Source organism: Rattus norvegicus, chromosome 11, assembly GCF_036323735.1.
Source record: "Rattus norvegicus strain BN/NHsdMcwi chromosome 11, GRCr8, whole genome shotgun sequence".
Lineage (NCBI taxonomy): Eukaryota > Metazoa > Chordata > Mammalia > Rodentia > Muridae > Rattus > Rattus norvegicus.
This window is the reverse complement of record NC_086029.1, coordinates 6596105-6668193: the sequence shown is the minus strand read 5'-3', so window position 1 is coordinate 6668193 and position 72089 is coordinate 6596105. Positions and strand designations below refer to the sequence as shown.

Here is a 72089-nt window from a genome sequence, read left to right as displayed (position 1 = left end):
ACTCAGAATGGCTAAGTTAAGAAATTCACAACAGATTCTGGCAAGGAGGTGGAGAAAGAGGAACTCTCCTCCATTGTTGGTCAGGTTGCAAGCTTGTTTAACCATTCTGGAGAACAGTCTGGAGTTTTCTCACAAAGTTGTACATAGTACTACCTGAGGATACCACATTCCCATTTCTTTGATATATACCCAAAAAGATGCTCCAACATATAAGAAGGACACATGATGCTACAGGTTGAGAGCAACCTTTCTTTTTTATAATAGCCAGAAGCTGAAAATAAACCAGATGTCCCTCAACATAGTAATGGATAAATGAAATACTTACACATGTGTGTTCTTCTAACCTATCAAAAACAATGTTTGCATAAAATTCTTAGGATAGACCAAAAATTATCATTCTGTGTGAGGTAACCCAGTTACAAAGGAACACAAATGGTATACCTTTATTGGAAGTGTGTATCAGCCCAAAAGTGTGGAATACATAAGAAAGAATTCACTGGTCATATGAAGCCCACACAGGAAGAAGACCAACATGCAGATGTGGCATTCCTTCTTAGAAGGGATAAAAAATATTCATGGGAGGAAATTCAAGGATAAAGAGTTAAGCAGGGACTGAAGAAAGGGTCAACCAGAGATTGCCCCATGTGTGGATCTGTCCCATATGCAGTCACACAAACCAGTCACTATTGCTGATGCCACCAAGTCCTTGTTGACAGGAGTCAGATACGGATGTCTCCTGAGAGACACTGACAGAACTCTACTGACACTGGTGAGGATGATTGTAGCTAAACATTGGATTGAACAAGGGGGTTCAATGAAGTTGTTAGAGAGTATACTTAATGAGCTGAAGGGGTTTGCAAAACCCCAGGAAGAACAACAATATCAACCAACCAGACCCACCAGAAATTCGAGGGATTAACCCACCCACTAGTGAGTACAGATTGAGGGACCCATGACTCCAGCCACATACGTGGCGGAGGATTGCTTGTTCAAACATCACTGAAAGGAAAACCCCTTAATCCTGTGAAGGCTTGTATCTCCAATGAAGGGTAATGCCAGAGAATTGAGGTTGAAGTTGATTGGTGGGAATTGGAACATCCTCACAGGAGACGGGCAGGGATGTTATGGGAGAAAAAGGAAAGGAAATAACTTTTGAAATGTAAATATAAAATATTCAGGAAAAATTATTAAATAAAAGTGATATCTTGTCTCATTAAATTAATAATACAGTAATTATCATTTGCCATTTCTGATATTGATCCAAATATTAGAGTTTGGTACTATTTTCCTTAGGTCTCTTTTGCTGTCTATATAATATTTCCCTTGTTGTTATGACTTATATAAATAAAAATGTATTTTACAATTTAAAGGAATATAGAATGAAAAATGTATTGACATAATTGGTGACTTCCCTTTTTTAAAAGTTGGACAACTCCTTGAAGAAACTTTCATGGATAATATCAAAATTTGTTTATAGGAGTTTTTTTATTAATTTTTTTTGTTAATAGCAACAGACAGGAAATGATTCTTATATTTATGCATTATGGTATTTGATTTCGGAAAATCTCAATGATCTTACATTTCATAATAATGTACAGAAGTCATTTATTCTTAAAATTTGTTCAGAGAAGGAAGTCATCAATGAATACAAATATACAATGTAGCACACATTTCTAATATAAATAGAGCAATTTAAATATATATTATGGACCAAAGATGAACAATCATGTTTATAAGGAAGACATAACATTGAGTGTACCTACATTTGAAGTTGAGATGATTCATGCTTCCATGTATTTCTTTCTAGACACTAATAAGATAAAATTAGTGTTAGAAAAAGCTAAAACTGCAAATAGAAGGCTTAATTTAATATACATATCTAAACAGTGCTTTGAAAAAATATACATAATATATTTTCATATATATAAAGTATATATATATATATATAGTTTATATATAAAGTATATACAAAAATTCTCAGTGCGCATAAATTATCATTATCACTAAAGCATTTTCCTGGTCATATTAGAGTTGAATTATCAAACACACATACACACACACACACACACACACACACACACACACAGAGTTACCTATAATTTAAACATATTAGCAAATAATATTCTTTCAGATAAAATTAATGAAAATGGATGAATTAAATATACAAAATAATGTTCTCCCAAAAGTAAACTTTCTAGCATATAAAATATTGCCTTATGATAGGTGGTAAATCTATGAAAAGGAATACTACTCAGCTATCAAAAACAATGACTTTATGTATTTCATAGGGAAATGGAGGGAAATGGAAAATATCATCCTGAGTGAGGTAACACAACCACAGAAAAACACAAATGTTATGCTCTCATTGATAAGTGGCTATTAGCCCAAACGCTTGAATTACCCTAGATGCCTAAAACAAATGAAACTCAAGATGGATGATCAAAATGTGAATGCTTCACTCCTTCTTTAAAAGGGGAACAAGAATACCCTTGGCAGGGAATTGGGAGGCAAAGATTAAAACAGAGACTGAAGGAACACCCATTCAGAGCCTGCCCCACATGCGTCTCATACATATACAGTGACCCAATTAGACAAGATGGATGAAGCAGAGAAATTCAGACTGACAGGAAGCGGATGTAGATCTCTCCTAAGAGACACAACCAGAATACAGGAAATACAGAGGCGAATGCCAGCAGCAAACCATTGAACTGAGAACAGGACCCTCATTTAAGGAATCAGAGAAAGAACTGGAAGAGCTTGAAGGGGCTCGAGACCCCTTATGAACAACAATGCCAAGCAACCAGAGCTTCCAGGGACTAAGCCACTACCTAAAGACTATACATGGACTACCCTGGACTCTGACCTCATAGTTAGCAATGAATAGCCTAGTAAGATCACCAGTGGAAGGTGAAGCCCTCGTTCCTATTAAGACTGAACCCCAGTGAACGTGATTGTTGGGGGGAGGGCGGTAATGGGCGGATGATGGGGACGGGAATATGCCCCCCCCCAAAAAAAGAAAAAAAATACATTTACATGAAAATTCTATACTTACAATTAAACAGTAAATCTTCTAGATCTTTATAAAAAAATTAATGAACAATAAATATACTTACGAAAAAAAAGAAAAAAGAAAAAAAGAAATGTGGGGAATTGCATTCTAAACAGGAGTATGCAATTGTATCTAAAACAAATGTACTATTTAGATGCAGGAGAAATAAACATGTTTTCTTATACAAACTGATAGCCTGTATATTATTCGTTTCGGACAGTTAATCCTTAGCGTTAATTTTTTTTTTTTTTTTTTTTTTGGAGCTGGGGACCGAACCCAGGGCCTTGCACTTGCTAGACAAGCGCTTTACCACCGAGCTAAATCCCTATGGTTAGCGTTATTACGGAGGAGTATTCATCGGTGTTTTTTATTTTGTTGTTGCCACATACTTTTTCCCTCTTCCAAAGAATTACTACAGGGTTATTTACCAACTCTGTCCTCTTGAGAATATCCCTTATTTTCAGAATGCGGTTTCCCATTTTTAGATTAAGATCGCTGAAGGGACATGGCTTCCTGGTGATTATGCTATGTAAAGTTTCTCCTCTTCTGTTGATGTGATTGATACATTTCCTCAGTAATAAATTCTAGGGTAGTATCTGTATTCTTTGAAAACGTTTTGAAAGGTGATCCAAGCCCATTTATATTTTAGAATATCCAATGAAGATTCAGGTGTTAGTTCATGTGATCAGCTTTACGTTTGACTTAGTCTTTTTCCTTCACAGTTTTTGTATTTTTATTTCTCTGTTCATTAGGCTTTGATGATGATAATTATGATGATGATGACTTTATTTTTATTATTATTCATTATTATAATTATATTTATTATTATTTTATCATCACTTTTATTATATTAATTCTATTATTATTAATATTTACTGTTTTTATTATTGTTATTATTATTATTATTATGTGTCTACTTGATATTTTCTTTGATTCTAGTACTTTAACAGGTATCTCTTTCTTGTTTGGGAAATATTGTTCCCAGAAAGTCACATACAAATAGTTATTGCAGTTGACTTTATTCTCATGCTTCTCATACTGTCCTAAACTTAGGAATCAGGGACCCTGCCTCAGTTGGTTCTGATTGGAAAATAGAGATATTGATAGCCAGTGTCTAGGCAGGACAGACAGAGCAGGAGTTTCAGGACGCTTGGACAAAGATACAGAGAGGAAGAAGACATGGAGATTCTCCAGGACAGACTTTCAGGACAGAAAAGCAGCTGACATAGAAGACCATGAGAATAAGCTGACCCAGGCGATCTGCCCAATGGTGTCCAGTGCAAGAGAGATGGGATATAGATTTTAGCAAATAATAAGGTGGGAATATCAGTGGGGGATAGTTCAGCCACTTGGAGGTTAGGAAGTGGCCTTGCCATTGAGCTGTTAAAGGCACAGAAAAATATAAAGACTGTTTGTGTATGGCCTCCATCCATAAGCCCTCTATACCTATCCTCATCTGCTGCCCTGTCCTCTTCAAAGGGTTGGTCTCGCCTGTGTTCTCAGTTGTGTTACTTTTCCTGGTCACTGGCTTTCATCACTGGACACAGGTAGATACTGGAATGATCCCCTCCCTTACACTTCCTATGTTCCTGTATACATTGGGCTGTAAGCAGCTTCCTCCAAGCACAGAAATGTGAGCAGAGGTAATGGTTTCCCCTAAATTATCAGAATTGTCCATGATTCTGGGAGTCCAGCTTTCTCCCCCACCGAATTTGGGTACAGAGAGTTATGGTACTATGTCATCTCTGGGGGCATCCAGAAAGAGGAAGCTTGTATCTTCTTGAGAGTATCATCCTAATAAATGGAAATATCAGGATAGACATTTCCTGTATATGAAATATACATATTGAGGGGATTGTCATGGGGAGGTGGATTCAAATAGATACAAAATACACGTGAGTAAGCGTGGTGTATTAAGATACATCCTGACTGGAATCTGTCTAGAAGAATGACAGAGACTGTATTATATAAAATGGATTATGAAATTGAGTGGAAAATTCTTCTAATAAACATAATATAATTTTAAATTGAATTTTCTTCATCATTTATTTACATAACACATCTTCACTAGGCATCTGGAATTTCATTGATTATGATATATTAAGGGTGCTAATAAAATAAAAAAAAAACTCATCTTCCATAAACAGGAATTCTAGATTTTTCTTTGCATCTTAACCAGAACCATGGATAATTCTGAGAACTTAGGGGAAACCATTACCTCTGCTCCCTGAATGTAAAGGGAGAGAAAGAACATAGAGTGTTGTCAAGCATGTGCTCATGGGTACTTACTTATAAAATGGGTCCAGGGTCTTTATTTTCAGTGAGCTGGGTGTTAGTTGTGGGTAATCTGAGTTTGAATTTTGTGATTTATTTTTGTGTTTGATAACTTATTTTACTATATTATATTTCTTTTATAAAGATTTATATTTTATTCACTGAGTTTATTTAATTTACATTTAATTTAAGCATTTCTGCTGAGAAAAGATCTCTCAAAAGTAAATGAACTAAAGAAATCGATTTTGATATTATACTAATATACCAGATTAACGCAGACGACGTGGCTATTTGATTATAGGAGAGCACTAACTATGCGTCCTTTGGTATAGAATATGAAGATGAAACCAAAACACATGTTAAATAATTCAAATATGGTATTAGATATAATGGTTAATTTTGTAATTGGATGGATTCACTATCATTATAATTAGACCTGATATGATGTAGAGAATTACAAAGAGCTAATGTGTGACTATTTCAATACAAAAACCTAATATACAGTGACTAATTTCATTTTCATTGATATTTTGGTTGGGTCACAAGCCTTTAACAGCTGACGTATTTTTGTAGCCTCTTATGTGGAGATCTCATGCACAATAAATATATTTACTCTATAGTATGCATGAGAGTTCAGAAAGTACATGTCTAATGTATTACTTCTAGGTATTACAAGCATAGAAAAACTACTGTACTAAAATAATTTTAATTAATTTGATAATTAAATTTTTATGTAAGTCAGAGTAAATACTAGGATGAGAGAGGCTTCTTTGTATCTTATTATGAAAATAAGTGATAAATAAAAAGAAGAGAAGTAGTCAATTTTTTAAACGCTGTTTGACTTTTATTTCACTAGAGATTAGAATCTGCCTCACGATAATAGTATAGTCAAATCACCAGACAAAAATATACAGTATAAATGTAAGTATGTGAATGTTTGGTAAGTTTTTGTGTCCTCAATGAAATAATAGCAGAGAAATCACTATCATCCAAACAGCCAAAACCAAAGGGTCTCCATGATGTGCATCATAAATATAAATTAAAGAGAAATCAGTATGCCAAAACAGTGAGCATAAAATGATGTAGAGACATAGTCATCAACATAAGGAAGCTACATAATACTATCAACAGAGGTTGTGCTTGTTTGCTAAGCAGGATATTTTACAACACATATACAAGTGTAATGAGTAGTGCATAAAAATAGAAGAATGGGTAGCATTATAGCACTGTGGCTATAATGTACAAAATTAATTCCCACATAATCACTTTCGACTAAAATAGTCCAGGTAATAATTCTGAAGTCATAGAAATGCTCTCAGATAGTATTAGGAAATATTAAATTTGGGGATTGCATAATGGTTCCCTGGCTAAGGGTGGTTGTATGCCAAGCTGAGCTTGAACAGCTGATATAAATCCCTTTGACCCACATGGCAGAAGCTAATAAGTCACTTCTGAAAATTGTCCTCTCATCGAACTAGAATACTGTATCATTTGACCACACAACTAATGAATAAACAAATGTGAGGGAAGAAGAAAAGTAAATGAGTAAATACTATCACTGAGGGGAAAGGAGAAGGGAGATGTGGGGGCAGTCACAGAAAGCATGGTAAATCTCGTTATTTCAGCTGCATCAATACATGAGACCTCTTGCAGAAATTTGTTCACAATATACATTTTTATTATGCTTGTTATTCTCTATAAATTGTTTATTTTAATCATCCCAGAAAAACTAAAAAATGAAAAGGTAAGGATATCATGGTTTTCTAGAAGTTATGATCTCTGCAAATTTCATAAATACCAAAAACTAGAATCTATACTCTTAGACATTGAAAACTAATAACTCTATACAACATCTCATACACGTGAAACCGTGATGAGCAATACCCAGGCTCCATGCAGGTGGAAGACCCATGAGTCTACAGAAGACTAAAAGGAGGAATATTCAAAAGAAGAAGAGAAAAGTTTGCAGGCATAACATTGAAGGAATTGTAGAATGAGAACAATAAAATCCTCAACCAAACAAATTTCAGGCATGATAAATAAAAAGAAATCTGAACCCAGGTGACCAAACTGAACACAGCGATAGTAGAAACATAGTTCGTAGAAGCATCCAGAAAAGAAACAGAAATTTCCCACAAAAGAGGGATAGCAATTGACATAAATGACAGAATAGTCTTCAAAAACATCCTCCAAAAATGAAAGAATGTAGCTATCTAATGAAAACTCCATGAATTATGGAAACTATCTTTCAAGAATGTGTTTAAGGAACATGTATGGCTTCACATTGGAGAAGGATGTTGACACTATTTTAATCCACACTCAGTCTTAGCCACAGCTCAGCAACAGCTCCTTATGTCCCCTGAAAGAGGAATGATAAATTGTGTGAAAGAACCAGTGAAGGTCTGACCCAAAGGTTCTAAGTCTGTATTCCCTGTTATTCCAAGGAGGTAATCTGTAAATCCCAGGAACACTATAATGATATAAAAGAAAGCTATTTAAAATGAAAATATACAACATATAAGGCCAGATATATCAAATGTTCCTATGCTTTTTCTGGTTTAGAAAGTCAGAGATAAAGGTTAGAGTTTATGAGATTTACATTTGAACACAAAAAGAATTCTAAAAACTAATCACAGTTTGCTTATTTGAAAATCATTCAATAGAGAAGTACCTGAAATTTGAATGAAAAAATTCAGTTGTGAAGATCAAAGACATAACCAACTGTGTGCCAGGAAGGCCCTGACCTATATTTCAAGCTCTTAGGATTTTGAGAAAAGTTCTCACGTTTTTCATGTTAAACTTGTACTAACTGCTCTGAAGCTCTCATGTGAAGTTCTGGCCTCCTACTTGTCAGCCCTTTCTCAGATTTTATGGTATAACTAAAGGCATGTGTCATTACTAGTAAATGAAAGCAAAGCAAATAAAACAAAACAAAACCACCTTTGAAATTATATATTTTTTGTAGTGTGTGTGCCTTCATGTATGAATGTGTGCATCTCTATGTTTATTTGCATATATGTCTGAACATGTATATGTTACACTTCACAGGTGGATAACTAGAATCCAACTTTCCAGCATCGAGTCATGGACCCAATGATGTCATGAAACTTGCACAGCAGTTACTCTTATCTTAAATCCATTTGAATTCCCGTCCAACATTTCTTTTAAAAGCAAATTAATTTACCACTAAAGAAATGATGTGAAGTTTAAATGTATCAGTATATTTTCCAGGATGTCTACATAGTTTATATTAAAAAAAAACAACTGAGACACTAATTTCACTTTTTTTCATGTCCGTACATGAAAAATCAAGCAATGGTGTCTATAAATCAGACCTACAGATGAGAAAGGATGATGATGCATCTTAGTTAAGAGGAGATACTCAAGCTTAGTTTGCCTTTCACATTAAGGTAATTTCTTTTCCCAACTTTATATTTATAACAGACTTAATTTCTAATCTACATACAGACACAATAATTTTACCTATACGCAATTTTATTCTTCATGAAAATGTAGAATATTCAGGGTTATGTTTCAGAAAGTAAGTTATTTTATTTCCTTGGAGTTAAAGAATAATACATTCTATTTCTGATTCCACATAATCAGAAATTAAAACATGGCATAACATATTGAGAAATAAATAAAAATAAATATTTGATATAAAAATAGTGGTGATCATTTCAGGACATATCAGAGCTAAGTTGCTTGGTTAGAAATATTTATGTCCCGTTTTTCATTATGTATATTTTTACGTTTATTGTTTTCTTAATTACCAAATGGTAACATCCTCTGCCCTTCTGTTTCTTTATAAAGGTTATATTTTAAAATGCTGAAATGTTTAAGATGAATTCAGTAAATAATTGGCCTACAATAAATATTGATTTGAAGAATAGATCACAAAATTTGATAGTGAGAAACTCAAGGAGAGAGGAAGGGAATCTTTTGTATTTGGAGATGCAACATTGTGATTTGCTACAGAACTGGACTATTGTGAAACCTCTGTCCAGGTGCAATGCAGTAGGGGACACTGAAACAACACAATCACAGTGCGATTCATGTCTGTATCAGTTAGTTGGAACAGACATTCTTTGTACAAATGATCAAAATAATAAAAGGCTCATTGGATTCCTTAACCCAATGCATATTTTACATGTCGATTTGGAAGTTCCTGATATTATAGTTGACATAAAAGACCTTCTCTGACCTAGACAGAAACATACCTTATGAATCTAAAATCTTGTCCCGAGTCTAATGACAGAATAAAGAAAGTCATGAAATGTAGTTACAGTGCTGGCCATTTGTATAAAAATAAATTCCACATTCTGAAGTGCATTGGAAGAGCCGAGGCGACATGCTAGATTATGAATGGTTGACTGTAGCAGAAGGTGATTGCTTGTCAACCCAAGTCACAGTGACTCTCTTTGGAAATATCTCACTGCACATCACACATCAGAGGAGGTGCTATGTCTAAACATCATAGGGCAATTGCCTTCCTGAAATGCAGAAAAATAAGTGAGAGAGGTTTCCATTGAACATACATACTCTGGCAAGAGACAGAAGAACAGTATGTCACAGATCAAAAAAAAATTCTTCCAATTATCAGTTACCCTAGTCTATGACACAGGTGAGAAAATGTCCTCAATTATCATTCTGCCTAGTCTAAGTCACAGGTGAGAAAATGTCCTCAATTATCAGTGTACATACTCTATGTCACAGATCAGAAAATGTCCTTCAATTATCAGTGTACCTAGTGTATGTCACAGATCAGATCAGCCTCCTATGGGGCTCTAGCATTTATATGTTCTCTGAAAAGTCTCCAGCATTCCAAATGTTACACACGTGCAAAATCTATCTGTTGGTCGCAAAATCACGCCCCTGCTAGAGCACGAGGCAAATCATAGTCAGCCACTGTTGAGAATTGGAAGCAATCCCATACCCCACAGCCTGGATTAAAACAAAAACATAGTCTTATAATATTTCTATGTTTTGAATCAGTCTTGCTAGCTTTGTTCTGTGCATGTCACTGCTGTTGAGGTGCATCAGAAGACTCCCTGAGACACACCAAACATCTTCTGAAGAAAGATTTTTTCTGCCTTTCAAAAAGAGGGAGGTATCCAAGACAATTTCATCTCTCTTCCTCTTCCTCCCATCCAGTGTTGGGGTTCTGCTGTGCTGTCAGTTGTGGGGGTATAATTGATCGTTCCCACATGCCTTGTAAACCTTGGGCCATTATCTTTCTGGGCCAGGCTTCAGATAATGGCCATACATCAAGTTTTGCTACTACCTAGCCCTGAGAGAGAGCATGAACACATAACCAGCTGAAATGGGCTGAAAGTGCCATTGTGACTGAACGGAGGATGTGTGAGGCATCTTTATCTAATAACCACCATTTGTGATAATAAAGATTTCGAATCAAAGCCGATGAGTCAAGTTCTTTTCTTTTAATCTGCTTCTTCCAATAGCCCTATACATCTGTAACCCATTTTACTGCCGTCTCTTCTACTGAGAGCGGAGGCAAAGGATTTCTATTCTACCCAATGTCCCCACAGACTCAGTACTGATTCCTTTGGGCTCTCTGTGGAAGGGTACATTTAAGCCTAAACCCGCAGGCACCTTTTGGCGGGGGGGTTGTGTGGGGTTGAATGTCTCATTTTGTGTGTCGAGCTTGCGCTCAGTTCTCACATTACGTTCTTTTATCCGCGTGCTCGCCCACCCCGAATCATTTCAGACAATGTTGTACCCGCTTTCTTTTGCCAGGTGGGGCTTCTGTTCTCTTCTTGTCTCTTGGACTTCACGGAAAGGGTGTCACCCACAAGTCCCCTGAAATAATTGACAAGGTAAAGCACATCATTAGGTGACCAGCAGGGGTTTTCAGAACTAACAGGCACAGCGGAAGAAATATTGGTAAGATTTATTAAGTCATGAAGTAGTCCCAGAACTAACTATATATGAAAATAAAAAAAAGAAACCCAGCTTAAATAACAATGCACATGCGCACACACACAGCGACACACAGTCCTTCTACACAAGCATGCACTCGCACTCAGGAGTTCACAGTTCACAGACAGGTGTCATCTTCTTCTGTGTTCTGACTGTGTTCACAGCTGGCTGAACTTACTGTGGTAAATACCGCCACCTATTTGATTATTAACCCTGCCTTTCCCCCTGGGCATCCAGCTCAGTGATATGGCCTGGCATCCGTGGACTGAGTGCCAATGCAATGGTCAGTGTTTATGACTGGATTACAGGCAGCCTCCTCTCCAGCCCCTCGTGTCCTTTCTCCCCTCCTTTCTTGGCTAGCTCTTTGGGTTCTTAGGCTCAAAGTAGGGCAGAGCTATGGGGAAGGGGAAACCTGGGTCCCAGGAGACAATGTGGAGTCATGTTAAGAAGGTAATTGCATCCAGAGCGGAGGTCTGGGCCCTGGGTTGGCAGCTGATATTTTAGAGGCTCTTGTCTGAGTCTTTTATTGACTTCCTCTTCAGAGATAACTCTACTCGGAGAGGCAATCCTCTCTATACCCCACCAGCTGGAAAGGAGCTTTCTTTATTGAATTTCTACATTTCATTTTTCATTTTTGTAATGTACGCATCAAGTGTACTCACGGTCGTGTGCTCATGTTGGTGGAGGCTGAAAGACTGGTGTCAGTCTCGGGAACACCATCCACATCATCTGAAACAAGGTCTCCCCTTGTCCTGGATCTCACCAGTTAGGCTAGTTAGGCTGGCCCCCCAAGCCCCAGGATCCACCTGTCTCTACGCATCAGCACCGTATTAATAATATGCAGTGTGCACACACACTCCCGGCATTTCCTTCAAAGTAAGAGCTTGGACTTATGGACTACAAAGTTAAAATAATCAACGGACTGGAGAGAAAGCTCAGCGGTTAAGAGAAATGACTGTTCTTCCTAGACGTCCTGAGTTCAAATCCCAGCAACCACATGGTGGCTCACAACCATCTGTAATGGGATCTGATGCCCTCTTCTGTTGTGTCTGAAGATGGCTACAGTGTACTCATAAATAAAGTAAATAAATAAAAAAAATTGAATGCAGTGTTTTTGTGGATTACATAGGGCCTCCTTCTCTTCTCTTTATTCTTCTTTTCCTTTTCTTCCTTGTCTTCTAAGGCTTACATATATATATATATATATATATATATATATATATATATATATATATATATTATGTGTAGGGGTGGTTTTTTTTGCATGCTTCTATATTTACCTTGGGCATGCCTGGAGCTCACGGAAGCCAGCAGAATGTCTTCCCTGAAACCGGAGTTACAGATGTGTGGGGGCTGCCATGTGGGTGGAAGACATCAAACCTGAGACCCTTGCAAGAGCAGCCAGTGGTTTTAGCTGCTGAGCTGTCTCTCAGGCCCACAGTGGTGTCTCATCCTTAATGGCAGAAGGGATCGTGTTCAGTCTTTCTGATCTGGTATGAGGTGGATGCCAGAGTGATCATGAGAACTGCTGAAATAGAAAGGAAGAATGGGGTAGAAGGCTCATTTCCTACATCCTGCAAGGAAAAGGGATCTAGGTTTATAGTTACTGGAGAAATAGGGACAGCCTCATGCATACATCAGTCACCTATTAGAGCAAATGTCGACTGGATTGTCCTCTTCTCTGCTTAACAACACTAAAGTAAATGGTTCATAAAGTAGAAAGAAGTCCCCCCCCCCACCCCTTTAACAGAAAGAACTTAGACGTGCAAATGTTTTGACAAATAAAGGGTAGGTAATGAGAGAAACGTGATGCCTGTTTTGAGTGAAGGTTGACAAGGCCTCTGTAAATATTTGAGTTGGGAACTGCATTGGATGTTTGGTTTAGTTACCTCTGTCCTCTGTCTGGTGGCTTGCACTGCTTGTGTGTCAGCAGTCTTATGAAGATCAGAGTGTGTTGTGGTTAAGGTGGGATAACAGGAGCTTAAAAATGCATTAATGACTAAAAATTGGAGAAGGGGGGAAGGTGGCCACTATCTGTTTAATGAGATATGGAATTTTCCTTGAGTTCTTTTACAGTAAGATGATAATTTTGGGCAGCAGGCTCAATACTTCGCTGTAGGCAATACTGTAGCCCTCTCTGTCAGTTAGAAAACAAAACAAAACAAAAAAACAGAAAAAAAACCCACATGAGCACCAGACAATCTCCAAGACTGGGTCTTTTTATACAGCTCAGAACCCACCTGCCTAGGGATGGTACCCCCCACAATGGGCTTGATCCTCCTAAGTCAGTGAACAATCAAAGCAGTTCCTCATAGACATGTCCACAGAAACGCAAACCTCTGGGCACTGCAGCTGAGCCAGGAGCATTATTGAGATACTTGTGTTTCTTTCATCTTGTAGCTCTCTTCTCTCTTTCTTGACATAGAACCTTCTGTTTGGTTACTAGGTGGGGGAAGGAAGCCCACACAGGAAATGTACTACAGAGTCCAGCTTCACCTCTGCCTCTGGTCCTCTTGTTGGCCCTGTGGGAAGCGTTAAGTTCCTCCTCTCTTTCTGTTCCCACTGCTAAACGTTATAACCACTGGGTCATTAGCACTCTTTCTTGTCTGTGGAATAAGGACAGAAGTGACTGTGTCATCTCCTAGGTAATGCAGACTGTCCTTCCTTCTCTTGAGCCTGCCCAGGTCACTGTGGCTCACAGTGATATAAGAGACAGAAGCTGCAAGCACAGGCTCCTGGGAATCTGTGAGGCCTCAGTCCTCACCGCTGCCCCATGGAGTCTGTTCTAGTTTCCTTTCTGTGGCTCTGATAAAATGCTTGGATGGAAAGTTGTGTAGGGGAGAAAAATGACTTCAACTTTCAGGTCATGGAGGAGAGTCAGAGTAGGAACTACAACAAGGTCTTGAGGCTGATGCCACCAAGGGACTCTGCTTGTTGGCTTGCTCCAGCTCAACTAGCTTTCTTATACATCTCAGAGCGACCTGCCTAGTGAATGGTGCTGCCCACAGTGGGCTTGGCCCTCCTAAGTCAGTCAATAATCAAGACAATTCCTCATAGGCCTGTCCAAAGACCAACACAATAACACAATAAGACATTTGTTAAGCTCCCCCTCATGTGTGTGTCTGTTTGTATGTCTGTCTGTCTTTCTATCTCTTCAAGTGATGCTGAGTTGATCAGAGGCTAGAATTAACCAGTTTCTGCTAGCTGCAGCATGCATCTTGCTTTCTTGATTCTGTAGACTCATAAACGGTGCATAGATGTGCCCCACGGTGAATCATACCCGAGTCTCACCAGGAACTGACTTAGAGGAGATTTTTGATTCAGGAGTGAGTCAGCACTCTAAAGTACTTGGCTATGAAAATGACAAGCGTTTTGGATGCCAGAGGGTAGAATTGGATTGAGTTGTGTTCTCTTTAAAAAGATACGCTGACATCTGTGATGTCAATGGCATGGTGGGTTCCATGGGGAGGAAGAGGAGACAAATTACTCTTTAGAAAGAACTTTATGAGGAAAGGGTCAGCACCACAGACAGCCATCACAGCCATGATCAGGCCCTGAAGCAGCAGTGAAAAACCTGTGGCCCTGATGGGGAACTTCCTTAGGAGAGATTGTCGCCAAAGGGAGCAGTTTTGTCCTCACTCTTTCGCTTCAGTGTCTCAGCATGGGCAGCAACAGCATTTGTTCTGGGAAAAGCAAGGTCTGACAGAGTCCCTGAAGTGGCCCTCCTGGATCTTACACCCTCTAGAAGACCAGTCTTGCAGCTGGTCCTAGTTGGGCTCTGCTCCCTGCTGGGGACAGAGTCTACTCAGTGAGGCCAGAGACGTGGGATCTAATCCCCCATCAATTGTTTTAGACATGTTTACTTTTTCTCATGCATCGCTTTAGAACAGGCCTGTTTATCAAGGACCACAGATGCATGTAATTCATCAGCTAAGGAAAATGCTCAAATGGCTTTCTTTCAGACTAGCAGGATTTCAAAAGGCGGTTATTTAATTACAGGCTACTCGTGAGAGGGACAGATAAGCCTAATAGAGCATTTTATTTAGTGTGGGAATGACACCTGAGGCACAGCAGACATGTGTGTGTTTGTGTGTGTGTTAGTGTGTGTGTCTGTGAGTGTGTGTGTTTATGTGTGTGTCTGTGCGTGTGTGTCTCTGTGTGTGTGTGTGTATGTGTGTGTGTGTGTGTGTGTGTGTGTGTGTGTGTGTGTGTGTGTGTGTGGTGACAGCAGTAACACTGTCAATTTCTCCCTGTCTACTCTTCAGGTTTGATGCTAACTTGGAACTTTTAGTGTGACTTCAACCTCTCCCCTACACCTTTGCCTCCTTCTCTTTCCCGCATCCTTCTCTCCTTTTCTCCATCCTCCAGGGTGGGACACCAGCTTTCAGTTCAGAGGGTAAGAAAGCCCAAGCCTTGAAGATGCAGACAGTCTTCTCTATACCTTAGAGGCTGCAATCAGAACATGTCCACCTCTGAATTAGTTCTCCTGGTAAAAGAGACACTCTGTTCTGGGTGTAAGCACAGAGCCGTGTGGGGGTGAAACCGTTTATGTGAGAGAACATCCCTTAGGACACTGAGAAACACACACAGCAGAAGGCAGGGCATGAAGGTTGTGATAGACTATATCCTGATGGGGACTGGGAAGATAGCTCAGTGGGCAAGAGCCTTTGCTCTGCAAGCCCAAAGAGTTCAAATTCTCTCTGCACCTTTGTAAAACTCCAGGCATGGCTAATCATGTCTGCAACATGGTAGGGTGGAGGCGGTTGGATTTCCAAGTGGTGGGCTGTGGTTCACTGAGAGACGGAGAGTAGTGAGGAAGAGAATGCACATTCTATTCAATTCTGCACGTATGTACACACGTATGTGCCGTCGCACTTGGGAACAGGCACTCAACTCATACACACACATGACTCCCCCAACCACACCCCTGTCGAACCCTGAGTTCAGCCGCTGTCTAACCTATGTGACTGAGTATTCTAGCAACACGAAATTTTACATTCTCCTTGTCTTGTAAACCCCATTTTCTGTTCTGTTCACAAACACAAGAAGCTAAAGTTATGATTTCCCAGGCCCGGGATGGTGTGTCATAGCTTTTCGTCTTTCTGGAACAGCATCTGTCTATCAACAGAGGGACTTCAACAGAGGGGCTTTCCAACTTACCCTCAGTGACATGGAGCCATTTGAGGGTTTTAACTGGTGACTGCTGTGCTCATTTTTCCTTTTGAGAAGTAGATTGGACAGAATGTACAACATCATTCGGTTACGGGATGAAGAACACATCAGAGCCTGGGAACAGTGAACTGATTGTCACTGCGGTTTTGTGTATGTGGAGTATGTTAAGGCAGTGGATCTGAGAGAGAGAGAGAGAGAGAGAGAGAGAGAGAGAGAGAGAGAGAGAGAGAGAGAGAGAAAGCTTGATCTTAAAATATCTGTTCAATGTATAATGTGATCAGAATAGTACACCTCATACTTCAAATGTATACAGTCTCCATTTGTCAAGCATACTCGATAAATCTCAGGAAGAAAGGTAAAGGGGAGTCGGGACAGAAAGTTCTGGAAGGGGCTAGGGAGAGAGTCTAGCAGTTAAGCCCTCGCTCCCCAGAAACTTACATAGACGCCCCGTGGATGTGGAGACCATCCTATAAGTCCACCTTGGAAGGCAGAGGCAGGATGCCCAGAGCACGCTGTCTGGAAAGGTGACCCACACCAAAAGGAGCTTTGCCTGTGAGTGAGAGTTGCTGCCACAGTGAACAAGACAGACAAGACATTAAGGATATTTCCTGAGTGTACCTTGGTCTTCCACATGTGTGTGCATGCACATGTGTTAACTGGGTGACTAATTATTTCTCTCTTTCTCTCTCTCTCTCTCTCTCTCTCTCTCTCTGTCACACACTCACAGGGTCTCTCTTACACACACACACACACACACACACACACACACACACACACACACACACACACACACACTGAACAAAAAAGTTAAGATCTGGATGCCCAAACTGGATGGATAAAATCAGAAATAACAAATTGTGTTGGAACTCGCTGTGAAGGAAGAGGGGGACCAGAGGGAGAGTTGTGAGTGTGGCTGTCTGCTTGTGTCAGAGTGTAAGGCCATATAAACCCAGTGCCACCTCCTCCAGGATCTCAAAGCCACAGCTCTAGCTAAGTTATAGTTAGTCAGTGATGCCCGCTGTGTGTGTGTGTGTGTGTGTGTGTGTGTGTGTGTGTGTGTGTATGGTCACTTTTGGGGTGAATGCGACCACAAGCCCATGCTCATCAGATCTCGATCATGAAAGTGCTTTGGCCCATCTTAATTCATCACAGCTCTCAGTGCCTGAGGATAACTGACTTCCAGAAAGCATCTTAGTGGGGCTGACTAATGTTTCATTACATCACAAGGACATTTTCTACTGTAGATAAAAGAAACACATATACTTTAGAATAGACAGAGACTTGAAAAATTGAAGTGGAAAAAATATCACTACCGACTTTGCATTAAAAAACACATTTATTTAGAAATCTCTAGGATAGTTGAAGTTTTCCATATAACCTACACATGATTTCCATATATTAGCATCTTACATAATCATATGAAAATAATTAGGAGAAAATAGCCTTTGGAAAAAAAAAGTACTTTTTTCCTTCCCAGCTCCCGCTCCCACAATGACAACTATGAAACTGATTATTTATTAACAAATTCCTGAGCCACAAACTTTGGCTCATTCCCGGACTAACTTATTTAACCCATTCAAACTATTCTGTGTCTTCTACATGGTTATTTTCAGCTCTTTCATCCCCTTTCTTAGCATCTTCCTCAACATCTCCTTTAGCATCTGCCGCAGCGTCCCTCCCTGGGTCTCCTTTTATACACTATGTCCCAGAATCCTCTCTTCCTGCCAGTGTCCCCCCTTCTATTTCCTGCCCCAGCTCACAGGTCACAGACTTTTTTTATTGACAGGTGACGCTTAGAAGAGATTCTCTCTACAAACCTTGGTGCATTAACATCAACTAAATGACTTATTTTAAGTTCACGTTTTTACTTTTGTTCGTGGGTCTTTTTTGTGTTATGTCATGTGACTGCAGTACCTGCAAAGGCCAGAAGAGGGAGGCAGATCTCCAGAGCCAGAGTCAGCTGTGAGGATGCTAAGGGTTCTGAGTAGCTGAGCCATCTCTCCAGCCCCTAAATGACACAATTTTGTCACAGCAAGGGGAAAACTGGACACTACTACTCCTATGCCTTTTCAAACTGTAGATTCCAATCCACACTGTATTTAGAAGCTAAGTGTACTGTTAATGTATTAAAGTTTTTTTTTTATTCCCACTTCGGTGGGTACCTATCCCTGCGTTTCCCCTAGTCTTTGAAGGTTGTAAAGGTATGAATGACCCGTTTTCAAGGCTCTTTCTTATGATCCACCTGTCTGGTCTACTGAGCCTCCGTACCGTATCCTGTAGGTCCTCGATCTCTGATGATCCCCTCACCCTTGTGGATTCACACTTTTGAACACTGATTTACAATTTTTCTTGTGCAGCCGTAGGGAGGTTTGGCACCAACTGATTTCGTTCAGCCTCTGCTATTTAACAGATAAAGATCCGCTGAACTTTAAAATATTCATTTGAATAATTTAATTTTATATAGATAGTATTACGATCTGGTGTGGAATTCAAATATTTCGCCACCAAGGAACTGAATTTAGGACGTTTTGTAACCTTTTAAAAACCATTCTCTGGTTTTTAATTTTGGGGTGTGTGTGTGTGTGTGTGTGTGTGTGTGTGTGTGTGAGTGTTTGTGTGTTCATGTGTTTCACAGTGTCCAGCATCCCATCTACAAAATCTGCACAGATACATCCCAGAATAGACGGGTGGAGACTCTGAAGCTCCTCTACCCCAACTGAGGAACTACTGGGAACTGATGACTGCAGGGCAGAGGGCCCGTTTTCTTCATGAATTTGGCACCTGACGGCTGTCCAGGATCCCCTGGATGTTTGTACCGACCCTACACATCTAGTCAGAACTAAATGGACTCAGCAGTTTCTATTAAAATGCAGATGGAATTAGGAGGGAGGAAAGGGGAGGGACTACTTGAGGGGAGGGGATGGGGATGGATTTGCTCAAACACATTATGTGTATGTACCAAGTTCTTGAGGAAAAAAAATAAAAACAAAGTAAATAAATAAATAAATAAATAAAATAATAAATAAATAAATAATAAATAAATAATAAATAATAAATAAATAAATAAAATAATAAATAAAAAATAAAACTAAGTAAATAAATCTGCTCGTGTGTGCACATGTGCACGGGATTATGTGTGTGTTTGTGGGAGGGTTACAGCACCCTGCTACAAGAGGATACCATGGAGTATCTTTCTCTATGTCTCTCTGCCATTTTCTTTTGATGCACTGTGGTGGTTTGAACACGCTTGGCCCATGGGAAGTGCCACTAGTAGGAGGTGTGGCCTTGTTGGAGAAAGTGTGTCACTGTGTAGGCCCGCTCTGAGGGCTCCTAGAGTTCAAGCTCTGCCCAATGAGGAAGATGGATGCTCTTCCTGGCTACTTGTGGCTGCAAGTCTCTCTCTGGGCTGACTTCGGATTTAGATATAGAACACTCTCCAGCACCATGTCTACCTGGACTCTGCCATGCTTCCAACCATGATAATAATGGACTGAACCTCTGAAACTGTAAGCCAGCCCCAATTAATTAAATGTTTCCTTTATTAAGAGTTGCCTTGGTCATGGTGTCTCCTCACAGCAATGGAGCCCTAAATAAGACAGGTGGTGTCTTTGCCTGATCCCAAACTCTCATATTTTCATCAGCGCTGGAAGCCAGCAGACCTTAGTGATTCTGTTCCCCCTTCCTGTGCCCGGGGTTACAGGTTTCCCCTGCCTGTTTCATGGTGACTGGGATCTGATTTCGGGTCTGCTTAGGCAGCAAGCAGTTTCACCCTCCAATCCTCCTAAGACCCATCGTGTGGTTTTTAAGGCTTACCAGGCGATTACGTTCAACATGCGAAAACAAATTAGAGATGGCAAGTGCATCTTGACTTCACCTTGTTTCGGTATATTTGAGTTGTGTCAGTGTCTTGATTTCACCTTGTTTCGGTATATTTGAGTTGTTTCAGTGTCTTGATTTCACCTTGTTTCAGTATATTTGAGTTGTTTCAGTGTCTTGATTTCACCTTGTTTAGGTATATTTGAGTTGTTTCAGTGTATTTGAATGATAGCTGAGGATTGGGGGACTTAGCCCGAGATGGGAAGGAGAAAGTGAGGATGCAAAGATCTATCGGATCCCTGCCACTTGCCCTTGCATTCAACATTTCATATTTACAAACAACAACAACCACCACCAACGACAATAGTCAACAACAAGGCATGCATGCAACAGACTGGCAGAGAAGACACTAAAGAGCATTGCATACTTGTAACCTCACTTTCTCCCCTAAAGCCTCATGTATTGAGCCGATGGATTCTGTTGTCAAACCCTGATGATTAATCCCTAGATGGGAGCCCCCTAACACCGAGATGCATGACACCGTGGTCAATGGGATAGTCAGAGCTTGCGATTTTCTTTCCTTGTAAAACCAACCCAGTAGGGAACTAATAACGACAGCTCACATATGTAAATAAAAGAGCCTTTCACACTGACGATTGGAATTGTCACTATATATCCCATTTCTTTGCATTTTACTTTCATTAGTGTGTTGTTTTCAGCACCATGCTTGCCACATAGAAAACTGTGCATTTTCTACACTATGTATCTTTTGGGGGTGCACTCTGTAAGCTAAAGACTAAATCAATCCATGTCAAAGGGTTCCTCCCTGTCCTGTTTACAGAACTGAAATTAAACGGTTTTCACAAAACATTTCACACTTGCCTGGCTCAGTGTCATTGGGGCTTCAGTGTGAAATTTCCCCAGGGTCCCAGCTGTGGGAACACTTTGTCTCAAGCTGATGGCACTGCCTAGGAATGTGGTGGAATCTTTCAGGCTGTGCCCTAGCAGAAGTATGTCACTGGGGCAGGAAGGAGGGAGCTGGCTGGTTCAGACCGAACTCTTGGCCGCCTGATCCACCCAAATATAAGCAGGACTCATGCAGGCTCTCAGTGACACAGATCAATACACTGTGGCCATGTAGTCATTGCCCCGACAGTCTGAACACAATGACTGTGACTGTGTGCCCTAAACAAACCTCTATTCCTTCATATTGATTTTATCATGAATTTTAATACATTGACATAAAAATAATGTAAGTGTGTACCTGCATGTGTGAGTGTGTATGTGTGTGTGTTTGAGAGAGAGACAGAGAAAGGGAGACAAGAGATAGAAAGAGACCGAAAGAGGGAGAAAGAACATTATATTAAGTACATATAATTTGCTCCTTGAGTCATAAGGCAGTCAATTGATTTGATTTATGTTCAATATTTGAATTCTTTAGAGTCACACAGCCTTGTATTACGTAGCTAAAGCTAATAGTCTAAATTTACTATTAAATAATAAATTGTCTTTATCCTTGAGAATTTCATACACGTATAGAATGAAACATGGCCATAACCACTTCAATTTCACCCTCTGCTCTGCCCAAATTCCCTGCCAATAACCATCCCTCAAAATTCATATCCTCTTTCCCAACCTATAACCACTAAGCCCAATTAGCATTGGTTATGTACTTATGGGTGTGTGACAATCTACAGGCATGTGGGAATTCTACCAGTGACCAAACCCTCAGAGAAGAATGATTCTTTTACCCCAGCAGCCCTCAGCATCCGAAAACCTCCTCATTAAGGGACTCTGTCTAGCTGGTGGTCCTTTATAGACCTATGCAGGTGACCACAGCTGCTGTGAGCTCATGATTGCAGCAGCCACGTCCTGTCCTGAACGCAGCAAACCACAGCTCTTCTTCCCACCCTCTGGGTCTTACACTCTTCCCACCTCCTTGTCCAAGATGCTTCCCGAGTCCCAGGAGTTTAAAGAGACTGAGTGCTCATCCATAAATGGGGCATCTTTATTGCTTCCCACTCTAAACTGCTCTCTTAAGAAACTTTATTTTAGGGCTGCAGAGATGGCTCAGGGGTTAAGAGCACTGACTGCTCTTCCAAAGGGCCTGAGTTCAATTGCCAGCAACCACATGGTGGCTCACAACTATCTGTAATGGGATCTGATGCCCTCTTTTGGTGTGTCTGAAGACAGTGACAGTGCTCTCACATACATGGAATAAATAAATAAAGCTTTAAAAAAAAGTATCTTTATTTTAAATGTTTACTGGAACCAGCAACTTTTTCTTCTCATTAAACTTTATAACATTTAAACACACACACACAAAAAACACAAACACACACAAACACACACACACACACACACACACACACACAGAGAGAGAGAGAGAGAGAGAGAGAGAGAGAGAGAGAGAGAGAGAGAGAGAGAGAGAAATAAAATATACTCCTAAGTCAAAGATAAAGGCCAGACACTTGTCAACAGGATGATGGAGAGTTAAGGGTGGAATGACCGTGGAGCCTCCAGAAGGCAGGAACCAGAGACTGTGGCTCTACCAGGTAAGGCCTCTACTGTTTTTCAGTGACTTCATGACAAAGATTGGTGACTTGCAGACTAGCCATGTGGGTGTCAGCCTGCAAAGTGCACTTTGTATGGAGACTGAAGTGGGCTGCCCAGGCTGCCTTGGTTCCCTCTCACTTCTAGGATTCCTAGGAGAGTAGGAAATGTTTCACCAGGTCCAGCGGTATTATACAAACTGCAGTCATGGGTCACTATCTATGCTGATAACTGTCTGTGGAGTTTGGCTACAGAATTCTTCAATAACCTTGAAAGGGTTTCTGTTTAACTCATTCTAGGCTGATCTGTCTTTGTTTTCCATAAAGGTTCTGTGAGATAGATAGTGATCTGCTCCTAGGAGTGAACCAATGTCTTGAGCTTCTGAATCTTCTGAATGGAGTCCTTGGCTGAGGTTTGTTAGAACGTCAACCTCCTCCCAACATATCTGTGCCTGGAAATGTATCCTTTATGTAGGTCTATTCTTCTGGTGTGTGTGTGTGTGTGTGTGTGTGTGTGTGTGTGTGTGTGTGTGCATGATGGAATTGCAGAGAAGGCCTTCGAATCTGCCATTTATTTTTTTTTTACTGTGTGTGGGCTTTCCTGTTGAAAATTGTTCTTCAGTTTCATAAGAGTTTCCATACAAGCTTCATTTTTAGGGAGAGGATCTTCCAAATGCTTCTTCCTCTGGTCTCAAGAGATGAGAGTGAGTCATTAGCATGGAGGGCTGAATGAGAGCTGCTGGTTTGTTCCCAGAGATGCTGTGGGTCCTAACTTTGTAAGCTTTGCTCTGTGTTCCTGCCAGAACCTCTGTATTCTTTGAGGCCCTCCTTTGGAGGTGAAGTATGCATTGTTTGTACTGTTTGCCTAGCACTTAGCCTCTTTTGAAATGGTTTTCCCTGCCCTAGACACAGTGCATTGTGAAGCCTTCCACATGAAAAATGGCTGGCCATATTGAACAGGGGAGAAGGGAGATCCACAGTAAAATACAAATGAAGAAAGCAGGAGTGACAGCCATGTATGTGATACCCCGACAGCTAAGGGGGTGCGGAAACATGCAGGTGGCTGCAGAACTTGCAAAATTTGGTTGGCACTCATTCCTCCACAAAGCTCACCTAATTTAGCACCAAATATTCGGGTCCGTTGATGGGTATCTTTCTGTAAGTCCTCAATTGGGCTGTGTGTGTCTTCGTGTATATCTCTGCATGTGTGTGTCTGTGTATATGTCTCTATGTCTGTCTCTCTTTCTGTGTCTGTCTCTGTCTCCCTCTCTCCCACTTCCCCTCCCCTTGCCCCTCGCCCTTCCCTACTCCTCCCCTTCTCTCTCTTTCTCTCTCTCTGTCTCTCTCTCTCTGTTTCTCTTTCTCTCTCTCTCTCTCTCTCTTTCTCTCTCTCTCTCTCTCTTTGTGTGTGTGTGTGTGTGTGTGTGTGTGTGTGTGTGTGTGTAGGTTCAGAGATTTTCCACAGGGACAAGTAGCAATTTTGCTACCAGTCTTTGGCAATTTTGTTGTGATAAACTCTGAAAACGAGGACGGTCCTCCGAGCCATTCCCTGCTGCTGGCCTTTCCTGTACAAGTCTTCTGAATTCTCCATCTTGGTTTTACAGATTTCCTCTAGTTAGTTTTACCATACCACACCTCCGTGCTTTCCTTAGTTTGCTGTCGTATAGTGGTAACCTCCGAAGTTTCAAACTCACTTCTTTTGCGGCGTTCTTCCGCCTGAGAAACCACATAATCTGAAAGCTTGTGGTAAAACTGGACACTTAAAAGTTACTAGTTATTAGAAATCGTGTTTAAATTTAAAAATCATTTCCTCATTTCTGTGGGCTCACCCGACACGTGTAGGAAGTGCTTACTGATTGATCATGGCGCCCTACACTTCCGACCACACAGACCCTGACGAGGATTACTTCCGGTGCTGTGTGACTTATTTCTTCTCCTTCCAATGAAGGTGCAGACTTGAGACATTTCTGGTGTCAGCACTTAAATGACGTAGTTCCGGTTTCTCACAGGCTTCCGGCATCTAGGTTGAGTCCTTGACATGGGACATCCACCGCACGGCACAGCGTTACGTCGGGCTGAGCAAGAGGGATCTCTGGTTTGGATTGTTTTCTCTGCCCAGAGCACATGGATTAAATTCGCAGACGCCATGAGTCTATAGTGGCTTCTGTGAACTCTGTGTGTTATTGTCTTTTCAAATCCTCTTAGTTCTTGGCCGAGTGGCTGTCAGCTGCCTCGCTCTGTGAACTGGCTGCCGTCGTTCTTTTACAGCGATTTGATCGATGTGTCGCCTTCATTTGTCAGCTCTCGTAGCTCCATTTTCTGAGAAAGGCCGCTTCCCTCTGTGCGCATGGCCTCAGGTGTTGGACGCTACCTCTTAGGAGGTCTCGGGCCCTTACTTTTGAAGAGTTAAAATAAAAACTTCATAAAAATTGCAAAAGAACAGCAGATAAGGGGACAGGACAGAGCAGGCCAGAGACATGCCCGGCCAAGTCTAAAAACAAAGTTAAGGGATTGTTCAAGGAACTGACAGCCAACATCTAGACTGAGTCGGGGGCCATCCAGACAGATGACTCCCTGTTCTACAGATAAATATAAGACGCTCTCCTATATTGAGAACACTCCAGCCCGCACATACTGCTTGCAAATGAGTCCTTGTACCCATTTCCCTTGCTGATAACCACACTGAATCCCCTTGCCTTCCCCTATAAAAAGCCTTAAATTTCGAGTCTTGGCATCGATTCCTCTGCCTCCTGTGTGCGACATATTTTGACCCGATTTCTGGTTAATAAACTCTACATCTGGGGCTGGGGATTTAGCTCAGTGGTAGAGCGTTTACCTAGAAAGCACAAGGCCCTGGGTTCGGTCCCCAGCTCCGAAAAAAAAGAAATAAATAAATAAACGCTACATCTTCCTGTTACATCAAGACCGGCTACTCGAGTTTCCTGGGGAACTCCATCCTGCGAATGGAGTGAGAGGTTCCCCAAATTTGGGGCGGCTCTTTCACTTTGAGGCCCTGCATCCCTGCAGAGAAGGAGCTAAAGTCTTTGAAACAAAATCCAGTAACTCCACGGTGGCTTTTTCATGCCTTTTGAGAAATCCGAGGACAAGTCTTTCCACTGACAGCTGTTCACATACGTTACACTCTTTTTTTTTTTTTTTGATTCTTTTTTTCAGAGCTGGGGACTGAACCCAGGGCCTTGCACTTCCTAGACAAGCGCTCTAACCACTGAGCTAAATCCCCAGCCCACACGTTACACTCTTAAATCGAGATATCCAACCTGCGTTTTCATCCTAATATCAACAAACACACGAGTTACCGGTAGATTTATTGAAAGAATCAAGTATGAGTTTGGACACTCATTTGTCTCTCTCTCTCTCTCTCTCTGGAACACAATTTTTCCCCTTTGAAAGCTAAAATTTCTAATTTTATTCAAGTCCATTAAAAATCCACATTGTTCTTAATTTTTTGATGGGAATGACTTTAGTTATCTACAGACTGACCTGCTCCACCCTCCTCTTTCCATGACTAAAAGGAAGGCATTTTTAAAAACAGTCTGCCTAATGGAAACCTAGTTTTTTCTGTTGTCAAATATTATTTCTTGACATCTGGATTTTTTTTAATACCAATAAGGCACCAACTGTTCTCTAGATGTCTCCCCCGACCCCATATTACTTTATTCTTTGGTAAACATGGGGTGAGCCCCCTCTATGCTCATTATCAAATGCTTCTGATTCGATTTTTGGACAAAAGCAACCTACCGTATGTCTTTTTCTAGTAGTGATCCTTTTCAGGGAAAGAGAAATACCAAAGCCTGCCTGAGAATTAGGATTTTTTAAAAGTCTCATCTCATCGTGGATTCCAATTTCCAAAGTTGACATTCATTAAGAGGAACGGATATGAACTTCCCATCACGGTTTGGATGTGTATTACTATTTCTTATTATAGTTATTTCCCTTTTGTGACTTGAGATGTAAGCTACCCACAGACAAAAAGAGCTATCGAACCAAGTTCCCGTCTTCCCCTCTCTGTAAGCTGAGATTTCTAAGGCTGAAGAAGAGAATAAAGCAAAATGAAGCGAGGCTGCAGATGTTGTCCACGTTCTTCCAAGAACAAGAAACAGAGAGAGAGACATGTTCCATGAACACGTGTATCAGATGGACCAACGAAACTGCAGGGGCCCTGGCTAGATCTAAAATCCCTATAAATGGTGTGTGTGTGTGTGTGTGTGTGTGTGTGTGTGTGTGTGTGTGTAAACCTAGTTGTATATGTATATGTATATATGTATGTATGTATTTATGTATGTATGTCTTAGAGTTTTACTGCTATGAAAAGAAACCATGACCAATGCAAGTCTGAAAAGGAAATTTAGTTGGGGCTGGCTTATAGGTTCATATGTTCAGTCTATTATCATCAAGGCAGGATCATGGCAGCATCTAGGCAGGCATGTGCAGGAGGTGCTGAGAGTTCTACATCTTCCTCTGAAGGCTTCTAGAAGACTGGCTTCCAGGCAGAAAGGGTTAGGGTCTTAAAGCCCATGTAACAGTGACACACCTACTCCAACAAGGCCACACCCACTTCAACAAGGTCACACCCCCTAGCAGTGCACTCCTATTTGTCACTATTTGTCTTTAAACTTGAAACTCATTCATAAAACTGTTCAATGGACAACAGGTAACTTTTTTTATTTTTAAAGATTTATTTTATTATATATAAGTACACTGTAGCTGTCTTTAGATACACCATAAGAGGGCATCGGATCTCTTTACAGATGGTTGTGAGCCACCATGTGGTTGCTGGGAATTGAACTCATGACCTCTGGAAGAGCAATCGGGTGTTCTTAACCACTGAGCCATCTCTCCAGCCCGACAGCAGGTAACGTTAATGAAATAAATACAGAAGTATTAGAAAAATAGACAGGAAGATGTGTGCCTTAGTTACTGTTCTATTGCTGTGAAGAGACACCGTGACCAAATCAATTTATGAAAGGAAACATTTAATTGTCGTCTTACAGTTTCAGAGGGTGAGTCCATGGACCATCGTGGTAGACACCATGACAGCAGGCTGGCAGGCAGGCAGGCCTGGCTGGAGTAGATCCTGAGAGCTCATATCCTGCTCCCCAGATGAGAGAGAGAGAGAGAGTTAGAGGGAGAGGGGGAGAGAGAGAGAGAGAGAGAGAGAGGGAGAGGGAGAGGGAGAGGGAGAGGGAGGGAGAGGGAGAGGGAGGGAGAGGGAGAGGGAGAGGGAGAGGGAAGGAGAGGGAGAGGGAGGGAGGAAGAGGGAGAGGGAGAGAAGCCTGGTGGGCTTTTGAAATCTCAAGGCCCCACCTCCCATTGACACATCTCTTTTAACAAAAACACAACTCCCAATCCTTTCTAAACAATCCACAAACTGGAAACCAAACACATTCAAGTATTTGAACCTCTGAGGGTCACACTTATTTAAAATCCTAAAGTATGATTTTATTTTCTTTTAGAAGAGTAATGAGTGCCCATCCCATTTGGCAGTATATTTTATCGTTACATTTCATTTCTCAGAGAGTAGGGTTATTTGCATAACAAGTTTACAATCAAGCCATCACTCTCCCATAAGCCAAAGGCATCATACCTTCCCCCTTTCTACTTGATTATCCACATAGGGGTTACGGAAACATATCCCTTCATCCTGATTTAGATCAAAGCATGGGGAGCTATTGATGTGCAATTAATTGATATTCATAATGGGATAAAACAGAAGCCAACATGATTGAATCTATTGTTGCTGGGAGCTGAAGATTTCCCTTACATTTAATAAAACGTGATAAATATATTTTAAACACAAGGCTAGAAACCCCAACAAAGCCTATAGTTTATATTTTCTTTCAGTATTTCCAGATCATTCTCTGTGACACACAGGAACCTAGAGGAGGAGAACTGTGTGGAGTAACTGACAAACACTCAACCAAGGATTTGTTTGCACAATAAGGAGATATATCCTGTCCTCTGAGAGTTGACTGCAGGACACCCAATGATCTAAAAGTCCTCTGGTTCCTTGGATAAAACGACACTGCACTTGCATATAAACTCTGCAAGCCTCTTGTATACTCTAGTCATATTTATGTGTGTGTGTGTGTGTGTGTGTGTGTGTGTGTGTGTGTGTGTATAGAGACATGTAAGTACAGAGGCTGGGGGAGGGTAGAGCGTGTTCTGCTCCTTCACTACCTACTGTATTCCCTTGTGACATGGTCCCCTGCTGAACCTGAGGTGAGGCTCACTGTCAGGAAGCCCCGGTCATTCTCCTGTTCCCTTACCAAGCCCTGGTGTTTGCATGTGTGACCACACACTTGGCATTACCCCTATCCCGTCTCCCCAGATCATCCTCTCCATGTTCCATCCACCACAGCCCATCTCCTCCAACAAAGTGTTTACACACAACACATCACATCGCACATTTTAATTTTTAGAGGAAAAACAAATTCCACTGGAAAAGATACTGGAGTTGTCAAAGGCCCTTGGGTATCTGAAACACAGAAAAACAACCATTCCCCCCCCCCAATCCTATAAATTCCCCATCTATGTCCCCCTCACTTTGTGAATTTCACCTTAACGTATCTTTTCCACCAGATCATAGAAGTAGATGTGGATGTCACCATCAAACTTGATGAAGTACACGGAAGGCTTGGCTGGAACTTGGTAAATGACTTTGCCGATCTTTTTGGACCGGTCGCTTCTGGTGAACTGCACACATTGACCTGTTAAAATGTCGCTGTCAACATCTGACTTCACCTCTGCTGAAGGAGTCTCTGGAATGATATGGAGGTTACCTTCTGTGTAATCATCCAGGATCTGGTAGATGTATAGGATGGATCTTTCTCGTAGGTGATGTAAAACCAGTCCTTCATGATCGGCACCTGGGCTAGGACCACCCCCCTCCAGTTGTCCTTAGAGCCATGTTTGCCCTCAAATGTATGCTCCACAGCTCGGCCAACCATGGAACTTTCGAGATGGGCGTCTTTCACTTGAGGAAATACTACTTTGTGAGGCAAGATCTTAAGCTTTTAAATCCTCTCATTGCTGTGATGTGCCAGGCCGTAGAAACAGTCAATTCTGTCATACTTGACCAGATAGAGAGAGGGATTTGTTGGCAGTTGATCTACAGCGATGGCCTTCCATTGGGTGACAGCTCATCACCTTCCTTCCATCCGTGAGAAATTCTGCAGCCCACAATGTCCCCAGGGCATGGGGAGAAGGCCTTCTCCTCCTCCGCTTCTGGAAGGATGGTGTGCTCATCCTCCTCAGAGACATCCTCTTCTTCTTGGCTGTAGACCTAGTGTGGTAGGCCACGGCACTCCTGGTCCACTGTCTTGTGACTATCGTTCTGTTTTCAGGCTTCATACTTGCCCATGGCCTGGGTTTGAAGAGCTCGCCTGCTTAAACCAGACACAATGCTGTTCCCTCTGTCATATGAGTCCCTGCAAGAACAATGGGGGTGGGGTGGGGAGGGCGCTGGACCAAGGCTCTTGTCTAAGAGAACTTTGGAGCAGGTGAGGAAGGCGATGGTATACAGGGTTGAGCATCTGAATCTTATTCTGTCGTAATCAGAAGTTCGTAGGAGGGCTGGGCAATGGTGGAGCACACCTTTAATTCCAGCACTCAAGAGGCAGAGGGAGGCAGACCTCTGTGAGATCAAGGCCAGGCTGGTCTACAGAGTTAGTTCAAGGGTAGCCAAATCTACGCACAGAAAAAGCCTCTCTCAAAAATCAAAATCTAAAGTTCAAAGGAAAATTAAAAAAAAATGGTTCTCTACAGCTCAGAATAACATATTCGGACACATTTCTTCAGCCCGAGGCACTTTGGCTCTGCTGAGGAACCTTTCCTTGAATGGCTAGGTCAGTGTGGTATTAAGTATCCCTGTCCCCACTGTAAGCAAGCAGAACAAATAAAGGATAGCAAAGGAGCCAGGAGGGTGGCCACACCCCTCTTCTACCCTCTAACTATGAGCTATGTGGCAACATCCACAAGTGTCTGCCCAGAGACACAGCACACCAGTCCACTGGCTTTCTGTACTGTCCAATCTGACCCAGGCCCAGGTTTATTCCGCGAAGCTGTTGCATCTTCGACCGCAACAAGAGTCTTTTGTGTAGGCAACAACAGCCATTTAGAAATAATATCCGGGGGTTGGGATTTAACTCAGTGGTAGAGCAGTTGCCTAGCAAGCACAAGGCCCTGGGTTTGGTACTCAGCTCCGAAAAACAACAACAACAACAACAACAACATCAAAAAGAAATATTATCTCCTAAAATGCACAGGCACAGAGAGGATCTTTGGCATTTTAGTAGGATTATGAATTAGATATTGTTAGCAAAGGATAATAAACTCTTAGACTGACTAGCCTAGACCATCCCACAAGCTCTCAAACGTGGAAGACATCAGAACATACGGTCACTCGCTGTACAAGGGAAAACTTTTAGCTTTCTGGGCTACAAGGGTCCCCGTTATCTTCATAAAAGTATTTACCGAGAGAAAATGTCCTCGTCGTCCAGATTCTGTCTTCGGAAACAGGTCAGGCATGAAAAGCCTGTTGAACAATTGTGGGGTCCAGGAGCTGTACTGGCTTTCACACCCTGCCGCGAAGATAGTGAACATACCTTCAAGGGAGTCTAGCGCCTCCAAGTGGAAGAGATGCGCAACCTCCGCCCAGTGCTCTGTGACATCATCCAGGCTCTGCTTACGTCATGAAGCGCTCTCAGCCCAGTTCCTTCCCTAGTAACGCTTAGAAAATTCCAGCATATAGGTTTTAGCTTCTCATGTAGCCTCCTGGAGACCCAAAATAAAGTCCCCACCCAAATATTCTGATGACTCAAGTCACAGTATGCCCAAGTAGCTCTTTTCATGCATTTTCTTTTTTCTGAAAAAGTCTTTGGTTTCTGAGTCACCAACATCCTTGGTGGTTATTTTTCCAGCTCCTATCTTTCCTTTGGTTATCTTTCAGCCATTCTCCGTATCAGAAATATTGCTAGGCTCTCTCTCCGAGGCAGCCCAATGGATAGCACCCCAAAATTAGCTTTATCAAAACCCACAATTAGAGGAGGGCACTTTTATTCAAACAAAGCTGTTATTTGTAAGGATTAAATACCTTGTATTGAAGTCAATGGCAATCATGAATTATGGATTCTTTGCAAAGAGAGAGGAAAAATTAGCTCCTGGACCTGCTTCCAAAGTCGGGTAAACTGATGACAAACCCGATATGGACCAGTCATATTTTAAATGTATTTAAAGTTTACCAGCACTTCTGGTTATAAGGAATTTATTAGATCAAACGCAGCAAAAAAGGATGAAATAGATGAGGTAATTTTGTTTTTGAAATATGGGTAGACAGAATACTGGATGCAGGTAAGTGTGGAATATACCTGTAAATTAGAGGACACGTTAATTGTTTGTGTCACATAGTTCTTCAGATCCTCAAAAGGATTCTTTTCAGAACCCTCCCCTGTCCCCACCACACTCTGACCCTCCCTTCACTCTTCCCAGTAATTCCCTTCCACATTAACATTATAATTTTTATATGTACTTAGAGCTTAACAACTTATGGCAGCTTTTTAAAATCTGACCACTTTTCTAAGTGCACCATCTTCTTTTTCTCCCTTCTATCTTAGTTTTAACCACATTTTCCTTCACACTTTGAGTTTTCCTCTCTCTCTGCTCTTATGACTCCTCTGCCATTATGTGACTTTGGTCCACTATGTGGCTGACCTCAATGTGGGGTTAACTCAAAGGACATGATTTTTCCCCCTTTTCTCACCTTCATCTTCCTTCTCTAGGCACATGCTGAGATATACAGCGTTGGGGATTTTTTTAAGCCTGGAAAGCAAACACACACACACACACACACACACACACACACACAGAAACACTCATACAACCCAAACACACAAACACACACATACATACACACACACACAAACACACATACGCACATACACACAGAAACACTCATACATACTAAAGCATACAAACACACACATACATACACACACAAACACACACACACACGCACACACAAACAGACACACAAACATACACATTATACACACAAACACACAAATACAGAGAGAGAGACAGAAGCAGAGACAGAGAGAGACACAGAGAGAGACAGAGAGCCCCTAAGAAAACACGTAATATCATCTTTCTAAGAACAATAAACAGAGACAACTTTCAAAAAAGGGAAGAACAAGTAGGCAACATGAAGAACAATCTCGTCATAGCCGTCAACTTGAGGAGGAAAGAGTTTGTCTCACTCTATCTTCTAGGTTCCCGTCTGTTACTGAGCAACGTTGGGGCAGGAACTCAGGCAGGACTCTAGAGGCAGGAAAGGAAGCAGAGACAACTTAGAAATGCTGGGTACTGGATTGCTATCCATGACCTACTCAGCTTTCTCTCCTTCTCCTACAACCCAGGGCCACCTTCATAGGGGATGACACTCCCCATAGTGGGCTAGACCCTTCCACATCAACCATCAAGAAAAAATAATTCCTTACAGATGTGGCCAAAGGCCAATCTGATGGAGGCAATTCTTCAGCTGAGGCTCCTTCTTCCCAGGTTTAGTCAAACTGATAATAAAAACTAACCAGGACCCTGCACATCCATTCTGATTGCCACACTGTGTGCAATAGGCAAGTCATTGGAATAACCTTAGCTGTTGATCACTGGATGAATGGCTTAAAAAATGTGATATACATTGATGTGATTTCCATCTATGTGTAAGAGGAAAGGGTTTTGTTCTCAGAAAAATGGATGGGAGTGTAAATTACAATATGTTAACTGAAACAAGCCAGACTCAAACAGACGATTGCGAAATTTAGATTTTAATAAGGGATATTAAGTGAAAGGGGGCAGATAGGGAGAGGAAGGGGAGCAGCAGTGTGTGTGTGTGTGTGTGTGTGTGTGTGTGTGTGTGTGTGTGCAGGTGGAAATGGAGGTGAGTTGTGAGGATGAAGATGGCTAATGTACAGTATAAACCTGTACAAGGACTCACAAGCAAGCCCACTGACTTGTACATTTGAAGCACATCGATATAAAAGAACTGAGTCTAAAACAATGTTTTGATTAAATTGTGGGTTTATAGTTTAGAGATACTGTAAAGTTTATTCATATTTTCCTTCCCACATGTGGCTCTTGCTGTTTTGAGCTTGATACTGGTGACAGGATATGGCAGTGAGCTTTGGTGTCTCTACCTCATCAATCACCCAGAATCCACGTCATTCATTGAGGCTACTGTGGGGAAGGAGGTAGTTAGAGTTCTTAAGGGTACACGAAGTGGGAAGAATAATGCCCACTCCCACTATAGATATCCAAATATTCACCCTCTTCTCTTGTTTGAATGTGTTTTCCCAAAAGTAATTTTCTGAAGATTAATCCCCAGTGGGAATATAGTTGTGAAGAATTGATTAGGTCAAGAGGGATGCGACCTACAAATAAAGATCCATTAGTGATGCTATTGTGGAAAAAGGTTAAATTATGAAAGGGAGTTTGGCTCCCTATCTTGTCTTCCTAGCCCATTGGATCCTTTCTGTGGTGACAACATCCCACAAGAACTCCTTCCTCTGTCGATGGTCTCTTCATCTTGGATTTACAGGCTTCTGAAGCAGAATCATTCAGAATCTGCGTCATTATAGACTAGCCAAATGGTGACATTCTGTTTGTCCATACGAGCGTGAACATGCCTCAGAATTGTGAGCAACCAGGTCATATGGGAAAGCGAAGCTGGCAGAGAGTAATAGGTTGTTTGTGCTGACTGAAGACAAGATGGGTTCAGGGTTAGCGTGTGTGCTCTTCATGAAAGAAACAGGACAGAGGAAGAGTGTAGATTGGGAAGATGCAGCTTGAGAGGCACTCAGACATCTACTGTTGGCCTTGTGGGGGCAAGAAGCCATTAGGTAAGGGAAAGATTGCCAGGGATAGCTTCAGACCCTGCTTTTGACTAGCAGAACTCTTTTTATAATCCTCATCTTCGAGGATGTAAAAGAAAACTGCCTGGATTCATTGATACATCAGTAACCATCAAGAGTGTGACCACTATTACAGTGGGACCCAGGAAAAAGCTTCCAGGATTCGGTCTACCCACTTGGATTGAGACCCCTTTATTTTGATTTGAATTTCCCTGATGACTAAGGATGTTGAACATTTATTTAGGTGTTTTTTGGCCACTTGATAACCTTCAGCTGAGAATGTTTTGTAACTCACTGTACCCAATTTTTAATATTGTATTTTTCCTTTCTAGAGTCTAACTTCCTAAGTTCTTTGTATATCCTGGATATTACCCACTATCAGATATAGGATTGGTAAAAATGTTTTCCCAATCTGTTGGTTGCAGTTTTGCCCTAATGACAGTGTCTTTTGCCTTACAGAACGTTGCTGATTTATGAGGTCCTATTTGTCAATTCTTCATCTTAGAGCATAAGTCATGTGTGTTTTTTTCAGGAAATTTTCTCCAGTGCCCATGTGTTCAAGACTCTTCCCCACCTTTTCTTCTATTAGTTTGAGTGCATCAGGTTTGATGTGTAGGTCTTTGATTCACTTGTACTTAAGCTTTGTACATGGTCATAAAAATGGGATAATTTGGATTCAACTACATGCTGACTTCCTGTTGAACCAGCACTATTTTTGGAAAATGCTATGTTTCTTCATTTGGATGGTTTTATGTCTTTTGCCAAATATCAAATGATAGGTGTGTGGGTTCATTTTGGGGTCTTCAATTCTATTCCACTGGTCTATCCATCTGTCTCTGTATGAATACCATGCAGTTTTTATCACTATTGCTCTGTAATTCTGCTTGAGTTAATGGGTGATGATTCCCCCTGAAGTTCTTTTATTGTTGAGGATACTTTTATCTATCCTGGTTTTTTCTTATTCCAAATGAATTTGCAAATTGCTCTTTCTATCTCTACTAAAGAAGTGAGTAGGAATTTTGATGGAGATTGCATTGAATGTGTAGATTGCTTTTGGCAAAATGGTCATCTTTACTATATTAATCCTGTCTATCCATGAGCATGGAAGCTCTTTCTATCTTCTGAGATCTTCCTCAATTTCTTTCTTCAGAGACTTGATCTTCTTGTCATACAAATCATTCACCTGATTGGTTAATCTCACACCAAGATATTTTATATTATTTGGGACTATTGTGAAGTGTGTGATTTCATATTTTCTTTCTTAGCCTGTTTATCCATTGAGGAGAGGGAAGCTCCTGGTAGGTTTGAGTTAATTTTATACCCTGACACTTTGCTGAAGTTGTTTATCAGGTTAAGAAGTTCTCTGGTGGAACATTTGGGATCACATATATACTATCATATCATCTGCAAATAGTGATATTTTGATATCTTCCCTTCCAATTTGTATCCCTTTAACCCCCTTTTGCTCTCTGGTTTCTCTGGCTATCACATGGAGTCCTGTTTTGAATAAGTAGGGAGAGAGTTGGGCAGCCTTGTCTAGTGCCTTATTTTAGTGGGATTGCTTCAAGTTTCTCTCCATTTAGTTTGATGTTAGCTAGAGGTTTGCTCCATATTTCTTACACTATGTTTTGATATGAGCCTTCAATTCCTGATCTTTCCACAACTTTTATTCTGAAGTTTCACGCCCACCTCGTCCGGCAAGGAAGACACCACACGGTCGGATTCTTCTCCACAGCCTTTCTGGCAGGACCACCTCTTTGCTGATACAGGGACCTCGAGTGGGAAAAGCGCTCGCCTTATATGTACAACATATACAACAGGCTGTGGCTATTCTAATTGTCCTTCAGGGATTGGCGGAGCACGAATCACCCCACTATCACCCCTGCTACTTTTCCTTCATGGATAGGCGGAGCATGAATTCCTCATTAGCATATTACCATCCCATCGAACTGACGCCAGGTGCAAAACACGCTCATGTGCAATACTGTTGATCACCACAGGAGGGCGCCGGATCACCTCATTATCCTACAGCCGCCCTGGCAAGGGGACAAGCCTGCGCATGGGCAATAAATTGTTTACTACCAGACGAGACTGGATGTCGGCACCATTTATGTTTTACCGAGACGCTCCCTACACTGAAGGGTTGTTGAATTTTGTCAAATGATTTCTCAGCATCTAATGAAATGATCATGTGTCCTTTTCTTTGAGTTTGTTTACATGTTGGATAACATTGATGGTTTTCTGTATATGAAAATATCTCTGCATTCCTGATCATGATGGATGATTGTTTTTTAGATTCAGTTCACAAGAATTTTATTGAGTATTTTTGCGTCAATATTCATAAAGGAAATTGGTCTGAAGTTTTCTTTCTTTGTTGGGTCTTTGTGCGGTTTAGGTATAAGAGTAATTGTGGCATCATAGCAGCATTTGGTAGTGCTCCATTTCTATTTTGTACACTAGTTTGCACAATATTTGTATGAAGTCTTCTATGAATGTTTAATAAAATTCTGCCCTGAACCCATCTGGAACTGGGTTCTTTTTGGTTGGGAGAGCTTTAGTAACTGCTTCTATTTCTTTAGGATTTATGGGGTGTTGAGATAGTTTATTTGATCCTGATTTAACGTTGCTACCTGGCATCTAGAAAATTTCCATTTGCTCCAGATTTTCCAGTTTTCTGTATATAGACTTTTGTAGTGGAATCTCCTGATTTTTGGAATTTCTTCAGATTCTGTTGTTGTGGATCCCTTTTCATTTCTGATTTTGTTAATTTGGATACATTCTCTGTGACCACGGGTTAGTCTTGCTAAGGGTTTATATATCTTCTTGTTTTTCTCAAAGATACAGCTTCTGGTGTTTTTGATTCTTTCTATGGTCCTTTTTGTTTCTACTTGGTTCATTTCAGCTCTGAGTTTGATTATTTCCTGCCTTCTACACCTCTTGGGTTCACTTATTTCTTTTTGTTCTAGAGCTTTTACGTGTGCTGACAAGCTCCTGACATATGCTCTCTCCTGTTTCTTCTCCCAAGCACTCAGAGCTATAAGTTTTGCTCTTAGCACTGCTTTCGTTGTGTCACATATGTTTGGGAATGTTGTGTCTTCATTTTCATTAAGTCCAAAGAAGTCTTTAATTTCTTTCTTTACTTCTTCCTTGACCAAGTTGTCATAGAGTAGAGCATTGTTCAACTTCTACGTATACGTGAGTTTTCTGTCATTATTGTTATTGTTGAAGACCAGTCTTAGTGTGTGGTCATCTGATAGAATGCATGGGATTATTTCTATCTTCCTGCATATGCTGAGGCCGGTTTATTGACCGATTATATAGTTAATTTTGGAGAAGGTTCCATGAGGTTCTGAGAAAAGTGTATATCCTTTATTTGTAGGATGGAATGTTCTATAAATATCTGTTAAATCCATTTGGTTCATAATTTCTGTTAGTTTCTCTACATCTCTGTTGAATTTCTGTTTCCATGATCTCTCCAGGGATGAGAGTGAGGTGTTGAAATCTCCTACTTTTATCATCTGCAGTACATTGCATGCTTTGAGCTTTAGTAAGGTTTCTTTTGTGAATGCAGGTGCCCTTTCATTTGGAGCATAGATACATATGATTGAGAGTTCATCTTGGTGGGTTTCTCCTTGGATGAATGTGAAGTCATCATCCTCTTTACCCTCCATGTCGTTCCTTATCTTTTTTAAAGACTTTTGGTAGAAAGTCAATTTTATTTGACATTAGAATCCCACTTCAGCTTGCTTCTTCAGGCAATTCCCTTGGATATTTGTTTTCCAGCCATGTACTCTGAGGTAGTATCCGTCTTTGTCCGTGCGGTGTATTTCCTGCCTACAGTGAAATGCTCGATATTGTTTATGTATCCATTCTGTGAGTCTATGTCTTTTCGTTGGGGAATTGAGCCCATTGATGTTGAGGGACATTAAGGAATAATGATGGTCACTTCCTTTTATTTTTCTTGTTAAAAGTTGAATTATGTTTGTTCGTCTCTGTTTTGAATTCATTACAAGGAAATTATATTCTTGCTTTCAGTATGATATATTTTCTCTCCTTGTGTTGGAGTTTTCCATCTATTATCATTTGTAGGCCTGGATTGGCTGAAAGATATTTCATAAATTTGTTTTTTTTTCATGGAATATCTTGATTTCTCTGTCTATATTAATTGAATATTTTACTGGATACAGTACCTGGTCTGGCAATAGTGCCCTCTTAGGGTCTATTTGACATCTGTCCGGGATATTCTCAATTTCATAGTCTCTAGTGAGTAGTCTGGTGTAATTCCTATAGGTCTGACTATATATGTCACTTCACCATTTTCCCTTACTGCTTTTAATATCCTCTCTTTGTTTTGTGCAGTTGGGGTTCTGATTATTATGTGATGGGAGGTATTTTGTCCTGGTTTTCCTGTATGTTTTGGGCCAGGAACTTTTTGTTTTCCATTATCTTCATCAGTTGTGTTGGTGATTTCTATGGAACCTTCTGCCCCTTAGATTCTCTCTTCTGTCTCGTGCATTCTGTTGGTGATTCTTGAATCTATCCCTCCTTGTATCTTCCTTTGTTTTTCTCTCTCCATATTTGTCAATTTTGTGCTTCCTTTATTCTTTCTATGTCTATTTTCAAGTCGTCCAAGTGTTTGGACATGTTTCCTGTAATTCTTTCATGGATTATTGTGTTTCTTCTCTAAGGGATTCTACTTGTTCACTTGAGTTTTGCTGCATTCTTTTAAGGGGATTCTTTAGGTTTCTCTTAAATTCCTCCATCATTATCAACAATTGTGATTTTCAATCTAAATCTTGCTTTTCTGGGGAGTTTAAATATCCAGTATTTTCTTTGGTTGGATAACTGGACTCTGCTGATGCCAAGTAGTATTGGTTTCTGTTGCTTACATTTCTACGCTTGCCCCTAGTCATTTGGTTGTCTCTGGTGTTTGCTTGTCTTGCTGTTTCTGAGAGTGACTTGACAATGCTGTAGTCCTCTGTGTCATCACTGTTGTAGAACTGTTTTCCTGATTGCTTTCAGCCTTTCCTGGGAACAGGTGGTCTGATTTCCTGTGTGTAGGCTCTTCTATAGACCTTTCTCCAGCTCTAGGCACAGGCAGGAATCAAAGGTTACTGCCCCTGATTGCTCCTGCATGTCCTGGCCCTCTTAAGGGCAAAGTTCGCTCTGTGCGATACCCTCTTGGGTCTGTACTGTGGGGAGGTGGGTATTCTACCCTGACTTCTCAGGATTATCCACACCCCTGAGGGTCCAGCATTCTCCCCCATGGGATTCGGGTACAGGGAACTGTTTGGCCGTTCAGTGCTGTCCTGGGTGCAGAGCAGAACCATGGGTACAGGTGGCTGACTGTTCCTATATCCCAGTGTCCAGAGGCACTGTTCAATTTCTCCTTGCACCCGGGATGTGAGCTGAGGTGCACAGATATATCGATCTGTCCTGCGGCCTCAGGATTAATCGCGAATCATTTTTATTGTACAAATTTAAATGTAAATATAACATTTTTGTTCTTGAGTTGATTTTCTGGAAATTTAACTGAGAGAGGCAAGGCCTTACTCTCTAAGTAGAGAGCTACATATACAAATATCGAAACTACTAATGAAAAGGAAGTTGCTTTTAAAATATTTCAAATTTAGAAAAGTATTCATTTTCTGTTTTGTCTGTGGGAAGGTTGTTTACTTGTTTTTTGTTTGTTTGTTTTAATATGAAGAAATATTTACAGTACATCAAAATAAGTGTGAAATGAATCACAATAGAATCCTCTTCATTCCAGCAATTTTTCTACAAGAGCAGAGTCCACTGAGTGGTCAAGTATGTAAAACAGACCTCCTGCTTCCTAATTGTCAGAGCTTTAAGACTGTTCTATGTTCTCTACACTTAGATTTTTATAAATTTTTCATGAATGGGTGCAGATCTAATCTAATAGATCTAATAAGCTAGTATACCTGACTATGTCGTCTGCTCCCATGAGAAAACTTTGTATTGTTTTGCTTTTCTGTTGTTGTTGTTGTTTGGGGAGCTGTGTTTTCCATTATCCCCAATAGAAAATTAATCTAGTGATCAATTAGTGAACAGAAACAAAAATAATGTATTATGGTGAGAAATCCCCCAAAATAGAGTGTACACAAAGGTAAATCTGAAATGTTTGTGTGCAGACATGCACTCATGCTCTTGTCCCATGTAGCTGACAAGCATTCAACACCAGATCAACTTAAGTGATTTGGGAAATTAACTTAACTCACACAGAAGCAAACTCATAGGGAATACATTTTTTTCTTCGCTGTATTTAAAAGTGACCAACTGGTGAAAAAGTATGTAAAGAAATACTGTTACCCTGCATTGTTGTTTATACTAAAATTTTAATTCAAGTACAATCTCCATGTCCTCTTTCTCTATTGTGTTTCTCTGTGTCTGTGTTTCTGCATGATTATATAAGCAGACATGTGTATGTGGCATATGTGTGAGTGTGTGTGCATATGTGTGTGTGCATGTGGGTGTGTGTCTTATATGGTATTTATGAACATAGGGAACATGTTTATTTATAATTTGGAAATACTGAAAATCACATTTGATTTGTGGATCAACCATGTGCTGATCTACTCACATACGTCTGACATTTCATTATATCAGGTGAATAGAGAGAGAGCCTAACAGGCTGGTGATATCTCCTTCTCTACTCTTGTCAGGAAAAAGTGGTGTATTTTTGGAAAGTAAAACCAAAATTTAGCAAAGACATATACACCCCACAAAACAGGAAAGGTTATGTCATTTGTAGGGAAAAGATATCAGACTGGGAGAAAAATGAGTTTGCCACATTCCAATATTTGAGGGACATGAGATTGAACTTCAGAAGATATAATGGGAATGGACAGGCAGAATCCCCAAGGAGCCAAAGTAAGCTAAACCCTGGAGCTTCTCATTACACGAGAGCTCAGAGATTGGTGAGGATGGTGAACATAATGATAAGAACTTTGCAGTCCATACTCAGTCTCCATATAAGGCTACAATGTGAACAAGATGAAAAGGAGTCACCACCACAGAGCTAACAGCTACTTTAGCAGTCACATTGTGAAAAACAGAGTGTAACTATAGACAGAAGAGAAGGATGATATTTGAAATAGACAAGGCTGAGCTGGAACTGAACAGTTTTCCATGTAAGTAACCAAGCAAGCACACAGCAGGTGCCATATGCAAAAGTGAGCAAAGAGGGATGAACTGTGTAGATACTATGTGTACAGAAATACAGGTTGTTTGGTGGAATTCTAAGATGTTGATATGAGAGGATAGGAAGGAATTTCTATCAAGCCAGGCACCATGTCTTGCTCTTAGAATACTCACATTCAAGAGACTGAGGGTGAGAAATTAGGAATTTCAGGTTAGCCTGGACTACATATCCAGACAATACATCTTTTATTCTTTTTTCTTTATTTAAATCTATAGTCTGATTGATAGAATATCATGAACAATATTAAGAAAACAGACATTTAAAGCCTACACAGTAGTGCTCCTGCTAAGAAAACATGCTCTATAAAGAGACAGGAATTATTAAGTTACAGATACCAGCTGTCATATTGAAGGTTGTGGCATGAAGGGGTCTGGTGTTGTTTGGTTGATCCTTCTTCACTTTCATGGCTCACTTTACAAATCTTAAAAAGCTTCTCTGACGACCCCGTTACTGTGCAGACATTGAGATGTGCCTTGCATTTAATTCTATGTATTAAAACCAGTAATCATTTATTTATCAAACGATTATTTGATTTTACTTTATCTTCAAAAATGATGAGTCCTGAGGAAATGATTCCTTTATAGTGTGGGTTTGAATATTCATAATAGCAATCAGAGGATAGTCGGGGCCCAACACACACACAGCGTGGTTGGAGAGACTATACCTGTGTCATCAGGAAAGCATAGAGATGAGTGGATTGATGAGGTTTTCTGCATAACATTGATAACTAGTTAATGATAAGAATGGGTAAAAATCGAGATACACTCAAGGTTTTCTTTTCCTTCGTTTGAATGATTGCTTATGCAGCATGTGAAACTGAACTTAAACCCACGGTTAACCTTCTGCCTGAGCTTCATTAGTGCCAGGACTACATGTTTCCACCTTCTATTGTAAGTATTTGGACACTTGGCTCAATGCTTCGCATACTTTGAAAAATCCCCTGGTGTTAAGAGAGAAAGTATTAGCTATGAAATTATGTGAGAAAAAATCTTTTCTAAGCTTTGATTTTTGTGACTGCAGACAAAGACTTTGACTGATGTAACTGAGCCTCTAAAATACTAAAAAATCAATATCTCTCATCTGCAAGAATCCTACTAATGGCTTACTGCTCTGTGTTTCTGGAGATTAGTGTCAAGTGTGTCAATTGCTCTTTGTGGCAGGAAAAGGGCTTGTCTGTCACATGCTTTGCAATTGCCAAGAACTGTGAGGTCCCTGGAGAATGCTCCCTCTGTTCACCCTCATTCTGCTCTCATGGCCTTTGCTATCTGCACCCGTCCATCTCTACACACCCCCATGCACTTCTTTCTGGGGAACTTATGTATCCTGGAAATTGGTCACACTGGCTCTGTCACACCCAAGATATGGAGAGCCGTGTAAGTGAGATCTGAGGAGTCTCTCAGGAGGGATGTGCCCCACAGATGTTGTTCTTCACACTTTTTGATATAACTGAGTGTTTCCTATTGGCAGTCATGGCCTTTGGCCACCATATGGCCCTGCTTCACTATGCAACCCAAATGAGTTGTGAGGTATGCGCCCATTTGGCAATTGTTTCATGGGGAATAGGTTGCCTTGTAGGGTTGGGACAAAACTACTTGAGGCCCAAATCTAACCACCCACAAGGAGTTGATAAATTCTTGGTCATCTTCCATACCACAATGACATCCATGCTGAACCCCATCATCTATAGCTTAAGGAACCACGAAGTCAAGGCAGCACTGAGAAGGACTCTGGGTCAGAAGAAAGTTCTGATAATAAATAGGTAATTAAGGATCCCAAAGTGCTCTTTCAAAAAGGTGCAAAGTCTGTGAAAGAACGAAAACAAAACCACTTTGCTCTTTCTTGCTGTCTTGAAACAAACTTAAGAAACATAACTTTGTTTTAGAGTGTTCTCTTTATTCCCCACCATGTTTAATTGCAAACAATTGTAAAGTTTGCTTCCTACTAAATTACTTTAGTAGATCAGGCCAGTACTTAAACGTTTTCATCTGGACAGAGTTTAAACAACATGCTAATGTCTCAGGGGCCTTGAAAATTCTCTGTGTCCATTCTTACCCAATCCAGAAATTCTTTGTAAATGATATCAGCTCGTTATGCTACAATTCCATATCCCTCAGTACATGTACATTCATTGCATTGGACTGGAACTGCTAAGTAGTTCTCAGGTTAGTGAATTTTTAGCCTCTGCTTTGTGTACCATTTGGTCAGTCCATACGTCAGTTCTGGGAACCCAGGGCCTATGATTTTGGAACAGGAATCGTCTTTCCTCCACTGTTTGATTTCTATAGGGTGGAGGAAAAGAATTTCAGCCAGGTGATTCTCAACATCAATATCATAGTTTCAGATAAGCCCACACGCACACACACACACACACACACACACACACTCACGCACAAACACACATGCACACACGCACGCACACACTCACGCGCATGCACACACACACACACACACACACACACACACACACACACACACACACATACACATGCCTGAATGCACACATTATACAGGAATTGAAGTGGGTTTACAAGTGACAGAATACACATAAAAGTCAGCTAGTGTCAGATAATTAGATTCAGGTTGCTATTCAACAAGAAAATAAAATAACATAAAATTATAATATTGACTCTTTATGAGTATAATTAAACAAAAATAAAATTCCATTTAAGTGTGCTGAAAATATGGAAGACATTAAAAAAATTACCATGACACTAAAACTACAGTAATGTTTTAGGCATGAGTCACCCAAACAGAAAGACAATAATTATATTCTCCTCGGACTCATGGTTCTGAGTCTACTTACATGCAGTAAGGACCATTCAGGTCAAAATGTTGTAAAAAAATGACCGAGATGCTGAAAACAAATACTAAAGTTTTGAAGAGACACACAGTCTTTATATAGGCTTTAAGTAATTTTCCTATTACTTCTATTACTTTAAAAGAAAATACAAAAGAAAAATACATTAAAATACTTTAACTATGAAAGGAAAATAATTTAAAATAACTTCATTGCTCCGTAATTGGGTGTTGTTAAGATGACAGGCGTCCTCCTAATGCTTAACTACGATAAGCAAAGCAAGAAACACGTTTTGGTATCTGTGTCAAGTACGTATAATCTCAACCTAAAAGAGAAAAACCACTGTGTAAATCCAAATTCAGAGACATTACAGCAAAGTAATTATTAATCTTCAAAGGTGTTGTCACAGAATATAAAAATAGTAATGAGTTATCACAGAATAGAATGACGTAAGACATGCAATAACTAAATGTCAACTGGATTTCTGTATTGGACACGGGCTAGAAAGTGTACAGTTCTAGAAACATTGTTGTTATGATTCGGTCAACCTACTGTGTTACTTGTAACATATTTTTTTTTAATTTTCTGATTTTTTGAGAATTAGTCATTAGATTGATTAAAGTATATAAAATTCAGGAATTATGTTACGATATAAAACCATACTGTTTCCTATCAATTAAATCTGACTTTCCTGTATAGATTGAATTCTGCTTTATTTTTTTGTATTTATTTATTTTACTAATTTATTTATGTCTCAAATGCTGTCATCCTTCCTGTTTTCCCCACAGAGTCCCTTACCCCAAACACCATCCCTTTCTGACTTCTTCTTTCAAAACGTCAAAACATCAGTATTTATAAGGCATGTTTAGTCCCTGAATAGCTGTTCATTTGGCCGTGCATTTGAAAATCTACAACCTTGAGAGTGCAGACATCAGGGAATAGCTTCAAAAATGACATTCAAAAATTAAATATTCTCCAGTTTTCAGCAATCAGCTATCAGCTTGACAAAACTGGAGGAATCCAAGAACAATATTATCCTTGAAATGTAAGTAGAGAAAATTGATCAGACAAGAAGGAAAACAGATGGCAACCTTCCTGAATTCAACACAGGAGAGCCTACGTTCCTGTAGTGTATTCTGCATGAGTTTATAGAGTCTATGGCCTAATAACTGGAAATGAACTCCTACAAAAATCAACAACAAACTAACCACAAATTGCAATATTTATGGAAGCCAAACAAATATGTGGAAAGTATTATTTTCAGCTCTCTATGAGAATAACAAAGTTTATTAATTTGTATATTAATAAAATTTTAATTTAATGACTGCATATTTTTATTGCAAATTTTTAAATAAATAGATTTTAAGTGACTCATGTGATCATTAACGTTTAGTGGCTTTGATTGCACTATAGACCAATAAATTCTTTATTTGACTGTGATCATCACTATGAACATTCACGAAAATCAAATTATGTCAACCAGGAACTGCTCTTCTGTTTTTATACTTTTTGTTGTACATATGTAAGAGTTTTACCTCCTTGTTCACGTGTGCAGAACATTCATGCCTAGTGTCCAGGAGGTTGAAGAGGGTGTGAGATTCCGTGATGCTGAAATGACAGCCACTTGTGAGCTGTCACTCGGGAGCTGTGGATCGGCCTCTAGAAGAACAGATAATGCTATTAATCAATGAATCATTTCTTCATCTTCCGCAAACGCCATTTTTTGTAAGTATAGTGCCTAAGCTGTCCTGTCTTCTGCATAGACCACTGTTTTCTCAAATGTGATAATTTAATATTAAACACACACCCACCAGCTTCTTACCTTCATATATATATATATAATATATATATATATGTATATATATATATATATTCACACAAACTCACATACACACAGAAAAACACACACACTCACACACACAGACACACGCACAACTGTTCTTATCTTCAAGTTTACTTACTTACACACACACACACACACACCTATTCTTACCTTCAAGTTTAGTTAGTTACATAAACCAACACACAGACACACACACACACACACACACACACACATACACACACCTGCTTCTTACCTTCAAGTAGACTTAGTTATTTTCATAGTTATTTGTTTATTTATGCACTTTACATGCTGCACACTGCCCCCTCCAGTCCACCCCTCTCACAATCCTTCCCACAGCCCTTTCTCCTCTGAGCAGCAGGGTACCCCACGGGTATCTCCTCACCTTGCATATCCAGTCTCTGTGATCACACCCTCTGCTACTGAGGCCAGACACAGCAGCCTAGATGGACGGGGTGGGGAGGTAAAGGTCACATCCAGAAAGAGGCAGAGAGTTGGGGTAAGAGATGCCCATGAATCATGGGTGTTTCCTTAGCCTAGACTCACAGCCTCAGTGATATGGACCTGAAGAAGCCATCTCCTGGAACCAGAGAGCAACCAAAATGGAGTGATAGAGACACCAACTTTAGACCCAAAATTTATTCTGACCACAGGACATACAGGGGTCGTGCATAGAGCAGAGAGTGAGGAATAATCCACCAATGGTTAGTGCAGATTGAGACCCACCCCATGGATGAGCACCGATCCCTGACACTATTAATGACGCTCTGTTATGCTTGCAGACAGGAGTCTATCATGGCTTCCCTCTGAGAGACTCCACTAAGGTGCTGACTCAGACAGAAGCAGAAACCCACTATCCAAACCACGGGTGGAGCTTGGGGACTCTGATGGAAGAACAGAATGAAAGGGATTATGGCCTCTAAGGGCATAGGCCCTCCACAGGCTTTGTCTTCATGTGGGTACCGAACAACTAGAAATGGGCTTTCCCAAAACATGTTGTCTGTAGATGGGACATCTGTGTCTTTAAAATTCATTTATTTATTTACTCACTTTTCATCCCAATATTGGTCTCCATCTTCAGGGTACGCCAACACCTGTTGTCGGGGTAACCCGTAAAAAAAAAAAGACAAAGCTACACATTTCCTTCCTATGTCCTGGGGGCTCAGGTTCCATCCACGTTCACTCTCTGGTTGGTTGTTCAGTCTTTGGCAAACCCCAAGAGTCCCCGTGAGTTGACTCTATTCGTCTTCCTGTGGAATCCGTCAAACCATCTGGGCCTCGATTCTTCACCTGTTTTTTTTTTTTTTTTTTGAAAGACTCCCCAAGCTCCAGCTAATGTTTGGTGGTGAATCTTTACACTTGTTTCTCTCAGCAGTTGGGTGGAGTCACTTAGAGGACAGTTATGCTACGATTCTGTCTGCAAGCACGATAGAGAATCTTTAATAGTGTCAGGGATCAGTGATTGCCCTCGGGGTAGTTCTCAATCTGCGCTAACCATTGGTTGGACGTTCCTTCCATGTCTGCTCTATCTATCTCTGTCTCTGAAGATTTTGTAGGCTGTGTTCACTTTGGATTGAAGGTTTTGTGGGTGGGATTTGTCCTTGTCACATCACTGGGAATCATGCCTGGCTACAGAAGTGGACAATTAAGGATCTGTATCCCCACTGCTAGAGTCACCCCAATAGACACCCTGGGGATTCACCTTTCCCTGTTCTCTTGCACGTTCTAGAGATGCGCACCCCACACTTGTGATTTCCATTCCCTTTTCCCTGCTTTCCCTACAGCTGATTCCTCCAAAGTCCACTCCCTTCCCTACCTTCCCTCCCATTCAGTTTCCTCCCTCCCTCCATCCTCCTCAATATCTAGTCTGCTAAATGCATTTTAAAGTCAATATTTAGGAAAAATCACTGAGTAAGTATAGGGAGTATCCCATAAGTAATTGTGGTGGAGGTTTAGGCAAGACATGCACATATTCAATTTTATAGAGGCCAGAATTACAACATATATTGTTAGAAGAGACAATGTCTTCATTACATTCAACATGAAGGAAAACCATTTATATATTCTATTAGTTATACAAGAGAATCTATTAAATGAGTTACACACATCACACAACTTTATCACTTTGAAAGCTCTCTTTATTGCAAATATTTACACAATGAAAAGTACAAAGGTTTAAACTCATGTGAGTGTACTTTGTTGTAAAGTTAAAGTTTATATATACAGGTTGATGACAACAGTCATCTCAGATTCACAGGTATAAATACATCAGGGAGTCATCTATTACCTTATCTGTCTTCTCTCCTTTATTCCTGAAGAAGACTCATCTCACTTGCAGCCCTTACTGTGAGGGATGGATCAGAAAACGCCTGAGAGTCTACAACCCAGAATCCATCTATAGAAAAGATAAAAGACAACATCTCCAAATAGTACACACAGTCAAAACTTTCTTGTAGATCTTGAAACAAAATGCAAAGAACAAACCCACATCCTAGGATATTACCACATATAGGAAACGGTAGCTGTAGGAAGCTTTCTCAGGGGATTTTAAACTTCTGCACCTAAGAATGAAACTCCCTCCATGAAGTTGAAGATTTATTTCTTTCGCAAGAATGTCAGTTTGCCTCTTGACAGTCGTGTCGTCTGTCCATCACTAGAGCGACAGCCATGCTTTATGAATGTGAACACATAAACACATACCGGTTTTCACGTCTTCAAAGAATTTCAAGAAGAACCTGAAAGAGAATATATAATGTTCTAGAGATGAAATATGGGAATTTAAATTAGCCAGCACACACATGTTGTTAAAATTTTCTGCCTACTATTATTTAATAATTTTGACTATTCCTGCTATGAATGAAAAGATGGTTATGGAATGTCTACCAATCCCCAAAGCCCGAAACATTGTGGAAAACTGTCTTATGTCTCCCTAACTTGGGTCTTTGGTCACCAACCTTTTCATTGCTTGTCTAAATTCTGTTTCTCAAATAGATCAGAGGACTACATGAGGGTGTCACTCTCATGTAGAAGACCAAGGAACTTTCTGTCCTTGCATGTATTTGCTCTTGGGAACATGAAACTAAAACTTTCAGTTTCAAGAACCAAAACATGGCCGTCCAATGGGACCCACATGAAACAAAATCTTTCTTCCTGCCTTCAGTGAACTTCAACACTGTTAACAATGGAGATAACAATATAATGGAATAATCCTGTAATAATAATAATAATAATAATAATAATAATAATAATAATAATAATAATAATAATAATGGAGTAATCCCCTCAAGGGATCACAGACTATGGTAAGTAAATGTTGAAATGTGTTTTTCAAGGTTTATTGTATCCATGAAAGCAATTTTCACAAGGACAGACTCCTCATACATGAAAATCACTCAACCTGTCATGACTTCACAGAGAGAGTTGAGAACCAGGGTGGTCTTTTCTTAGGACAAGAGAAAGATTCGCCAACCTTCCAGAAGAAATGCAATCCAGACAGTCTGTGTGTGAGGATGCTTAGCTTATGCATGATTAACACACATACACACACACATGCACACACATATACACACACACACACACACAGATACACAGAAACACACACAAAGAGACCTAGACAGTTAGAGAAACAGACATACACACAGAGAGACACAGACAGACAGGCACAGACAAACACGCAGACACAGACACACCTACACAAACACACAGACACACACGTATACACACATAGAGAGACACATAAACACAGAGACACATACAGACCCACACAAAGACACACTCACACACACATACACACACATATACACAAACACAGACACACAGACGATAACCAATATACAGATACGCAGACACAGACAGAGACACACACACACACAAACACACATATGCACACACACACAAACACACATACACACACACACACACACACACACACACACACACACATACACTCATCTCTTGTCTCCTTCCTAGAGTGTCCAGGCGCACAACAGGTGTGAATGGATGAAGAGGGACCAGGAGCCAGTCGGTCAACAGAAACTTGTTCTGCCTGCAAGTGAGTTGGGGGTTGTTCCAAGGATTTCCGTGTCACAGCACTGTTAGAAGGTGTTCAGGGACATGCTATGGTTGTGTGCATATATTTTACTCAGGGTGAACGAGGGCTACACAAACCTTGGAGAGGGGGAATGGGTTTTCATGTGCATTTACATCGATGGAGGCCTAAGGTACCAGGAAGGCCTCATTTGCTATATCTTTATAAACTCTGTCCCAGCCTCGGGCTGCTGTTCAGGGATCTCCATGTGACCTCCTCAGAAACCGACTCCACTGAGTGTGCCCCATCCCCACCCTGAGGTCCCACTTGCTCGATTTCAAAGGATTGCAGGTTCCGACTCTGCGTTCTCTGTCAGATTAAATCCTCCGGAGTTTGCCCTCTAGACACCATGAACAAACCAGCGCATCCATCGTGTTTCTGCATTAACCCGTGTGTCCCCTAATTCTGGCCGGTTCTCTCTGCACCGCGCTCTCCCTCCATCGTCCCCACCGACCTTCCGCCCATGTCCTCAGTCGTCCTCACTCACCCACAGAATCTGTTCCAGTTTTCCTTTCAGAGAGGTCGATGCTTTCCCCCTCACGGGCCTTCTCCTTTCCTGTGTCCTCTCTGCATGTGTGGATCGTAGATAGAATAAGATTTATCTCATGGCCGATACCATCCATAGGTAAACGCCGCCATGTTTGCGTCTCTAGGTCTCAGCTCCCTCTCAGGCTGCTTTCTTTCTTTTAGTTTCATCTATTTTCTCTTAAGATTCATGATGTCATGCCCCCATCCCTATGATATCATTCCCCCACCGATATGATGTCATGCCCCATAACCATGATGTCCTGCCCCATCCCCATGATGTCATGCCCTTGCTAGAATGGTTGTATCTATTCACCAGGTAACACTCTGAATGCGGCCCTGTCACCACACCCCTCCAGGGTCCCACCATTTAGAGTCCCTCCTCCTACCCTCCCCCCTTCTTCTCTGAGAGAGTGGAGGACCCCTCTGGGTACACCCTCTCCCCTGGCACATCAAGTCTCTGCAGGACGAGATTCATCGTCTCCCACCAGGTCCTGAAAACGCAGCCGGGTAGGAGAACAGGATCCACAGACAGGCGACGGGTTAGTGACCCCACGTGAGGACCATTGTGCTCCTCTGGTGCTCTCAGTCCTTCCCTCAGCTCCTCAGTGAGACTCACTGAGCTCCAAACGATATTTGTCCGTGTGTCTGTGCTTCTGTGTCAGTCGGCTCTCGGTGGAGCCTGCAGAGGACAATAACGCTACCCTCCCGTCTGCAAACATGAGAAAGGACCATTAATAATGTCAGGGTTTGCCGTCTGCCCATAGGATAAGTCTCACATCCGGTCACGTATCCTTTGGCCATTCCCTCTTTTCCTTTTCCATCTCTGTCCTTGTGTCTATTATAGAAAAGGCAATATCTGGGTCAAAATTTTGGGCGAGTGTTTGTGTCCTTAACCTTCCACCTGGGGTCCTCCGTGGATACAGAAAGTGACCATTTCAGTCTTCGTATCCCCACTGCACCGAGTCTCAGCTAAAGTCACCCTCATGGATGCCAGGGCAGCCTCACCCATCGCAGACTGCAGGATAATCATAGAGATAGCGCCCACCCTGGACAGTCACTGATTTAGTCTATTCTCCTGCCCTCTGTCCCTCTTGCCTGCCTGTCCCCAGAAATGATTCTCAAACCCCATATCCCTTCCCATCCCCTCAGCCACCCAATCCTTTCCTTCCATCTCCCTCCCCTCATTATTTTATTCCTCCTTCTGGGTGAAATTCAAGCATTTTTCTTGGGTCTTTCTTCATGTTTAGCCTCTTTGGTTCTGTAGATCTTAGTGTGTGAATTCTGTACTTTACGGCTAATACCCTCTTTTAAGTGAATGTGTACATGTTATTTTGGGTCTCAGTTACCTCATTCAGGACAAGACTTTCTCATTCCATATACTTGACAGCAGCTTCTCAATGTCCTTATTTTTCATAGCTGCGTAGTATTCCATTGTGTAAATGAACCACATTGTCTGTAGCCATTGTTTGGTTGAGGGGAATCTGGGTTATTTCTATTTCCTGTTCATTATGAAGAAATTCACTAGGAACATGATGGAGTACATGTCCTTGCGTTATGGCAGGTCTTTTCAGATATAAGATCAGGTGTAGTATAGCTGGGTCTTTAGGAAGAATATTTCCCATTTTCTCAGAATCCACTGGATAGATATGGAAAGCATTATTCAGATTTCCTCTTCCCCCAGGAAATGCAATTTGTAACCTGATATTTATCTGCTTCATCAAAGGAGGTTTCCCTGGACTAGCCCTCTGTCATGGACTCTGGTGATTGCATATGAACCTTCTTCCCATTTTAACTGGTCAGTAAATGCTAGAGCCTATTACTGAGAGCCGGAGGGGAAAGTTGGTACTAGAGGTTTGACGGTGGGGTTAGGTAGAGTCAGAAGAGGGTAAGAGGGGAAGGGAGAGGATTGAAGAAAAAGAGGAGGAAGGAATGATGGAAACAATCCATATGGCCTGGAGAAAGCACATGTAGCAAGGGGGTTTATGGTTGGGGAATAAGTTATGATAACGTTAGATCTACCCAATACACGTTTATAGATTATAATTATAATAACCAGATTGTGTATTTTCTTTATGGGCTCATTGGGTTTGGAAATTACAACAAGCTTTCCTCAACAGTATGTATGAAAAGATGTTTTCCATCACTATTCCCCTTAAACTATAAGCTGAATTTGTATTAAATAAACCTATGTAAATACACTTTGAAGGCTTTTCTGTGATTAGATAAAGGGTTTTTATATTGTGAATGAAGAATGGTGGATTTCAGGCCAATACCACCTGCTCTCAGAAGATAAGAAACAGAGAAAGATAAGCAATAATGTATGCTAAGGAACTGGGAGAGAGTATTCTATGGAATATATAGAACAATAAATTTGACCCGTCTGTTACTGGTTAGCTGGGGACTTCATTACACACATCTATGTACTTAAAATGTTTTCTATTCCTTCTTAAGTTTGAATGGTTGCTCTGAAAACTCTGGGTTTTGTTTTAAGATCTTTGCATATTTAATGGTAGTTTTGAAATATTAGTGTTATAATCAAAATCCGTGCTTTGTACATACTTTTTAAGCAACAAAAAAGAGAAGTGTCTGCTTGGGTTTTATGAAGAAATTTAGTATGTTAAACATGAATATATTTTTCTGATATATACCTTCTCTTTATATACCATGTTGATGAAACCTTAGCACATAGGAATGCATAGTAACCATCTTAGTTCAGTTTCGGGATTTTATTGTATCTTGTTTGACATGTGCACTTCTATTAAAATGCTATCTTTTTTCTAAGTCTCTTAATTTAACTGGAGAGGTTTTCAATAACTTCTAGTCTGTTGTTAATTCATATAACCGGTCTTTGGTGTTGTTATTGAATTTTATGACAGTAACTTCTTAATGTTCTTCATTTTGAATATATATATATATATATATATATATATATATATATATATAACCAAAATATTTTATAAAAAGATTAAATTTTTAGTGGAAATATCACTTAGTGATGGACAATTTTATAAGCATTTCTAAAGTATTGAATATTCTACAATTTTAATTAGTATTAAAACGTTATAAATACCACATCCTTTATTAATGTTAAAATACACTGATCTAGTTAACATAGCCACAAATTTTTATCTTTGGAAATTTTTTCTTAGTTTGTCAGTAATTAATCTTGACTTCTCTATCTGAGCTTTCTCATCATTTTTCACAAAGAAACCTATTGCTGTTTTATTGAGAATAGTAAGGAATGCTCATTGATACGTAGATACATAAGAATGTGACAATATACACAATGGTATTTCATTCAGCCCAGGAAAACTAAACTATGATGGTTTCAGGAAAATAGATGTAACTAGAAAATATACCGAGTAAGGAAGCAAAGACTCAGAAAGGCAAATACCATGTGTTCTTTCTCATGTGGATAATAGAATCTCCTTTTTCATATACTTGTATTTATGAGAAGCTGTGGGTGGTTTGAGTTTATTTAGCGGGTATAGGTCGCAGAGATTAGAAAGTAGGGTTTTATAGAGTGTGGTATGGAAGATATTGAACATGTGGGATATGAATATAGAAGTAAGAATAATGAAGAGACACTAGTATAAGTGGTGAGGTTCATAAGGCAGGAGGGAACAAAGAACTGAGGAAGCAAGGATGAGGTTGAATGTCTACAAAAATAACATAAAGCAGCCTGTTACTTTATAGGTTAGGTTAAAATAAATATTAAAATTTAAAACTAATACCATAATGTTTAATGCTATATTATATATCATGTTTGAGGAAAAATGCCTGCAAGTGATATCAAAATGAAAACAATATATTTATCTTATTTGATCTTAGTCATATTATCCATAAGTATTTGGTAAAAGCATCACTTGCCTGCCAAATTTTGGTATCATTTAAAAAATCACCTGTGAGACAATAATAACTCATGGTAGTAGAGTATTATTATTATAAGAATGTCAACTGGTAAAATCTGTGTTTTGATTTACTTTTTAAGTTGCTTTTTACTTAAATTTGCTCCTCCTGACATTCACTCATACTAAATTATAAATTTCAATGTTAACATACTACTATAAAAATATGATCCAGCAGGGTTGTTGAAATTGCTCAATAATAAGTTCATATTATCCATAAACTACAGGACGTCCTCCACAAAGCTCATAGATACAAAGAAGATAAACAAGAAGAAAGGCCCAAGTGCAGATGATTGACTCTCAGGTGAATGGGGAATAAAATAGTCTTGGAGGGAGATTGAGGGAAGGAACTAGGTGGGAGAAGGAAGGTAGAGGAGAATGGATCCTGCGTGGGAAGGGACAGGAGATATGACCCGATAGTCAGGAGATGGAAAGGAAATCTTGAACTTTTAGAGATGAGGAGGTGGGAGAAACCTCCAGGAAGAGAAAGAGACCTGGATAAGGGAGGTACCCACGAATCAATGGGTGACCTAAGATGTGACTTACGTTGGTGATATGGAACATGAAGAGGCCAACTTCTGTAGCCCGGAAGGACCACCAGTGGACAGATAAAGACACAAATACACCCACAAAACATTCTACGCAAAATTTTTCAAGACTAAAAGAAATTCAGAACCACATTCTAGGTTCCATGTTGTCCTTTGCTTTACTGATGGCTGGTGATTTTTGTATAAAATAAGGATTTGGGAGATTATCATTAGAAGTAGGTATAAAATATTTATATTGTTATATTCACGCTTTAGCTGGGCCACTTTGTTGCCAATATCATTGCAAAAAATAAAATTGAAAAACAGAATTTTTGAGTTCACATTCAGGAATATATATAAAGTCCTCTTTCAAAGAATGTACAATAAGAAAATGTAATAAAATATTCATTCAACTAAACGTCTGGAGGGAAAATATTGGACTTTGGGAAACAGAGAAAACCTAGAAACTTGAACTGTCTGTCACAGGAATGGACCTGGGAGTGGAATTATTACCCAGAAGAATCTCTTCCACCCCCTGTTCTTAGATACTTTTTTCCCATGCCAAGCCCCTGACCAACACTCTCTATTCCAAACATGTAAGTACTAATGAAGCAAAGAGAGGTCTCTAGCTTTAGAGAGATGTAGTATGTAAAGGTTTCCACTGTGTCACAGGAGACACTCCTGGAAAAGGCACCCTCAAATCTGGTCGATGTAAGGAAAGCTGTTCAGGAGGTAGGACATGGCGTTCTCAGTGACATCATCATTAGGCCCTCCATGAAAAATCTCTTGTATCCTGGAGACCCCGAGCTTCTTCTGTGATGTCACAAGTGTCATGGTGACAGCAACCACCTCTTGGATATTTATTGAGGATCTCTAGGGCTAACTCTTTTCCTCTTATTCCCGCTAAATAGCCATTTGGGAGGGAGATAAAAGAGAAGGGAAGCTGGACTTCTGTCTTTCTATAAAAAAAGGAAGAACTAAGTGGTCCACGGGAAAGCTCGGTGTGTCTTGGGTACGGATTGAGTGGGTTCGCTGAAGAAACAGCCTTGATCTGAGCCTTCCACACATGGTAATCAGGAGCTGCCATCCTCTCAGAATCATCTGGACTTCCCTGCTTGATGTGGTTCCTGGAAGTCAGAGAGTTCATATAATCAGTTTCTTCATTCCAAAAGCCAGTTGTTGGGAAGGGCACAGCTGTTCCCCTCAGAGCTCATGGCTTTACTCTTTTTGCCCTGAAGAAAAAGGTCCAAAGAAACAAAGCAAAGACAAGTATTGTCTCCTCAGCTCAGTGTAAATGCATCATGCTTTGGATACCTATAGTGCAGTTTGTGTCTGACACTGATATCTGGGAGAGAGAAGTGCTTCTGGTTGAGACTTCATCATCTCAGTCTTTCCACTAGTATTACTCTGAACACCACTTCAGATTCACCAGTCAATATGTGTGATTACTTGGTAGCTTTTTCTTTTTTTATATAACTTTCATTTTTGTTTTATTTTTTAGTAAATTTTACTGCTTTTTTTTTAAACTGGATGTTTCAATATTTACATTTCAAATATAATTTCCTTTCCCAGTTTCCTGTCCATAAGATCCGTACCCATTCCCATTTCCTTCTTCTCACACCAGCCTTTCTCCTGCATGACGTTCCCTTGAACTGAAAGATGTACAAGGGAGGACAAGGGCTTCTCTTTCCAATGTTGCCCAAAAAGGCCATAGTCGGCCACATGTGCATTTGGAGCCATAGCTCAGTCCATGTCCTTTCTCTGTATATTGGTATAGTATGAGAAGCTCTGGTTCACTGGCATTGTTGTTCTTAAGGTGTTGAAAGTACCTTCAGCTCTTCTAATCCTTTTTCAAAATCTACCAACAAGAGTTCCGTTTTCAGTTCACTGGTTTGCTACTAGCATTCACTTCTGTATTGACATACTGTATCTGTGTCTCTCAGGAAATAACTTCTTCAGGTTCCTGGCAGAATGCATTTCTTACCTTCATAAATCTTATCTAGTTTGGTTGGCTGATGTACACTGTCCCACGTGCGACCTCGCCAGCAAGAAAACACGTGTGGACATAGGAATCCTAGCTGCGACCAAACTTTATTGATATCTTAAGGAGGAAGCACCGCGTGCCAGCATGGCACGCTTATATACACCCTAGCGAGGCACATCCACACCTGATTGGTCGCTTACCCATGATCTCATCAGGCACGCCCCGGAGTGGGCAAAGACCTGGCACAAAGGCACTCTTGCACATGCGCACACAGTTAACTTCCTGAAAGGAAGTCGGCTGCCTCGGTGAAGGCCGGCGCCATCTTGTCTAGCTAGGCCTTCCTCGTGGGGCGCAGAGGAAGCCAGTGCCATCTAGTGGTGGTGAATATTATTGCGGCCCTCTACAGTAAACATATGATTTTGGTGGCTCCTACACCTATGTGGTTAAGTGGAATGTTAACATGGATTCTGCCCAACTATGTCAAGAATGTAGAATTCACAAATGACAATTTCAAATAGACTCCCTCTTGTTTTTGTGAACCTATTGAAGTAGATATTTAACTTCTCCTCAAGTCACGTTTCTCCCTGCATTTCATCCAGCATCTTAGGATTGGCCTGAACAAAGAATCATGGTAAAACATCCTAAACCCCCAACTCTGGCCGTGGGAATACTGGAAGCTACATAGTGTAGTACTAATATCAAATGGGATAAGAAACCTAACTCAATAGTCCATGTTGTCCTTTGCTTTCCTGATGTCTGGTAATTTTTCGATAAAATAAGGATTTGGGAGTTTATCATTTGAAGTAGCTACACAGTATTTACACTGTTATACTCACTCTATAGCTGGACCCACTTGTGACCAAAATCATTGCAGAAAATGGAATTGGAAAAAAATTTTTTTGAGTAGACATTGAGGAATATTTACAAAGTCCCTTATCAAGGAACTTACAATAAGAAATTGAAATACAATATTCATCCTATTCAAGGTCAGTAGGGAAAATACTGACTTTAAGAATCAGGGAAACCCTAGAAAATTGAACTGTATGTCACAAGAATGAACCTGTGACATATAGAATAAAAATATTATCTAGAAGAATATCGTACACTCCATGTTCCTAAATCTTTTCTACCCATGCCAAGACCCTAACTCGACCAGCAAGGAAGACAGGACCAACAAAAATCTTCTTCAAGCAGTTTTATTCAGGAACCTTGATACAACCTTGGAAACCCCGGAGCACACTTAAATAGCTACTGCTGGCCAATCCCAGCAAGCTATGTGCATCATGAAGATCGTCTCACACTATGCGGAAGCTGGGAGGCCAGGCAGGCATAGCCAATTTGGACTTCCTTACTACAAGGAGCACGCACCATTGGGAGGGTGGAAGATGGAAACCAGCACCATCTTTGAGGCGCACCATATCGCAACTGCCTATAGTTCCCCCTTATTGTTTAATTAATCATGCAGGCAAAAGCACCCCTGAGCGTGGCAACCCATCCAACCATCTTAGGATCATCTGTTCATTAAAGCAGTCTTAGGACACCTCGTCTCCCACAAGGTCCTATGCCTTAGGTAGAAGGGAGGTTGCCCATCACTGGGCAGGGTCACTCATACATACTCAGGCGTGAGGTACAACAAGGTCTTCTGAATGACCGTAAGCCAGGCTTGAGGGGACTGTCCTGATTTAATGGCTGCAAATACCTGTACCACCATAAACTCGTGCCGCCTCTGAACAAACCTCATTCAACAGAGACACCACAGGCGCACTAGGGAGACCAGCAGCAAGAGTCAAGCTAGGGTTCCCATACCCGCCCACTCCCTCAGATGATTCATAGCAGCCTCAATCCAAGATGACAATCCCATAGCCAGTCTAGCATCTGCACGTGTGGAGTTCACGGTCATGATGGCTACACGTAGCTGATCCATTAAGAAATCGAATTCCTCTGTCCAATTACCTAGAAGATAAATTGACAACTGTTTAGACAAAGTAGAGGAGTGGACTTAAAAGTCATGATGTATCGGCATGAGTCTTGGGAACACCGATAATATCCCCCACAGCGGTTCCATTTGGACCAGCATTTGGGTCACACCGAGAAGTGTGAGCAGCAGCAGGATCTTCATTCTTGTTGTACTTCCTGGTCAATATTTCAGGGACCCACAACGGATCTTGCTGGTCCTGAGGAAACACACAAACAGACACTCTTGCCCATGCCAACACGGGATCTGGCCCATGCCACAAGCCAGTGATCATGTCTTTTCATTTCACATAACCTTTCAATGTGCCCGCCCGACACTGATGTCGGTCAGCGGCAGAAAGGCCATCATCATCCAAAATTAAAAAAAATAAGAGTAAAAAGGGCTAAGGATATTTGTTCCCTTGGGGTTCTACCATGGCCTATTCCCCCTTTTTGTTTAATTACGCATTCCTTCAGGTACGATGTGCTTGCTCAACAAAACCTTGACGTTGGGGATTATAAGGCAGGCCATGGCTCAAATGCACATCCATCTGTTTATAAAAGGATTTGAAAGATTTGGCAGTTTATGCTGGGCCATTATCAGTTTTTAAGTGTTGAGGCTTTCCCCAAGCAGCCCAGGCTTATAGGCAGTGTCCAATAACATTGCGTGCATTTTCTCCACTCATAGGGGTAGCATGAATGACTCCTCAACAACTATCCACAGAAACATGAATGTATTTTAGAGTCCCAAATCCAGATACGTGAGTTACATCCATTTGCCAAATCTTTAAGGGCAAGAGGCCTCTAGGATTAACCCCGACACTAGGTCCATGGTGAAAAGTGATACACTGTTGACCTCCTAAATCTATCGGTCGAGCATCTGCTCAAGACAGATGAAACTTCTGCTCTAAGGTCTTAGTAGGCACATGATATTGTTGATGAGATTGTCGTGCTTGATCCAATGATGAGCTTAAGAAGATGAACTCCATTCGGGTACATCTATCCACAAGATCATTTCACTCACTGAGAGGAGCAGGCAAACCTTTATGAGCTCTAATATGTTGGACAAAAAACTTGTGACCTCTTTTCCAGATCAATTCCTGAAGTTCCCTCAGCAGCTGGCATACCGTGCTGCTAATTTTAATAGGGCCAGCCACTTCTAATATCTTAACTGCATTAACAAATATGATGAATCAGAGAGCAAATTAAAGGCAAAGGAACAATTTTGAGTTCAATTATTTGTGGAGAGCCGGGTTGATATTGACACAAAATTGGCTCTTGATTGTTAATCGCATAAGCTCCACAGCCATTTTTGGATCAATCTGTAAAAAATGTTTGGCGACCCCTGTATAGGAACACTGGAGGTAACCATAGAAAGATCACAGAATGTTCTTTGAAGAAGGACAGCAAAGAGTGTTCTGGATAATGATTATCTATCTCTCCATGGAATCCACAGCATAATATAGCTCAAGCATCCACAGTGCCACACAAGATCTTCATCTGCTGACCTGTATAGGGCACTATGATCGAGGTTGGGGAAACACCAAAAAATTGTATGTACTGCTGGATACCATTCAGGGCTAAACATGCAACTGCTGTAGGATAATACTCTACTGATCTAGCTGGAGAAGCCATGGGATAAACACAAAGCAGAGGGCCATCTTGCCACAACAATCCTGTGGGCTGCATGTAGGTGTCTGGAATGCATAGCACAATGTCTGCACCCTCCTTCCATCGATGTAAAATTGGGCCTTGTAATACTTTTTCAACCTTCTTTAAAGCTTCCCTTGCTTCATCAGTCAATTGTCTAGGAGATCCCAAGGCCGAATCCCCAACTAAAGTATTATACAATGGTTTTAATTAATAATTTGGTAATTTTAAATAATATATGACCCAAATAATATCGCCTAGTGGTTTTTGAAAATCATTAAGAGTCTTAGGATTATCTTTCCTCAATTCAACCTTCTGGGGGATAATGGTATAAGGACTTACTTTTGCTCTTAAATAATTTACAAGACTGCCATTTTGTACCTTTTCCGGGGCAATAATCAATCCCCTACCTTCTAGCAAATTAACTAAATTTCCATATGCTAAATCTAAAATCTCTTCATTCTTTGAAGTTAAAAGGATATCATCCATAAAATGGATGCATCTCAGTACAGGAAACCTCTGTCTTATTGGGGCAATGGCGTTGCCCCCAAAAATTTGACACATAGGAGGGCTATTGGCCATACCCTGTGGTAAAACTACCCATTCATATCGTTGCTCAGGTTCTTCATGATTGCATGATGGAACAGTAAAAGCAAACCTTTCACTATCCCTTGGACAAAGAGGTATGGAGCAATCTTTTATATCAATCACTACAACAGGTCAACAGTCTGGCAGAGAGGATAAAAGGGGAAGCCTGCATTGCACTGAGCCCATGATTTGCATCTGTTGATTAATAACTCGTAAATCATGCAACAGTCCCCATTTCCCTGACTTTTTTTTAATCACACATATTGGGATATTCCAAGGTAATACTGGTGGTTTTTTATGGTTTTTAGCCAGCTTTAGCTGTGCCAAGCTTCTCAGAAGAAAGCAGCCACTGAGGAACCCAAACCGGCTCCTCTGTTTTCCATGTAATGGGAACCCTTCCTCAGCGGCCCCAAGGAAAACCCAGGTCCTGATTCCTTTCTCTCTGTTGGGCAGCTATAGGGCTAGTCCTTCCCTGCAGGTGTTTCCCTATTCCTTTACTGGGAAAATAGCCCGCATGTTTCATAATCTTTAGTGAAGTTTCAGAATACTCAGTGGTCAATTTGAAACCCATATCTTTTAGCAAATCACTCCCCGAAAGGGAAATGGGCAAATCCAACACATAGGGTTGCATAACTCCTGAATGCACTTCGTGATCTCTCCAACTCAGTTGTCTTGAACTCATATCAGGAGCTCTTGCATAACCGAGACCTTGTAATGTTTGAGATGAGGCCTGTACTGGCCATCCAGAGGGTCAATCTTTCTTAGCTATTATACTTCTTTCGGCCCCTGTATCCAACAGTCCTGGGATCCTTTTACCATCTACCCTTAGCTTCATTACTGGGCGTTGGTTAAACCCAAGTCTTAAAATTTATGGTCGGAGCCTGTGGAACTGAAACCATTCTCTCCCCTCTCTCTAGACTGGGCTACAAATCTTCCATGAAGGCTAGGCAAAGTAATATTTGGGATATTCTGTCCCCAGGGGAAATGGCAGTAATCCCTTTCAGTGACTCTTCCATGATCTTGACTACCCCTGTGTAATCTGGGTCAATAACTCCTGGATGGAGATGTAGTCCTTTTAAATCTGTAGATGATCTCCCTATAAGTAGCCCTAATGTGCCAGGTTCAAGGGGTCCTTTAAAATCAGTTTCTGTCAACTGGATGCCCATCCAAGGAGTTAGTTCAAGTCTGGTGGTGAAGCAGAGGTCCAGTCCTGCAGAGCCTTTAGTGACTCTCCTTTCCCCTCAGATGGCAAAGGTACGGCCATCTCTTGTGACTCTGTTCTACATCCTGATTCTCGACTGCCCCATATATTTGTGGGCCCTGGGGTCGTGGACCCGGCTGACCATTTTTTGACCTTTTCCACCAAAACCCGAGCTAAGAGGCTGCCCATTGATGTCTTTTACCAAGTAGCACTCATGAGCCTAATGGTTCCCCTTTTTGCACTTGGGGCACAGCCCTTGTTGCCTCGGACGTTGGCAACTTCCTATACTGCATAGACTTCTCCTTTCTGGACATTGCCTTTTTAGGCGCCGCTGTTGACAGCACTTAACACACACTCCTGAGTTTCCTCCTTTTCTCTGCATCATCGCCATAAGTGCAGCCACACGTCCAGCATTAGTCACAGGTCCCCCTATTTCTCTACAGACCTTCATCCAAGCCTTAAGTCCCTTGTTCTTGTAAGGAGTGATAGCGGCTCGACATTCCTTTGTGACTGTTCATTGTTCAACTGTTTAATCAAGGGCCTAGCAGTATTGGGGTCGCCTAAGACTCTTCCCGCTGCTTCCACTAATCGGGATACAAAGTCAGAGAATGGCTCCATAGGTCCTTGAAGGATCTTGATGAGGTTTCCACTCACTTCTCCCTTATTAGGTAAGGATTTTCATGCCTTTGTTTCAACTTCATTAATCTGCTGGGAAACCTGTCCTGGATACCCTGTCTGAGCATTGCCAAAGCGTCCCTGACCCAGCAGCATATCTCTATCCCAGGCCTCTGGCCGCCGCCCCCCCTCACTACCAAGTTAGCTGCAGCCTGTTCATTGGCAAACTCAATAAGAAAAGCTCTCCAGTCCAAATACTGTCCCAGACTAAGACAGGCCCGAGCAAGTTTAATCCAATCACTAGGAGTCATGCAAAATCTGTGTAAGACCTCAACCTGAGGTATGGTAAGTGAGGCCATAATTCCATACGTCCTACTGATTCCATCAGGGACTTGATCACCTTAAAGTCTAAAGGCTCATGATACCTTTGTTGATCAGCATCCACATAAACAGGATAGGCCAGATGCAGTTCTGTGTGGACTGGCTTCCACACTTCTTGGCAGAATGTACTACCCGTTTGTCGCACGCCCAATGTCTTGCCAGCAAAAACTACGCGCGGCAACAGGATTCTTCTGCGAACAAGCCTTTACTGTACAGCTCCCTTGAACAGGGACAGGGAGACCTGAAGCATCAAGAATGCTCGCCTTATATAGACAGCAGCTGAGGCTATGCTGATTGTCCTTCAGGGATTGGTGGAGCATGAATTACCTCATTAGCATGGTGCTGCTCCCTCATTAGCATATTATCGGCCAACTGATGCCAGGTGCAAAGCCTGCGGATGCTCAGTACCGTTGTTCACCACAGGAGGGCGCCCTGCACCCGAAACTCTATTTCCTCCCTCTACAACATTGCAGGGAGGAGGAGCTGAGAGGAACCACCCAGGAAGTTCCTCCACCATTTTAGGCTTTTCCTTTTTCTTCTTCTGTCTATTCCTTAGAGACTGTTTCCTCATTTGATCTATCAACACTTGTAGCTCTTCTTCTGACTCTGTTTCGTCTGTTTCTTCCTCTGCATCTGTCTTTTCTGAGTCTGTCTCCTTTGTGCTTCCCTGCTTTTCTGACCTCTCCTCTTGAAGCATTTCTAGGGCAGCTTGCCCCTTCTCTATATTTGCCTGAAAACATTTTTGATCCTCAAGGCAACTACGCACTAAGCACCACACTGGATGGACCCCGGGTCTTAGAGTCCCCTGTTCTCAGGCAAAATCAAGGTCTTTCCCTAGTTTTTCCCAACTTGCCACTTACTGTGGCAAGATAATCTTACTGATTATCTGAGATGTGAACCAGGGGGCAATGACTTTGCATTCGCTCAAAAAACTCTCTAAGGTGCTCCTTTTTATTTTTAGTTTCTTATGCTCAAACAGCTCTTGAAGAGCCAGAAAAATTGGATGAGACTGTGAGGTCCCCATTACAAAAATTTTCTACACTTCTACGGCTAAATTCACCAGGCGTCTTCCTACTTTCTGTTCGCTGCTATCGCGAACATTCTTGTTAACTACCTTGAGAATTTATAGCTGCTTTTTTCCCATGGTCCTTATGGCCCCACCTTACCTTGGGAACTTTCCAGTGCCATCCTCACTGCAAGAAGTTCTGATCTCAGGAGGTCCCTGTACAAGCCACAACTTGCCGTGCCCAACTTCGACCAGCGAGGAAGACATGAATAGTGAAGATCTTCTTCAGGCAGTTTTACTCATGACCCTTGATACAATCTTCTGACCCCATGGAACCCCCCACCACACTTAAAAAGCTAGTGCTGGCCAATCCTAGCAAGCCAGGTGGGTCATGCAGATAGGCTGTCACTATGTGGAAGCCAGCAGGCCAGGAAGGCATAGCCATATAAGGACTAGTTTACTACAAGGAGAGCTCACCATTGGGAGGGTGGAAGGCAGAAACCAGCGCCAACTTTGAGGCCTGGCACGTCGCAGCTGCCTACAGTCGCTTTTCAAGGAATTTACAATAAGAAATGGAAATACAATATTCATTAAATTAAAGGTCTGTAGTGAAAATACTAGACTTTGGGAAACAGAGAAAACCTAGAAAATTGAACGGTATGTCACAGGAAAAAACCTGTGACATACAGAATAAAAATATTCTCTAGAAAAATCTACTACACTCCATGTTCCTAAATCTTTACTACCCATGCCAAGCCCCTGTCTAAATTTCTCCACTCAGAACATGTAACCACTAGTGAAGCAGAGAGAAGTCTCCAGCTTTAGAGAGATGGAGTACATAAAGGTTTCCACTGTGTGACAGGAGACAAACCTGGAAAAGGCACTGTCGAATCTGGTCAATGTAAGGAAAGCTGTTTAGCAGGTAGGACATGGCAGCTCTCAGTGACATCACCATTAGGCATCCCTGAAAAATCTCTTGTAACCTGGAGAGCCCTAGTTTCTTCTGTGATGTCACAGTGTTGTCCTGACTGCAACTGCCTCTCAGATATTCCTTCAGTACCTCTAGGGTTTACTAATTGGCTCTAAATCAGAGTAAACAGCCATTTGGGAGTGAGAAGAAAGAGACTAAAGAGAACAGTGATGGTGAGAAGGAAGCTGGCCTTCTGTATTTGTATAAAAAAGGAAGAAATACTTGGTCCATTGGAAAGCTCAGTGAGTCCTGGTTAGGGGTTGAGTGGGTTTGCTGAAGAGATAGCCTTTATCTGAGCCTTCAACATATGGGAATCAGGAACTGATAGTTTCCCAGAAACATCTGAACATCCCTGCTTGTTATGGTTCCTTGAAGTCAGAGAGTTTATATCATTAATTTCTTTATTCCAAAAGCCAGGTGTTGGAAAGGGCCCAGTTGATTCCTGAGAGCTCATGGCTTATATAATTTTTCCCAGAAAGAAAGGTCCTAAGGAAGAAGGAAAAGACAAGTATTGTGTCCTCAGCTCAGTGTAAACTCCTCCTTGCTTTGGATTCCTATAGTGCAGTTTGTGTCTGACACTGACATCTGGGAGAGAGAAGTGCTTCTAGTTGAAACTTCAGCATCTCAGTCTTTCCACTAGTACTACTATGACTACCATTCCCTGACAGTTACCTTTTGGTTTCTGAGACAATAGGTGTGATTAGCTGGCAGTTAACTTTTCTTTTTTTCTCTCATTTTTTTTATTTTTTAGCAATTTTTATTGCTTTTTCTAATTGGATATTTTTATATTTACATTTCAAATGTTATTTCCTTTCCCAGGTTCCTGTCGCTGAGATCCTTAAACAGTCCCACTAACCTTCTTCTATAACCCCCGTTACTGCACCTTGACATTCCCTTGAACTGGGAGGCAAACCTAGGGAGGAGCAAGGGCTTCTCCTTCCATTGGGGCCCAACAAGGCCATCCTCTTCTACCAATGGAGTTGGAGCCATAGGCCTGTCCATACACAGTCGTTGAATATTGGTTTAGTACCAGAAAGCTCTGCTTAGATGAATTGCTGTTCTTATGGGGTTGAAAGTCCATTCAGCTCTTGTAATCTTTTCTAAACATCTACAAACATGAGGTCCATTTTCAGTTCCCTGGTTTTCCACTAGCATTCACTTCTGTATTTGACATGCTCTAGCTGTGTCTCTCATCTCTCATGAAAGATCTATGTCCAGTTCCTGGCAGCATGCTCTTCTTAGCTTCAACAATCCTATCTAGTTTTGGTGATATATATATATATATATATATATATATATATATATATATATATATATATATATATATATATGTGTGTGTGTGTGTGTGTGTGTGTGTGTGTGTGTGTATGTATATATGTATATATATATATATGTATGTATATATATATATATATATGCTTTTGGTGGCTCCTACTACTAAGAATTTTGATGGAATATTTACTTGGATTCTGTGTAACTAGGTCAAGAATATACGATCCACAAATGACAATGCCAAATAGACGCCCTCCTTTTCTTATAACCTATGGATGTTGAGGTTTCACTGGACCTCAAGCCATTCTTCTTGCTGACCATCACCCAGAAACTGATGTTTGTCCTGAAGAAAGAATCATGGTAAAGCATCCAAAAACCTCAAGTCTTTCCCTGGGAACACAGGAAGGTCGATATTAGAGAACTGATATCTAATAGAACTACAGAAACACATTCTATACTCCATGTTGTCCTTTGCTTAACTGATATCTGCTACTTTATGGATAAAAGGAGTGTTTGGGATTTTATCATTTGAAGGAGGTATACAGTATTTGCACTGTTATATTCGCTCTATAGCTGGGCCCCGTTTGTAGCCATATTCATTGCAAAAAATGGAATTGGAAAAATGAAATTTTTTAGTACGCATGCAGGAACATATAAAATGTCCCCTGTGAATGAATGTACAATCAGAAAATGTAGCACAATATTCACTCCATTAAAGGTCTGTAGAGAAAATACTGGCACCTGGGAAAATGAGAACACTAGGCAACTGAACTTTATGTCATAGGATTGGACCTGGGAATAACATGAATCTTCAGAAGAATCTCCTTCTCTCCATGTTCCTAAATCTTTTCTACCCATGCCAAGCTCCTGACTAACTTTCTCCATTCAGAGCATGTGACCACTAATGAAGAGTCTCTAGGTTTAGAGAGATGTAGTACGTAAAGGTTTCCACTGTGTGACAGGAGACACTCCTGGAAAGGGAACCCTTGAATCTGGTTAATGTAAGGAAATCTGTTCAGCAGGTAGGACATGGCAGTTCTCAGTGACATCATCATTATGCCCTCCCTGAAAAATCTCTTGTATCCTGGAGAGCCCTAGCTTCTTCTGTGATGTCACAAGTGTTGTCGTGACTGCAACTGCCTCTCAGATATTCCTTCCGTATAACTATGGTTTACTAATTGGCCTCTAATTCAGAGAAAAGAGCCATTTGGGAGGGAGAACAAATAGGATGAAGAGATCAGAGATGGGGAGAAGGAAGCTGGACATCTGTCTTGGCATAAAAGAAAAGAAGAAATATGTGGTTCTTGTGAAAACACCCTGGGCAGATGTCTTTAGTTATTTTGTTCTCTAGATTCACCGAGCTCTTGGAGAAGTTGCTGAACATCCTAAAGACCTTTGGGCAAATGGTAAAGTTTCTAGATACACCTTTTTAGATTTCGATTGTCCTGTGGTTTGTATGGCTGATGGTAAATGTTTCCCAGGAAGACTGCTAGAGCCAGATTGATTTTTAGATGCTTTAGAAGACATGGAATTTTTCTAATATACTTGGACTAATGGCACAAGGTCTAAATGATTTTTTTTCGATGTGGACTATCCCTCAGACCTTTGGAAATATAAAAAAAGGTTTTGTATTTTTGAAGTCTAATTTTCACAATAACAAATCACTTTGAGCATGGAGAACACTTTCTGGAGCCCTAGAGAGGGGTGAAGAAATTCCCTGAAACCCTAGGGCAGATGGTGAACATGCCTTTTTGATAGAAGGAGGAGTTACTTGAGCATCTTGTGACAATATGGGATGTCCAGCATGCCCTTGTAAGGATTGGCAACTTTCCACAATTCCTTTATCATTTTCGGAAAATTCCAAGGCCCTTTGGACAGATGGAGAAGGTGTGGGACTCACCTAAGGAGTAATTGTAGGTTTTGGAGTCTCTTTGGCAGCAGAAGATGGCAAAAGATCCATTTTAGCAGAAGGGGGAAGGTTGAAACTGTCTTCCTTAGAGGGGAAAATTCTCAAGACTCCATCAGAAGGATCAAATCTTAACCCTGTGTTTCTAGAAACTGGATGACTGTGGTCCACTTTGGTAGAGGGAGAATGTCGACAATTTCTCCCCAGAGTGGACATGTGAAATAAATCTACTTGGGTAGATGGGGATAGTTGTAAAGCATGCAGTTTAGATGCAGTAGATCCTAAGACATCCTTCTCAGATGAGGAAGGTCTTAATGTACCGTGTATATGTGTAGAAATCCTGACTGTGATGTCAGAAACGGGAGTAGGTATTAGAGCTACCTCTGAAGATGTGACCTCTCCTAGAGCATCATGGACATATGTGAAAGGTCTGGAAGCCTCATGAGCAGATAAGGATGTTTCTAGATATCGTTGTGTAATTGTGGATGTTCCAAGAAAAATTTATTCTGCTGGAGAAGTGGAAACATACTTTCATATAGAAGTGTCAGGTTCCCTAGCCTGCTTGATAGGCAAAACGGTTTCCAAGGCCCCTTCAGGAGATAAGGTAAAATACAGAGCCTTTGAGGTATTTGGCAGATGTTCTGGGTCTGCTTGTGGGTACACAGAACGACTGGAAACCCTATGTGCATATTTGGAAGAGTGTGTAGCATCTTCTGTAGTTGGGGAAGATGGCTGATATTGAGGAGATAAGGAAGTTCCTATAGCCTCCTGTGAAATCTGCGGAGGTCGTATGCATTCTTTTGCACAAAAGGAATACAAGGAATCCCTTTCTTCCGTTGTCGAGGATGCTACAGACACTGGTGTTTGCATATCATGTTCTACCACTCCTTTTTCAAATATGGACCCATAATTTTCTCTACAGATGGAATATGTCCAAGAATATCTTTTGTATATGTGTAACATCACAAGCTGTTTCTAAAGATGTGGCTGTTGGTAGAACGTCTTTAGTAGATGTTTCTCATCCCACAGTCTCTTTATGAGATAGAGTACTACTCAGGGAATCCTGCTTAGTTTTTGGAAATTCTAGCATCTCTGGTGTACATGTGGAAAATTTTGGAGCCTCTCCTTTTGGACAGAATGACCTAGAGTCCCCTGGGTAGGTAGGGAATGTTTTACCTTCTCTGCACATTGTATATATATGGAGTTTGCATGGTTCATTGATTTTGTGTTGTGATAAACTTGGCTCTTTTGGGCCTGAATACAAGTCAGGAGGGTCCTTTCGGGTGGTAGAGCATATTTGAATAATTCTCTGTTGTATAGGGGCATAGGAAGCACTGGGGGAGATGGTGAGGGTAGTAGATCACTTTTTTTATGTCCAGAAGGCAAAGAGTCCCTTGGGTGGACTCAGAAATTTCTACCACATCTTGCATGGGTGGGGTACTCTCAGCAACCCTTTCTGAACCTGGCAATGGTCCTTGATCTAGTGGTGTACATGCAGAAAGTTTTGTCTCTGTTTGGGCTGTTTCGTGTGTTATGAGGTTCACTTGGGGATTGGTGACTGTATTTTGTCCCCCTTGGACCATAAGTCATTATTTAAGTCCATTTTTAATAGTATAGGACTTTGAAGGTCCTCTTGGTTTAAAGGGAAGTTCTGAAATCCCCTTTGTCAGCAGAATCAGTTTTCAAACTCATTTTACCCGAAGCAGATTTCATAAGGGACTTTGGTGGAGATGGGGGATATCTTTGACTGACTTTATGTGGACATAGCTCTCTGTCAAGCTTTGGCAGCTGGCCAAGGTATTAAAGTCTCATGTGGAGAGAGGGCAGGACTTCATTCATTTGTGGAATATGAGAAATCACTGAGATTACCTTTGAGAGAAGAAGTTTTGCAGCCCTATTTGTCTGATGTGGACTGTTGAACTTCCCCTTGGCCAGAGGGGTCTTCTCCAACACACGATGGAGGAGAATTGGAAAGATTAGAGACATGCAGGGAAGGGAATGAACATTTGAAACTCCTTTGGAAACTCTGTGGGAGAGAAAGCTGATCACCCAGAAGAGTGGGCAATATTGAGACCTCAGGGAAGGGGAGACTGCCACTTCGGCCCACCTGTGCACACAACCCTAGCCCAAAAGGAAACTGCATAGTGCCTCTGGACACATGGATATAGGAGCAGTCAAGCTGCAGGAGCCCTGCAGTCCAAACTGCACCTGGATCTGAATTGTTCCAAAATGCATCCTACACCCAAATCTCGTGTGGGGTGGGGAAGACTTAAACCATCAGAGGGATGGAAACCCCTGAGAACTCTGCTCACATTCCTGACTCAAGAAAAAAATACCTAGGTCCATCTGGGACTAATGTGTATAGGGACCTAGGAGCAGTAGGGGCAGGACCTTTCTGATTGCGGCTCTTTTGGAAAGTGGAAAGTCAGCCCGAGGTGTGACTTCAGGCCTGAGACCAGAGGTGAAACCAACTTTTCTGCTCCAAGTGTCCTGCCTGATGGACTCAGGAAAGGCAAAGGCAGAATTTCCATTGGGACCAGGCGCTTCCAGTTTCTAGTTTGCAACTGAATCTCGCTGATCCTGGCCCAGAACTCCCTGCTCCTAGACGCTGTGGGAGAGAGAGCTGATCATCCAGGAGTGTAGGGTAAACTGAGACTACAGGGCAGGAGAGACCGACACTTTTACCAACCATTGCCCACATCTCTGGCCCAAGACAAAACTGCTTAGTGCCTCTGGACACAGGAATATAGGAGGAGTAAACTGCAGGACCATCATGTTCCAGACTGTGCCTGGTTCTGAATTGAACTGATCAAATAGCTCCTTGCACCCAAATGCTGAGGGTGGGGGAACTATAACTTCAGAGTAACAGGAACTCCTGGGAAACCAAAGGAGACTATTCTCTGTCCAGATTTCTGACTCAACAG

General features: G+C 41.0%; 1 pseudogene; it reads left to right on the top strand.

Moving 5' to 3' along the window:
* Olr1836-ps (olfactory receptor pseudogene 1836) lies at window positions 43047-43712 on the top strand (annotated as a pseudogene).